Here is a 72,089-nt window from a genome sequence, read left to right as displayed (position 1 = left end):
TGTGAAGGTATTACAACTCTTAGGACCTAGTGTGAATTTAGAAGTTTAATTTTCAACCATCTTAAGCTAATTCCCTTATTTGTCAATGTTTATAATATTATGTCTTTTAAAAATGTTTGAAATTATAATAAATGGACCATCGCGTCGGCGTCATCATGACCAGATTTGTAATGAAACCAATGAAGATAACAATGGCCTTTCCTGTATCAAAGCTTTCAGATTATTTACAGAAACACCACAAACAATAATATAATGTGATATTCCGGCGTATAATAATCTCGAAGCCGATTCAAATTTTTGTTCATGTACATAATCAGATTTGTTCAATATGTATCCAAGAAAATCTACAACGAGAAAGAAAGATCCACGAATGAAACACCACTACATTGCACATATGCCACAACATGATATAAGAACAATAGTAATAAATTTAAAGATCCGCAAAATATTGTTTTTAATGGAACTTAATATTTTTGTATACATTATGTAACTTAAAATCCGTAATTTAGTTTTTTATAGTTACTTAATATAATTAATATAGTTTTTATTTTGCTAGTTTTCCCTTGTGAGGATTCATAGCAAATACCATTTAGTGACTCAGTACTATTGAATTATTCTGTACTCTTATGTCTTTATTAATTTCACAATCGTGTACTCATTATTCTGAAAGTACTGCTAGATACTATGTAAAACATACTATCTATCTCTTTGAAATAAATTCCCTTTTTAAAGTGTTTCCCGGTTATTATTATCATAGAGCATAAAAATCAAAATTTGGATGTAGGGTAATTAATAGTAGGAAAACGGACCGAGATTAAGTCTAGATTTGGATAATTCCGAAGTAACGATGGCACAATTAAATACTTCCAGCACCGTTGCTGAGAAAACAATACAATTTCAACGTAATGATCCTTTTTTCTCTACAGAAACTAAGCTATTGACGCCTAAAACCAAAAGGACTGTATCCAATGGTAAACCAGATTATTTTTCAAAACTGCTTATTTGAATTTTATTTTTGAAATTTATTTAAAAACGCAGTGTGGATCTGGTTATATGATTTTGAACAATGTGTTTAATTTATGGTCTACCACGTATGTTTTTATATGAGTTGTACGACATTTATTTAAAAATTTACAGTGTAAAATTAAGCAAGATAAACTTACTGAACTAGTCTATCATAGTATGATCTGGTCACAGTCTGAATTGAAAAATAACAAAGATATTATCCAGCTGTAGACGATCTGAATGTATAGTGTAACTCAAAACTGCCTAACATACTATTAAACTTTGGCATAAACGAACTGTGAAACATATTGGGAGATAATTTATTTTGTTCCATATACTTGAATTCTAAGACATAATTGAAAGGACTATATATTAATTTAGAAAATCCTCTGCATTAAAATTGTTTTTGAAGGTAGGAGTATGCTACACCACATGTCACGTAACATAGGTTTTGTACTTTTGTAAGCTCAATGTTTTACATACTACTGTATGTCAATTAGAGTGCTATTAAGAGCAATAAAGTGCAAGGTAAGTAATGTAATGCAGATATAAAGGACAAAGTAACAATCTAAATTGTATTACGAATGGCGCGTTTGAAAATTCTCGATTGAGGTATCGTACAAATCGTATGATACTTAAAATATATTTCACTTTAAACTTCGTAATATATTGCAACTTATTTGACATTTATAATTTTATTTGTTTGGTTAGAAACGTAATTGATTGTTATGGATATTTATAACTTATACAACTATTGCGAATGTCTTACTCACAAGGTATTATATACAGCCGTTAAACCTAATATCCAAACTATTTCTAAGGAAGTAAAGAAACACATACTGTTATACTCGTATAAATAGAAATGAAGATATCAAAAGTAAATGAAGCGGCACTCACTAGTTGTATTGCTGAAGGGTAATAAAAAGTGTCATTATTGGTTTAGTAATAAACCACTTTAAGTTTGATAATGGTATCTATAAATCTATTGCATCTACTGTTAAATATTTGATTACATTGTTAGGTATTGGTATAATATATTTTATTCATCTAGGTTTTGAAACAAGTATTCTATATTATTCAGTCCAGGTCAAGTCAATATATACACTAAGGAGCTGTATTAACTCAGTTTGTAACCTCACACACAGTGACAATCACACAGAGAATTGTACAGGATGTGATTAGAATTGTTTATCTTTGTTACTGTCAGTCAATCATAACTTACATATAATACTATAGCATTATTTTTTGTTTAACAGCGGTTTATTTATCTAAAGTTCAGTTAGGTGTAAGACTTAAATCCTTGAAAGTTCATAGTTAGATCATAATTTAGGAAGATAATATTATAAAAAATTCGTAAACAAAGTAAAATTCTGGGCGATTAATCTGATAAAAAGGAGGCCATTAAAATATGATACAAATACACTTGGACAGAACATCCTGATCGAGAAGTTCACATGTTTTAATAACATTAAGATAATCCTAAATAGTAGGTTTCCTCATATTTGTTACTGCTTCTGTGATGTGTCCTTCAAACGTCACTTCTGGTCCCGGTATTTTAATCCGTATTTTTTAGGTGACGATATGTTATATCTACTAATACATAATCATTTTTTGTATTTGTGCAGGCTTTGTGCAACGCAGAGTACGGCTTATATTTTTCTGCTAGTGATATTATTATTAATGTGGTTGACATGACGAATTAATTAAAGTTAATACATTTTTTCAAACTAAAAAGTATTGAAGCATTATTTTTGAATAAGTTCTGGTATTTTATTGACCATTAAATGAATTAGGAGTAACTAATAATAATACTACTATGCAATAAATTCATGCGGTATTAAAGAAGACTTTCTCTAGGATTAGCTAGACCACTACACTTTATAAAGCCCAGAATTTGTTGCAAAACAGTTCATTGAACTTTTGTCCATTAAAAGGCCAAGTGTTTTTGCAGTATTGTGTCACAAATATATTAGTCACAAATAGTCACCTTTACATTATTACAATAGGTACTGCCTGAGTAACAAATTATAAATTATTATAGAAAACATATACATAATTATAATTATTTTTTCCGTAACAGGCTTCTTTAAGGAGAGAACGATGTATATCCACTTAAGGACACGGACTACAAGTCACTAGCTTAATTTGTTCTCAGAATATCCTCCTGATTGATAGGCAAAGCTATATTCAGTTAAAATTACAGTTCAATATGAAATCATATTTATTTCAGTGTTCAAGTCCAGGAATCATTCGATCCAACCATACAACAAACTTAATTTTACTATATATAACATCTGACTCCTTTTGGAATATTTTCTTCTCTAATATTCTAAAATTAAACTTTGTGATTTATTCTCTATTTTTAACTGAGTACAATGCTTGATCATCTAACTACCTTATAAGTGACATTATTTTTTGATGAATAGGTACGTTTGTAATTAATTGCATTCAAAATATGAGAAAGGTTGTAGTTTCCACAGATGCTTAATACAGCCTCACTCAATTACACTAATCGACAAACGTTTCCATTTATAACGCTATTCCGTTGCAAAACTGTCATAGTTTTTTTATCGTCTCTGAAGAATGTGTCCAATAACATGTATAAAATTAACTGGATCTTGTCACTACAAATGTTTATAAAAAAAAAATGAAAGTATAATTTATTTGAAAATATTGTATAACCTCAATACCTATTAACACAACACGACACAACAATCAACTAAGAAAATTAAAACGGTGTGAGACCATATTTACATTTAAAAATAATACTCAAACACATAATCTCTAATACGTCAATTTGAATTAAGAATAACCTGCCGTTTGGTTTTTTTTTCATTTATTCGGCATTATCCTTTATCTTTTTCAAGTTGACATTTTTTCTTGGATTAACATTTAAAGCAAATTATTGTGAAAACAAAGAACAAATAATAGTAAGTAAATTAACCTAGAAAATATGCAGAGGAAGGTCTATTATATCGTAACGTAAACGATCGAAAAAACGTTAAAAAAAACAATCGTAAACGTTACATTTAAAAAACCATACGTCAGAAACAGAAATAAATTACGAATCTCAATCGGATAATATTATACAAACGGAAAATATGTAACGAAGGAATATATCTGATATGTATTAAAATGTAACTTTAATAACTTCTAATGACCAACTTTGGCAGGGATTGGGACTGCCTGTGCTTAAGGGGAGCGAGAAGGCAAAAAATGGAATTCTTTTTAGTTTTCTGTTTTTTTTTTCATTTTTTGTTACTGAGACTTGTACAGTTTCAGAAAATATAACACTTTTTGTTGCAAGATTATCCTAAGTACCCAAAAAAAATTATTTACGAAGTAACTACCGGCGCTTTTGGCATGAAATTTTACTCCACACTGTGAACAACTTTCATATAGTACAACCTGTGTTGTTACTGATGCAGTATTGATTGGTATTTTATTAATGGCCACAATTAAACAAATTTATAAGGATTTAGCAAACCCCGAACTTCTAAAAAAGTGCCTTCACCAAAAAACTCAAAATCCTAACGAAAGTTTTAATAACGTAGTGTGGAATAAAGTCCCCAAAAATGTGTTTGTGAGATTGAACACTTTGAAGTTAGGTGTGCTGGATGTGCTAAGTTTCAATGATGGATTTGCCAGTAAGTTGGATATCTACAATGAATTAGGCCTAACTTTGATAAAAACTCCGTGCTCGCGCTTCGTGGTTTTGATATTTTGCGACTCAAGAAAGCCGACAAAGCTGCACAACTAATGACCAAGGAAGCCAGAACAGCTAGAAAAAAGAGAAGACTGGTTCTAGAGGAGAATCAGGAGCATGCTGATAGCCCTGCCTATGGTGCTGGGATGTTCTAAGCTAGCTAAAGTAAGTACAGTACCTAGTTTTAAATATAACCGTCGTTTCCCGAAAACTGTGTTTTTTTAAACAAAGGTACATTTTTCTCAAAAACCAATGGAGGTATGGCAACCAATTTTTTTCCACTTATAAAACACCTAATTACCTAACCATGGAAGAAGAATATATAGTGTAGCACAACACGCTAGCTTAAAAAAAATATTTTTCTAAAAAAACTAGAAATTTTAAATAACTTTAAAAAAATCTAAATTATCCATTAATTTATTTTTAATTTTTACCATTATGCTTCTGTAGTTAGATAAATATCATAACAATACACACAAAATTGTAAGCCTATAGATTTAATGGTTCCTGAGTATTAAATTTAATTTAAAAGTGGACCTAAATTTGTGGAATTTAACATGGTCGGCATAGGGCCTTCCCGCTCCCCTTAAAACTGTTGCCGTGCATTTACCACTATTACTATAACCAACAGCAATGGCTACAGTGAAACTACTATGCGCACCCAGGTTAGAGCATTACATGGTACTAAGGCCAGTCCTTGGACAGATTGTAGCCCTTCCACCATGTAATACTCCCCTCCCTTATTAGATTGGTTAATTGACATATCTAGTTTAAGTCTCTTGTGCTGCAATCTACCGTAGAGAATATGCACTTACTCGAAAAGAGAATAATGCTCATTCATAAATTCGTACTAACACGTATTAAATATTACAGTAAAAAAACTTGGTAACGGCGACTAAGTATTTCAAAATATGTTTTTCAAAATTATTATTTAAATCAAAGTAAAATTAAACAGGAAAAGAATATTTTTATTTGACAACTAGGTTGATACAAAAAGTAAATTTATTGTATTCTCGGTTGATATTTAAATAATATAAATAAGTAGATTACGTCAATGTTTTTCGGTTTGATATCATTTTCCAACAACCCTATCGCCAGGATTTCAAGTGCACTATGTGCTAACTTGAGAGATGTAATAATATATGTGTAGATAACTTTGATTTAAAATTAGGATCTTGATAGGATAAGAATTCCACGTTCACCCAATATTAAACTTTAAGACTAAAATTCGAAAACAATAAAATGTTATGTTACATTTAAAAGAAGTACGCAGCCCCTATAATCCAAAACACGTTTACTTCGTAAGTCCAGTCACTGAGTTGATATTAAACCGGTAAAATGAGTTTGTACTCCATCTTTGCTCTCAGCTGTAAATGTGCATATAGACAGTGTGTCCACCAGGTACAGTCTTTCTGGAGGATGAGATATATCTTTAGTCGTCTCCGTATGTCACGTGAAGACGACTTTGATCAATCATTCTTTTATTTAACCCTTTTCTTTCTATTTTAAACTCCCCTTGCCTAACCACATTTAGTTTGGATTTAAGTACATAACATTTAAAGGTAAATTGGTTCAATTTGACATTTTCCACAAAAAAGCCGGTTAGGCTCCGTATTATTGGATGAATTACAATACATCCCGCATAATTTGTAGACCCGTTATATAACACACAGTTATGTAAAAGAAAATTACACTTCGTTACTATATAAAAATAACAGTAACTAAAACTACAATATTATTAGTCATTGTTATAATCCCATGTAAAATGGATAAATAGATGTTGGGTTCCTAAAATAATAATAATATTTCCTGTAAACAACAAGTTGTATTGTTTAAAACTCGGGCAGTAGAACAATTTTATGAAATATATCTTTTCATGCAATATTTTGAATTGTCTACATATATACCTACAATAAATACTTATTTGCATTTCTATATTTGCAACATCAAGTAATGGTGAGCATTAACGAATATTCTTGCATTGATTTTATAGGTAACTATGAAGACAAAGAGAAAATTGCAGAATAAATACATTGTAAATAAACTTAGTATATGACGTAATAAGTTACATAGTACCGTCGCTTTGGGCTCTATACATTGTGCATGCAACCTCTACAAGTCCTGGTTCGTGACACGTGGTGTGGCGTACAGCTACCTTCCTGTTTATATTACTCGATAAGTTTCTACATATTTTGCTGTTTGTTTAAACTGTAATAGTACTTTATATGTTTTATATATATCGACAGTTACAATACACAAAGTTCTAAAATATATGCTAACAAAGAAATGATGTGCATATTTCGTTATTATGCCAAATCAATAAGCCATGTATTTACACTATGAAATATCATGAAATACTAATATTCTCTTTTTGTGTTAATTTGTCACGTTCTCGCAGCGAGCTCAGGTAGTGCAGAGTAATTCAGTTTCCATAGATACAGTTTTTTAGGACACGTAACAGTTATTTATTTTAAACATGTGATTTTTGTGAACAAGAGATTCCAAACTATAATTTGTCATTATAGTTATAATAACTGTTTTAAATCACGAACCTGAAAGGCGCGTAGGCTCGTATAAATTACTAACTGAACAATATGAAATAAATATAGTGAAATCAAAAGAAAAATTTAAGTGATGCGAGAGAATTTTGATGATTTTCAACAACTGGACAACGACAGAAGATTGTGCAGATTATGGATTATGGAAGCTGACGAATACGAGACCAAATTTAGGTTTGTGAGTGTTTCTTCTGATAAAATAGTAATGAATGTTCAGCTAGAGGTATTGTACGTTCTGAACTTGTAAACAATACACGGAACTTCAAAAGTTTGAGATTTAACGGAATAATGGTTATCAATTTAGGTCCAATTTCGTAAAATGTATTAATGAATTAAGACATTTACAATGATGATTACCTTAAGTATCCACTCCAAGTGACAGATTGTAACACGAGAGCCAGGGAAGTTTTTGCTAGTATCCCATTTACAGGTAGCAACCATAAGGAGGCAAAAGGTAGCCTATACTGTGGATTCAGTCATAATACACTATTAGTTGAATACTACGTTATAGATTTGTTAACGTTTACTCTCACAATTAATTCAAAATAAAACAAGTTGTCTTTCAACCCTTTATGGCCAGTTTGACACTCAGGTGACACATTTATATAGTGTTTATCTATATTCTTCTATAATATTATTAATCAATGTCTATGTCGGAATTTTTTTACACAAACTATGTTTCTTTGGCTTTAATTCTGAACTATTTTGCAGACAGTACAACCTTTTGTTCCTGATTTAGTAAATCATAATAAACAAATGTGTAACGGGTAAATGTAAGGGTTAAACTAAAAATTTCTATTAGTGTTTGATATGTTACTTTGGTACACTATGATTAGTGACTTTAAAATACCCTGGTCTACATAATGAAGAAAATGTCAAAGAGAGGTTTTAAAAATTTTAATGACCAAACTTGGCAGGGATTGGGACTGCCTGTGCTTAAAACAGTTGACGTGCATACATCATTGTTACTAGAACCTACAGCAATGGCTGCAGTGAAACTGTTATGAGCACCCAGGTTAGAGCATTACATGGTACTAGGGCCAGCCCTTAGGCAGGTCGTCACCCTTCTACTATGTAATACTCCCCTCCCTTATTAGGTTGGTTATTTGAGATATTTAGGTTACGCTACGTGTGCTTCAATCTACCGGATACAATATGCGCTTCCTCGACAAGGGAATAATGTAGATTCGTAAATTGTCACTGACACGTATTGAACTGTACAGTATAATTACTTTATAACAGTGTTTAATGTTTTCAAATTATATAATTTTTAATTACTATTGAAGTCCGAGTAGATTTAAACAAGAAACGAGTATTTTTATGTGACAAACCGGTTGATATTAAACGAAATTTTATTCTATCCTCGGTTGCAATTTAAGTATTATAAATATAGAGCTTACTTCATATATTATTAAATCTTACTGAGAATTTCAAGTCCAATTCCACCCAATCTTTCAAGTGCACAATGTGCTGACTTGAGAGATGTATCAATAGATCCGTTTTATTACAGATAAGTTTAAATTAATATTAGGATCTGATGTAAAAGGAATTCCTCGTTACTAAATATAAAACGATAAGACCAGTGCTAAACATTTGACTAACCTTTTCATAAAGATTCAATTCATATCGGTTGAAAACGACTATATTTTGAAACCATTATGAATTTACTTTCCTTATGAACTTTATAACAATGGATTTAATAGATTTATTAAACTCATATAATCTTTCCTTTTATTAAATATTTTTAATAATACCCTACGTTAGTAATTTCCGTCATAGGTGTACGTATATATGAAATGTAGGTTACGTCACGTGCGCTGCAATCTTCCGCAGAAAATATGCACTACCTCAACAAGAGAATAATATAGATCCGTAAATTTCACTGAGACATGTTGAACTTTACAGTATAAATACTTGATAACGGCGACTAAGTGTTTCAGAATTTGTTTAAACATATTATTATTGAAGTGCTAGTAGAATTAAACAAGAAAGAATTATCTTATTTGAAAACTCGGTCGACATAAGAAGTAAATTTATTATATTCTTGGTTGTGATTTAAGTAATAGAAATAAAGAGGTTACGTCATATGTTTTTCGATTTTATATCATTTTCCACCACACCTATCGCCAGTCTTTCAAGTGCACTATGTGCTGACTTGAAAGATGTTTCAATACTATAAGTGTAGATAGGTTTTATTTAAAATTATTGATAGGATAAGAATTATACTTTCTTAATATATATATGAAACTTTAAGACCACTGCTAAACATTGTATTAACCTTTTAATAAAGATAAGGCTTACAACGGTTATCAAGAATAAATATTGAAACCATTATAAACTTAGTTTTAATCCATGCTTTCTTAACAATGGGATTCATAGATTTATTAACATCATGGAATGATTCATGGGCTTAAATATCCTAAATATATTAAATTGTCCTCCGATAGTTAGAAAAAAGTAACATCTATAAATAAAAAATTGATCTTATTAAATTCTTCTCAAACTTTTGAAACTCATTTGAATTATCAAAGATTATGTAGGATCTATTAAAGAATTGTGGCACTTATAATAAATAAATACAGTATTTGTATTAATACATTTGTAAACTCTCAATGTTTTTCTTTTCCTTTGTGTGTGTTTACGTTACTATACACACTTTGGTTAAGTAAAAAATGTCAAAGTTAATTAATTCTGAGAAAATACATATACCTTTTAAATTGTGAGCTATGTAAAAAAATCGCGTGTTTAACTTTATTGAAATGTGTTAGGAATGATTAGTTATGATTTTAATGAATAACAGTACTTAATCAACTGTATTACCTCATCGGTAGTTATAATAACAGTCAAGTATATGGAGTAGTCCCCGGAGTCCATACAGTAACTGCATTCAGCTAAATATTATACTGTAAAATAAGTAGGTAAGAGTACTTCTAAGACCCACAGGCAATAAGTCAAATTCATTAGTTGCTACAATCTAAACTGAAGGCTTAATATTTTAACATCAATACTCTGACATCTACAGCCATACATTGAAGACCAGGGATCAGTATTAGCGGCAAGTGATATCACACTAATGTAATTCCGCCGTTTCTTTATCACGGACAGATTGAAGCACAGCCTTTTCTTAGGGACACTGCAGCAAATGTTTATCCATATCAATTCTCTGTTATTGAGGAGAAGGTTGAGGAAAAGCTGTGAGCGCTTTGCAGTAAATAACACAAGCATTCCTCCTATGGCTTGGTGACATTGAATATATATTTCTGACTCAGACTACCTGTGGAGTTTGATGATAGCTGAAGTAGCCAAACCCCATTGCTGATTAGCAAACTTCTGTTCCACTATGATCTACTAGTGGATGACACTCTTTGGTTGACAAAACAACTACGCTTTTGTAAAGTTGTATGAGATATTGTTAACGCTTGTAACTTTTGTATATTTTGATTTAATCCAAATAAGAAAGGACTAAAAATAATGCTTTTGAACATCTGGTACAGCTATTACAACATTGTCTAGTTGAATGAGATAATATAGTTAGAACGCAGGGTGACCTACACGTGTTCATATAAAGCTTATAAATGACACAATCAATTTGAGTTTACTAGTTGACCTGGAAGATATCGATTTTGAACCACGCTACTTGTAGTGGAATCAAAACGACACAGCATCGAAAGGCATACAAAATATAAAACTGGAATATTTCCTTAAAAGTTTTCCGGGCTATTCATACTTAATACTGACGTTTAGGTAATATTGTAATTACTGTCAGGATATTAAAAGTTAGAGAAAATCTTTACATATAATTCAAAATATATTTACTTGTCTGGGGGTTATCTCAAGTGTGTAAAGCGTAATAAATCTAATTTCAGAAAAAAATAATGATTTAGTATTTTTAACCCTATTGATATTTTTCAATGTTGACCACCACTACAACCCCCTAAACTTATGATGTTTTCTAGGATAAACTTTACAAAAAATTCAAGAACCTTGTTTGAGTATTTGAGCAGTAAATATTAGGAATACTGAAAGTACACTACTTCAAACAAAAAAAAGCGAAGAAATACTTTTCAAAGTAAATAGCATAAGGGAGAAATTTTATAACATACTTTGGCAACAAGCAATGGTGGCGCCAATTTAACAGTTAAATACCTTTATTATTACATTTATAAACTCGCAACGTTTTTCCTTTCCTTTGTGTGTGTCTATGATACTGTAAACACTTTCGTTTAGTCTAAAAAGCCAAATTTAAGTACGTCTGAGGAAATAGACGTAAATGTTGATTTAAAAACTATGCAAATCACTCGCGTGTACAACTTCATTGTAGAGTGATAAGGTTTTTAATTTTTGCTAATTTTTAATCAACTGTACTGCCTCAGCGGTATTGATAATAATGAACATGTACGTGACGTATTGACTGGTGCCCATACAATACTTACATATTGCAAAATATACAGTAAAATAAGTAGGTTATAGTACTTCTGCGGTTCTACTGGTAAATAAGTCAGTCATGAGCTGCTACAATCTAAACTCAAGGATTAATTGTTTAACACCAATATTCAGACTACATGTACAGCCATACATGCAAGATAAAATCTATGTGAATTGTATTCAGTGAAAATTGTATTGTTTTGACTTATCCATTTGAAGAATATTCCAGTCCTAACGACAGAGGTTCAGCCGTGGTCGTAGACCGGAAGAAGACTGAATATGAACTCTGCTAACTTTGTCCACATCAACTTGAAGCAAAATTTCTTACGATGCCACTGTACTAAACAAATTTTCGAGGGTATAAAGTTTTAAAATTGTGTTTTCATGGTAACGAGAAATAATTATTGTTTGTTAAGAAATAGACCAATCTTAAGTTTTAACTTACCGTAATATAAATTCTCTGGAAGAGAACACATCTGGATCCGTACACTAAGATAATTATGAAAAGAATCAATATTTATTTCCTCATGGAAATAAAGATCACACAAATATACAAAAACAGGATATGATCTACATAAAGCCTAATTAAAAGCCTAATAAAAAATATAACTAGTGTAAAATCTTTGTACAAAAATTTAACGTATTGAGAACATGAAATTTACAATATAAGTATGTATTAATGTTACGTATATACACTCATAATATAACATAAAAAAAACTAATACATCATAGCTACAACAAATAAAGTGTTTGAGAATAAGATGACTATCAGATAACAACGAAAAAAATGATAATGTGATGATGAATGATTAATAAATAATAACAATTTGAACTTAATAAATGTAAAAAAGATTTGATCTAAAACAGTTTATTAGGAGGCTTGGAAACTCTCTCTCTCTCTCTCTCTCTCTCTCTCTCTCTCTCTCTCTCTCTCTCTCTCCTCTCTCTCTCTCTCTCTCTCTCTCTCTCTCTCTCTCTCTCTCTCTCTCTCTCTCTCTCTCTCTCCTCTCTCTCTCTCTCTCTCTCTCTCTCTCTCTCTCTCTCTCTCACTCTCTCTCTCTCTCTCCCCCTCTCTCTCTCTCTTTTTTTGTGTGTCTATAATCCTACACAGCAACAACATCATGACACTATCGTACGCCAACCCACTGTAAATACTCCTGATGAACATGACATCAATCACAGCTAGCATGTCTTATCATCCATCTCATGATCAAGTATCTGTCAACATTACATGACACAATTTTTGTTGCAGCACTTGCAAGTACAAGTAATTTACTATGTCAGTGAATGTGCATTGTTGTATTACATTTTTGTAGAGACAGACAAATTTTCTTTTCTATTTCTATTCTACCCCTCCTATTTTTTATGGTTACACTAGTCCAAACCCATAAAGTTGTTTGATCTTTACTAAACAGATCAAATAGAATGGTTTGTACTGGAAAAATAGAGAGTACTAAGAAAAGTGACAGACAGGAGCTGCACTATCCCTTAATAAGATACCCTTGTTGTCTTTCTAATAATAAAAATAAATTTGTAATATTCAATTTCTAAGACGTACAATTGTTTTATTTTGATGTAGTGTAACCAAAACTTTAATCAATTTTTCTTTTATTTAAAAAATGACGTTTCAATTTTGGTAATTATCCTTATAGAACATAAGGTAAATATTTTTATTGTGTATTAATCATCAAATGTTTATAATATAATATTATGTCACATTATATGTCATGAAGCCTCTCTAAATATATCATTTATAAGGGCCTTAGTTTTATCTAAATGTTTCCATAACATAAGTACCTTGTTTTATAATTTTAACATTTTGCTACATCAATTTTCTTCAGCACATAACTAAATGTATATTACGTTATTTATTGACTGCTTAGTTATTGCTCCGCATTTAAAAACCATTCTTTATTACAATCTCCCATACATTCGTAAGTGAAATTGTTATTAAATAGATTGGAATGACTGAGAGTATTGATTTTACGAAACAAATTTAAAGTAGTAAGAAAGTTGAGTACTATCATTTGAGAATATGTAGATTATTCACGCAGTAAAAAAATACTAGGATCGTAAAAATTAACAACGCATCATTTCAGCGCACCCTTGCGTTGTAGTACACTGCCTACCTCGCTATAAGTAATTATTAAAACACAGGTTTTTAACCTAACTCAAGAAACAAAAAAATGTGAATGCATCGTTTAGCATGATATCTCAATAAATATCACATTCAGCCTTTAAAATGTTTAGGATACTTCATTTCTACATAGACAACACCAAGTTCTATTATTCATGTTGAACTGTAGAATTTGGTTGAACGTCATTGAGGCACTTAGTGGGCAAAAAAATTCCGTTTATAACTACTGAGAGGATGTTAAGCTTTCTATTCTGTATGATTTATCTGTAACCCAGCATGACGATATTGAAATGAGCTATATGATTAAAATTTTGCATGTAACTTTATCGAAGCCTATTACACAACACGTGGTGCAGCGTACTCGTACCTTGCATACATAAACCAACAATAAAAGAAATGTATGTGGTCCAAGTAAAAACACAAAAGTGGAACATGTAACTGCGGAATTTTGGGAAAATTCACAAGCAACAATAAAGTGCTAATCACAAGTAACCGTAATTGTCTATATCGATTGTAAATCACTGATATAATATATAAAAATTAAGCGTACATTTTATTTCAATTAATATATGTACTAAATATCTAAGAATTTTAAATTAGAAAGGACAGGGCATATTTTTGAAATTTTGTAACAAAAGAAAGACAACTAATGCCAAGGTATTCTGAAAATGGTGAAGAAAAAAGTGAACTAATTTTACGCTAAAATGGATCGATATAATACCAGCAAGCCCTACCCTGATGAAACTGCAGAAGATTATAATTTTAAGAAAACAAGAAGCTAGCTTATCATATTATGTTATTGACATATCCTTTTGGATTATAATGTATTCAAGGAAATGTTTGTAAAATTACAAAGCGTTTCTGGATATAACAAGTTTCACCAACACGATTTACATATTTTGTCAACTGTGCCACTGAGATTTAATTGAAACACTTTACACCAGCTGGATTTATTAAACGTGATTTTTTATGTTTACATTTATTTTCATCCTAATTATAACGGGTTTCTAACGTATTAATGTATTATTTCCATTAAAACAAGTCACAGTGTATAAATAATTTGCAATAAACTATTTCGGAGACATAAATCGGTCTAATTGATCTAGGGTGAAACACTGTTTTATTGAACAAAGCATACTTCGTCGTACAGTCGTCGTCAAGAAATCCAATTTTTTTTATGTTTTGGCCTGTGGTCTTAGTGGCTTGATATAATGTGGACTTATGTGTGCATTGCTCTCTCCCGGTGAGATGTTACAAATGTTAGTGTCTACTCGTCAACAGAAATCTGGAATTCTCACTAAAGCTTAAAATCTGAGTCTCCGAAGAAAGAACCTAAAGGCCCAGCATGGCACCACTCCGAATGGTAAATCAAAATATATTATTTTCTTCCTCGATCATAGTCCTTGTTACTGTATTTAATTTTGTTTAATGCAATTATACTATGAGTTGACAAACAACAAAACAAATAATCCTTAATTTCTTTTTTATTTTTAAAAATCCTATATTACAAGTTTTGACATTTACCTACATTAGCAAACTCATAACAGGCGTTCATAAATTGTGAGTATTTGGTAATTCATTTATATTGATAACCTTTTGTGTATAATAGACGGTATTTATTTACCTATTAAGAGAGGACGTTGCAAGGTTTTAGGTTAGAATTGGGCAAAACATTTATTATTTTGGAACTTTTTAGATAAATTTTGCATGTAGTTCTGCTAAATACTGACTGTGCCACGCCCCTACTTAAACGTGGGTTAATTAATTACATTCTCATTGAAATGCATATTTCAACTGCTACCAAATCGTGTTGTCACTTAACTATTACTACATATCAGTCACATTGACTTTTGTTTCTTCTAATGGTAAACCCGTGATTATGATTTATATATTACACGTAATAGCTGTATTACATTTGCAGTACAATAGCTTATATGATCAAACCTCATTTTATTAGTTTATGATTATTTAGTGATAATAAACTATTAAATTATGACATAATTACTATTTCTTTCTAATAATTGTTTCTAAAATTTCTTTTAGGCATCTCTAAATATCAATTAAAACCCATGTTTCATTTTAGAAAATTATTTTATCGGTTACTACGATTCAGGACAATAGGTAACGCAGCGTTTGTAGCCGTTTAAATTGGGTGGCCAAACTACGGAATGTTTATTTACAAAGATTTATTCTTCAATTTCACGTTGCCATTTGGGTAACTTAAGTTTCGATAACGCTCGTCAAAATTCTACTGGTTGATATGCACCTCAATTCGAAATGCATCAATTTGATATATATATCACGAGAAAGATTCCTCAGTACAATGGACAGTGCTTAAAAGAATGCAATTTTAAGAAATAATTGTGAAAATATACTTACTCAAACTAGATATTTGATCAGAGCTTTAGTAAGTTAGTATCTCAGAATAATTTGTATTTTTAGGTACAAAATATATTTTGTCAGACCTTAAGTAGGTATCTCCGTAAGTAATACTGACCTTGATAGAATATTTGACGGTGTTGATCAAGAGCAACAAGAAAGCGTCAAAATTATAAAAGATGTATTCTTTCACGCAGTTATGAGATTTATCCACCCTTTATAATAATTAGATATGACGATGATCCAAACAAAGTTATGGATTAAATGCGTGTTTTAGAGATCTACACCTCTTAGTATATTTCATAACAATTCTTTGCAACTGGGAAGACTGTAATTTTACTATTATTTTTCATGTCGTCATAATATATTGTGGGAGTCACCACATTTTTTTAAAGAAGTACAAATACTAAACGTCTTAGCTATCTAAGGAAATGAACTATTAAGATGAAAAGATACTATTAATACAACTCATGAACTAATAATTGCCATGATTAATTGTAATTACATTAAGATTATAAGCTATTCTCATATAAACATATAGTTAACCAAATAATACTAGCGTGCTATTCTGAAATAGCTATTGTAGCCAAATTGACTTCCACATTGCAGTGCGTTACTTACAGTAGTGTATGTGTTGTGTGTGTGTATTAATGTGAGTGGGGCGACCTGCAATTGAATCACCCTGTAACAATTTAGGAAAAACAACATAAAAATTTAAAATTTCTTATGATGTAAATTATAAGATTTGCAAAACCATTATATTTATAGAAATATTTTAATAAAATACAGATTTACAATTAGTGTAAACTTTTCTAGCTCATCGGACATCTCCTCATTCTACGATTTAGTGTATATTTATCCTTAATTAAACTCCAGTAAATCTCATATGCGTACTTTTAGTACATTTCGTATTTCAGTTAATACCATTCGTAAATCTTCGTGAAAGTTTTATGGATTATGTATTACTTTAGGAGTATTACCGCTATAAGTTGCTAATCATGGGGGAGGGGTGAGTTGAAGTGAGAACACGTTCAGATCCTCCCACAGCTGGATAAGAACCTCGTTCTCGTTTAATCCAGAATGAGATGTATCACTGAAAATTTTTGATAATTCTTCATTGTTATTTACAGTTTTCTGATAAAAATATACCTGGACTAAATCAAAATTTCATTTGCAATTTTCATTAATCACATAATAGTCGTATTCAGCAATTTATTGTGTTAACACTTTTAGAGTTCCGTACTGTATAATATTATAATATACACCGAGTTTTACTGTTTCAAAAACTGATAATCGTATCTCGCTATGCTTTTAACCCACTGCAGAAAGATAAAAATTTATATATTAATCATAATATTTTTTTTTTTATTTGAAAGTCATTATTTTAAATAAGTAAGAAGTAATGCTAAGATGATCATAGCATAATTCACCTGTTAGCAGTTAATATTTGTAGTTTCTTGTGGACTATCCACAGTACTTGTTTACGTGGATTGATAAAGTAATTTGCAATACACAGAACAATACGCTCCCTACTTTGCAGCCCTCTGGTATACAGTATTTCTACCATACATAACTATAGCTAAGACTGAGGCAATAAGTATATGAATTTGATTTACTAGTTTAAATTTTTTAGCTTGAACCTGAAGTACTTTTGTTCAGAGTACCAGGTTTAAAGAAGCGTCGAGAAATCTCTATTGTAGTTAAAGACTGATTAAATTGCACTAGCTGTATCCTCTCTTTGATAGAATTCCAATTAAAAATTTACGTTACAATAAGCTACTCCAACTAAATGTTAAAATCTTGTTTGGTTTTCATGGAGAGGATGATAATATTATTGTTAGGTAGTATACGGTTTAACCCTATATAATTCGTACTGATAATTGTATCTTTGAGTCTTGCTATTTGGTTCGATTGGCTGTTCACATCGATTTATTATTTCAATGGAGTAAATAGCTAGAAATTGATAATAATACCTCTTGGTAAGGATTTCAAAAACTATGAAAAAAAACCTAATGATAGGATACATAATATCGAACATAATCTTACTAAATGGAAACATACAAAAGTACATCCCGTAATAACAGGAAACTTTTTAGAAGTAATTAAAAATGTAACTGGTCACACGTTGGAAAGCATTTTCTGGCACCAAACAACACTGGCTTTAACTTAATTTGCCGCATTAGTTCTTAACAAAGTGTTTAATTAAATTTGAACGCTTACAACATTTTGCTTTTCCCAAAGTATTTCAGCGCCCTATAGCACAAATTGGAAGCCTCCAATAATAATTTTTATTTTAAAGGCATCACGAGAATATATTATTTGTTGTTTCAATATTGTATTCTTGATTGTAATTGCAGGAGTTTGTAATCAAGGAGTAGATATCCTCCAAAAATATAAACATTATTAAGAACCCAACAAAGTCTTATTGAAATTGTGTTTTTTTACGTCTGTCAGTACGTCAATCCATCCGTCTGTCCGTCTGTACGGTAACACTTTATAGGAAGATTTGATTCACGTGTGATCTTCGTCAAAGGAAGAAGATTTGCACCCCTTCCTAAGCGACGTGCACATCTCATCTATACATACGTGTAAAAAATTGCAAAATTGCACAGTCCATCTAAATGTTATCAGTTATCAGTATCATATTTTATATACAATTTAAAATATGAAACTTGTAGTCGCTGATATAACTTCTGATCAGAACAAGATCATTGGTCCCTCAGCAACGGCCTCAAGTTGAAAATCAGCAAGTGTTCAGTTTTACATATAGCTCCACAACAAGAGATACAGTCTCTCGGCCACGTTAGGTGATGGTGATGCTTGATGCCCAGACTCTGGTGATTCAGCGATCTCTTTTTCCAGTCATTTTTCAGTATTTAATTACTGTTATCCAACATATGGGATAACATATGCCTCTCAAGGGAGGACACGGTAAAGATCCTAAAGTTACAAAACACTTCAGCAAGGTTCATTTACTCCTCTCACGTTTTGACCAAGCGTCCATTTATCGTGAGGCTGCCCACCTTATTCCTATATAAGACTTCTTCAGTATGCTGACGTGCTGTATGTCCACAAAGTCTTGTCCCTAAAGAAGCCGCAGTACCTTAGTGAGAGGCTTCCCGGGAAGAGGTTGCTGAACGATGCGTCCGTCGGCGTGCAAGGGTTTTGCTAGAGTTATACTAGAGGCTGGCCGGAAAAGTAGTCCTAACTTTTGGCCTACACTATCAATGATCTTTTCGAATACATTAAACGTTTTAAAGTATGGAACGCCTTTTATGCCAGGTTTAACACACTTTTATACTCTTGTAGTAATTATCAATTTTCACCTTTATAAATAGTTTACTAATTTTAATTTGTTTATCATTTTAAACTAAGTTAGTTTTAATGTCACTTGTAAAAAGGTAATATAATGAAGACATATTCCAATCCATCCGGTTAGCTTTCAAAACCTAATGAACTAATGCGAATGCCAATCGTTCAAAGTACACTTGTGGAAACTAGCGACTCAGGCCCTGTGAACACGATCGACTAGTGGTCTATCGAAGGTAGATTCGTCCTGTAGCGTTTTAGGCGACATTGGTTTTAAATGCTATTATAGTTATATTTGGAGACTCTAAGGCACTCAAAGATACTAAAACAAGCGGTGTGTTGAGTGTTTTCGTAAATATAGTTATACATGTTTCGTTTAGGATGGTAGCGATGAATGAATAATGACATATAAGCATTTTTAGTCTTAAAAGTATTTTTCTTTTCAATACTATAATAAAAATGTTATTGATACTTAGTAAATGTGTATTAGTTTAAAAGTAATTAGAAAGAAACCGACCTAAACCAAATAACAGAGTGTTCAGAACTAACACTCGAGCGTGCGCACTGCCCTTTCCCTTTTGATTCCTTTACGAAAAATGGAACCTGTGTCGTTATTTTAAAGTCTCTACGAAATTTCTGTGTTTTTATGTAGACGGGTAAACGGGCAGACAAACGGCTACACGGACTATTTGATATTTTGACCTAAATTTCAATAACCAGTAAGGTCCTTCCTTGGATAATGAATAATCTACGTGCAAGGAATCTACAAACACCTACAAGTAATAACAGGCGGGCATACAGACAAATAGACGGACGTATGACCTATTACCGTGTGATCTCAAAATCAATAGAGTTCTTAAATATATAACAAAAAATGCCTTTATATAAGAGCTCTTGTCGTTTAAAAATGTTTTTCTTAATAACTTTGTGGTTATAAATTAATGGTTATTTAAGGATTTAATTATAATTCACTCAATTTAGATATTATAATTTGATTTTCATTTTTAGTTTTTTAAAATTGGTTTCATAGTAAGAGTGATCCCCCATTGAAAACTCACCTCAACCAAACTGTATGAAATATATGGATAAAAACAAATTTGAAAAGTAAATATGTATAATTCAGTTTAGCCTTATATAAAATAAAAAGAAGGTTTATCACATAATAACCGATTGTAGCATTAAATTGTTTTTCAGGAATTATTCCATTGGACTTTAATTTTTTTTTTATTTTGTTAAAATATATGAGAATCAACTGAATAATTAAATACTCGTATTTTAATGATTTAATGTAATACTTTGAGCAAAATAAAATACTTAAAACAAACCTTGTAGGAATATAAAACTGGAAAATCTTCAAGAAAGAGGTAACAAAAGTTTCAAAATATGCTATGGAATATATTATAGACACGCAGCTACGAGATCAGCCCCGACGAGGTTTTTCTAAACGAGCGTGTTGTTGACATCTTACAATTCTGGCCGAACTACATATTTTATTGTCACTTTTATATTATTATTTATCCTAACTATCTACTGTTAAGGGGTCAGATTTAAAGAATTTACCTACCATATATTATGTATTTTGTCTTTTTCAACATATTGTAAAAGTACATGATTTCAATTTTTATACAATGTTCAAAGAATTGATCAAAAAAACTTGTAACAGGATTATTCTTGCTATTAAATAGTATTATATTTAAACAATGATATAGAAATAAAAAAAGTTAAAGATTACTATAATTTAACACAATTTTATTACTTATAATTCATGTAATTTGAATTATAAATATTTTTAAATTTTACCACTTATTATATTTACTATAACACTTCTGTAGCTTGTTAAACAGCGTTGACAGATACAATTATCAGTTTCTGAAGAAATATAAAATAGTCATTTTATTAAAGATTTTAATAAATAAAAAATTACATTATTCGATTAAAGAAAAATACTAATAGAAATAGACAAAGCTACATTCTTGTACACAAAACAATAAGAAAAAAATATGATCATAAAATAACAAAAATAACCCGAGATATCCATATCACTCACAGTGTTTATTTAAGAAGGTATTTTTACAGTCTGTGCCATTGATATGAAATCAGGGATTTTACTGGAAAAACCGAGGCTCTTATCCAGCTGTGGGTGGATCGGAACATGTTCTGTCTTCCACCTAAACAGCCGCCCCTACAGACCAGCAATATAATGATACTCCTACACTTTAGCATACGTAAGCTCTCTTTAAAAAAAAGTAATTTAAGTGTTACAATCGGCAACTGTTTTTTATTATTTAAAAAGTATACAAAATAACACTGAACAACATATCATTCATACTAATAGCTGGAATTATTAATAAAATATTTAAACCGATGAGCCTGCTCATCAATCAACAAAGGGATACAAATATATACTTATTACACTTTACTTATATACTTTTATTATTATTATGTCTAGTTAAAAAAGAGTGATTCAATTTTAAAACCTATTTGATCGGACTTTTAAAGTAGTTTAGTGATTCATGTAGATAATCTATGGAGTAGAATTATAATAATTACATGTACTTGCAGGAGTTAAAATCGATAATTAAGTAATGCAATATTGAGTTATAAAAATGTACTTCAGTATAACTTATACTTAACCGTTTCTCATGTCACTTCATTGAAGTCTTTCAAAGTTCTCATCAAATGCGACGAAGAATGTCAAGTGGCCAGCAATCAAGAGCTCACAAGAAGCAGATAGACTCAAGGCTAGACCATATTATATGCCTACTCGTCGTATTACATGAGTCGAAACACCAGTTTACTCCAAAGAACTGTTCAGTAGCTAGTTGTTTAGTCGTAACTTTGGAAATCGCACTTTTCTCTCGTTTATAATTCCCAAAATATTCTTTACATTAATGAATAATTGTGTACTTGGTCTAGGTAAATGTCACTTTTTGTTTATTAAAATGTATGTAGTTTAGTTGAATTTGTATTTCGTTAGTAACTGTGATTGAATTAATGCACAGCAAACTTATGAATCACAATCAGAATGTTTCAGTTTAAATAGCTATGTGGAAGTACGGACTATGGATTGTACTAAGTATTTTATACTTAATTTGAGGATTTTGGAGTCGAAATAGTTATTTATTAAAATAGTTTAAACTTAAAAATGTTGAAGGCGTCTAGAAAATAAGTTACGTAGAACTGAAACTATTATAGGAACGTTGAATTTGAACTGAACAATTAAGAGTTTGTCTAGGGCCAGGGAGACTCTCTGCTTAAGAGTGTGGATACTCGCAAGCAAAGATAACATATTTCCTCATTTTAGTCATTGCAAGCTTCACGGTATAGTAAATACCTCTGTTTTACCGACAACTATATCTCTATGTTATATACGATAGAACAAGACTGTAAGATGACGGATTCACAGTATTATATAAGGCAATTTGCATAAGTGTTTAATATTAGTTCTTTTTTATTTTATTCTGAAACATATTTACTACTTTAGTTTTAAAAAGTTAATTATTTAATTTGTGTTGTCACAACCAGTAGCTAGTGAATTTATACAAACATTGTGATATTATTATTAAACGGTGTTATTTACAAAGTTTTAGTGTTGTATATTTTGTACAAATAAGTTTATTGATTAGTAAAATTTAAGCTTTTGAGATACCTATATGATAGTTTAAGTTTTATAAAGGGTATTTCAGACCACCCGTGTATAATCTTTAGCGCCAAAAAAACTACGCTGGAAAGTTCGTTTCAACAGATAACCGCATTTTTGACTAGAATTTAGTACAAAATGTATCAACCCAGAAAATACTGCCCAAAACGACTCACTTTGGGGGGTGGTCAGCTATTTTGTACAAAAGTTTCAAATGGGAAAGTATGTTACGTGATTTTCCATGTTAAAGGTATATGTAGCCAGAGAATTGTGAGGCCAAAACTCAATATTATGGTTACTCGTATGCACTAGGTATGTATTAGGTACACCAATTAGTTTGTGTAAGATGTTTGTTACAAAGCTCTTCAGGAAATATGAAGTTGCCTACATGTTTTCTTTCTTTTTTAAGATAAAATAATCATGAAACCTCTAGTACATAAAACTATGCAAAAATTCATACGTTTTAAATATAAACCTATCAAAAGTAAACAAATTTTTGATTTCTATTAAAGGTAATTATTATAATATTTTATTTTATATTATATTTTAATTTATATTTTATTTATTTTTTTAATTACACTAAAAAGCCTGATTTCATTATGTTGTGTAATAACTACAAATACACAACACGTATAAACAGCGCCATTGCCCTTAACCACCTAGCACCTAGACCTAGCAAGCTAATATGTACGAATTTTGCTTTTCCGAGTACTTTTATGTACCCTGAGAGTTTCATATCCATTTAATGTATTTGGTGTAGCGTAAGAGAGAATGCCATATCCACATCCTAAACTTTTACAGTTAACTTGAGACCCTAAATCCTCTGTCGCGTATACGTAAGGAAGACGATATTGTGACCAAGAAATATTGATTTATCTTTCCTCTCATATGTTGTTAAGAATTACACAACGGTAAGTTCGGTATTCAGGACGTACTGTTATAAACGGGAAACTATTTATAAATCTTAAATATTATTTTATAATTGTGTAACCAGTTAGGTAGATTTCATAGAAACATATCTAAAAAACGCGTTAACTTGATAAAATATAAATGGCAATATGCAGTATAACGTGAGCTAATAACTAGTGCATTTGTAATTAGATCCAGATTGAAGTTGGCGCAAAGACTGTACACATAGCTTGGGTGAGTTTTAAACAACATTTAACTAAAATTTTTTAAATGGCGGAAACTATCATTTACGAAAGCATTTTAATTACAATATTTTCCAATATACACACCTTTATGTTTTGCGATCCCTTTGGATTTAGAGAATGAGACCGTAAAAATTTTGAAAAAAGTAATTAAATATTTGTACTAAATGTTTAGATTGCTGGTGACTTTGTGTGAGTATACAAGTTTAGATATTTATTGCAGGAATGAAATTTGGTTAAAAATTCCGATGCAGGAAATAATTAATTACTACATAATTAATTTAAGTCAGTGGCTATCTAATGTTTTAATTTAAACAGGCAATACTATCAAATAAAATTATCCTATAATTTTATATTTATTTCTTCCAGCTTTGAATTTTTCAAACTCTTGAATATTTATTCTATACACCTATGATAAGGTATAACATTTTGTGATATCGAAGTGCTGCACACGTTAAAAATTCGGACAGCAACGTAATTTGGGAATTGTGTAGAAATGCTGAATTCCCTTAAAAGACAATTTTTATTATATGAAGTTAAAACATTGTTTCATAATATTAAAATAGTTGATAGTTTGACGTAACATAAAATACATTATTATAATAGAATATTATCTTAATTAGAAACAAAGTGTCAGCTTTACTGTGATATATTGTGTGCTATCTAGATTGTTCCTAGAACACGATAAATCTAATAGTGTGCACGGAAATATATATATATATATATATATATATATATATATATATATATATATATATATATATATATATATATATATAGCATACTTTCTATTGTGAACTATAATAACTATAATTTCTAGTTACAAGTTTGCAAACGCGCACACACATACACTACTATTGTAAGACAGAAACTAACACACTCGTTTCGAGCCCTAATTTGAAACTGAAGAGAATCCCAAAATAGGAATTAGAAAAAAACCTGCAAATTGAATCACTGCGATTTTACAATACTTTCATCTGTAATAAGTTAATAGGGAATTACATAAACCAAACAGGTGATTTGTTTACAAGTAAAGTATGGAAGACTATGCGATTCATTTATGGTAGTGATTCACATTTATATTACAATCTAATTTATTAAATTATTACTACTGTCATGAGTAATTTTAATTATATTAAGATTATAAAATATTATCATGTAAACATATACTAAACCAATTAATATAAGTATGCCATTCTGAAACAACAATTTTAACCTAATTGATTTAAATATTTTAAGTAGAACATTACATTACCTTGTGTGTGTGTCGTGTGTGTATTAGTGTGAGTGGTGCGACTTCCTGCCGCATTGGCCGCATCACCCTGTAACAATCAGAAAAGACAGCATGTAATAGTGTATTATAATAAACTATAGAGTTCCCAATATAACCAATATAATTAGAAATATATCTTAATTAAATAAATGTTTTTAATATTATGTATAGGCATGTAATAAATATATAAACTTAAGTCTAATATTAGCAGATAAATGTAGTTACCATAATATGTTGTGTAGTGAATAGTTATTGTTGTAGTTAAATGAAGTTCTACACGCTCGCAAACTTTCACACTTCCATTCAATCATCATTCATACTTTGTGTGTTTTGCAACACACGTGGAGAGTGTTACGTGATAATGTCAAAGAGGGGACGACAAGCCGACGCAGGACCGAAGCCACCTGAAAACAATCAGAACAAAACACTCGAATCACAAATATGACATCAATTAGTAGGCTGGTTTATTTATAATACCTTATAAAAGAGTGTAATAACAGTCTTGAGATTTGACTAAAACTGTAGTTTCAGAATGGCATTAAATTTACACCTAAATTGTCCCAAATACTTACGGTACTGTGTCATCTCGCATTGATGATAATGAATATAGCAGGCTGAAACATGATTTCATATTAATAATCAAAACATAATGAGTAAAATATTAAACTATACTTAACATAGATAATATTGTAGTGGTGTAAACTGAATATATATAGGTTCCGGTAGCCAAGTTGTCTAAAACTTTGAACTTTGGATCTTAGCTAGAGAGAGCACAGCTTAAAGTTTTTTTTTTGCACTGAAAAATTAAAAGTAATATGTATGATATATTTTAAACTAAGTGGTATTAAGGTTTCTTCAAATTTCTGATGGAAACAATCTATTATAGTTTGATAAAACGTGGTTAGTATGACATTTTTACGCAATTAATATTTGTCATTGTAGATTGCATTGATGGAGAAAATAAAAACTATGATGTCGACATAGATAAGTGAGGTTACTAAGACACTAAGTCAAGAAGTGACTGACGTCAACGCAGACCGACATGAGTACCTTAATAGCCAGTCAGACTCGTGGTCCTCATCTTGTCTCGAGTTCCAGCAGCTGAAATTGAAATAGCGTGTGCTGGTGTCACTGGAGATTCGGAGACAAAGACAGAAAATGCACTATTCCCTGTCAGAACGCTGCCAGACCTCGGTAAACGAGCCGGGAATGACTAGTAATTCCACACTAATGTCAATCCACCGTCTCTTTATCACGGACAGTTATTTCTTGTATACATTGGAATAGTGATGTTTGTCCATCCAAAATTCTGCTTTAGTGGGGAAAGGTAAAATCTGAAAGATTTTGCAGGGAAAATTTCCACCATCATCAAAGAGTCTCATGAACAAAAGGTGAAAATACTCAGATGCTATTGTGGATATGTGACGTACAAAAAAAGGAGAAAAATTGTGTACTATTGTAATATCGACTCGCAATTTGTAATATGACATGTCGTAATGTAGAGTGAAGCATTGTAAACTGCTTATAAATAAGATAATTTTTATAAAAGATTTTTGGCTAGTATAGAAAGTTTCTGTAGTGAATGCAATTACTAATTGTTTTTCACATGAAAATTTAAACAAAAAATGTCAAAGTGGTTGTAAATATGAAAGAATATTTCTCTTGTATTAAATAATGAAAGCTTCGTTATACGGTATACTCTAATAACTAATCATGGAGCAATAGTAGGCCTGCTACTGTGGGGAGTAAACAATGTAACGCTTAGCTCAAAATTACAATGTAACTTAGAAATTATTAAATTACTTTCTTTGAGAAACGCGCTGAATCGCAACTCCTAATATGAACCTAAATTCAAGGCAAATAAAGTGCTTTATTCGTTTTTGTTTAGTTATATTTGTTCAAATTCTGCTCAAAGTTTTATGTATACGACAGCAAAGTTCTATAAAGCATATATTTGTACTTTCACTTTAGTACAATTTTTAGAAACTCTACATACGTTTACGTAATATGATGTACTCATACAACGTTCACTGTATGCTCCGCATCAAACACTGTTGGAAGTTTGACAATAGGCAAGGCTTGTGACGTAATGTTAATTGCGTGCTATACTATGTCTGCCATTGTTTTTTTGTTTAAAACACTCTGGAGAAAGTCTGCGTGATGAAATACTGGTTGAGTGCAATATTTTTTAAATTTTTTGTAACTCACTAAGCGATATTAGAACGCTAATTAATATTTGAGCACTTGGGGTTTCTTCTATAACAAAATTTAGAAGTATGGAATAAACGACTAAGTAAAACATTTCCTAAAATTTAACGCAAACGTCTTCTCTAAGGATAGAACGAGTTATATCCAATCAAGGACAAGTACTTCAGGTCAGTAGGTTAATTTGTTATCGATATATCTCCCTGATTGATAGGCAAAGCTATTATTCAGTTAATTAAAATTCCAGTTCATGTTTAATTCAGTGTTAGTGTTCAAGTCCAGAAACCATTCGATCCAACCAGTTAACTTTAATATACCACAGATAAAGAGAGACTTACTTTAGAATACTTCCTTCTTTAAGTTTGTAGAAAAATTACTTTTTTAATTGTTGTATATTTTTAACTGAGTAAAATGCTTCATTATCAAATGGCTTAATAAACGAGATTATGTTTTAACTAGTCGGCACTTTTGTAATAAAATACATTACAAATGTGTGAAAAGTCCTTATTACCACCGATTTATTAATACAGCCTCATTTTAATTCCTCTATTCAATAAACGTTTCTATTTCTAATATTATTCCGGTGCAAAAGTTTCATACTTTTGTACCGTCTCTTAAGTAATACGTTCAATAACGTGCAAAAAATCAACTAAATCTTGTCACTAGAAGTACATATAAAAGTACAAAGCATATAATTTACGTGAAAACTATTTCATAATCTCAAAATACATTAATCCATCACAACCGAACAATCATTTGGGAAAACTTCAAAACATTGAAGTCATCTGGTACATTTAAAAGAAATACTAAAACACATAATCCCTAATACGTTTATTTTATTTAAGTCCAGTCACTTAGGTAGTTTTTTCAGAACATTTAGCTTTTACTTATAGTAGTTAAAACTATTTTGTAAAACAACTGCTGTCTAGTATAAATACGCAAGACTGAAAGATACGCAGAATAAAGTCTACAAACATCATAAAACACGTTACAGCAACCAACTAAGACATAAATGTCACTGTGATGTAATAATATGCACACGGAAAATGTCTTTTAAAGTTACACAGGTTTACAAGAAAGATGCAATGTAGGTCCTGTTTTAAATGGCTTAATAATCATATCTTATCTCGATTTCAGGAATTAAAATCTTGTAAATGAATATTAGAGCTAAGAAATATTTTTTATTGCAGTTAGAGACTCTCTCCATGTGTAATAGATGATGATCCGCAAGATTAAGATTCTCTTGTGCCACATAATATTTTATAAGCCCTTTTCAAAAACCTCATATATTAATTGATTTTGACCCTTTTCTCAAAACTTCATTCCAGTCCTTTGTATATTTATACCTTGATTCGTGGCAACATTACGAAATATTAAAATAACTTTTGTGCGTATTAACTGTGTTGGTATTGAAATACAATTCTAGTATATAATAATTTAAAAAAGTACTACTTATATCATTTTAAGATCCGGGTTTAAATGTTGTTAAATCGTTCCTAGTAAGATATTTTTACTCTGAAAATTAATAAAATAAAGTTAATGTTTATTTTCTGGTAATTGACTATGTAATATTATTTGTATTATTGTTACTAGTTTTCTTTCTTGCTTGACAAAAACATTTGAACAGCAAAATTATTCCTAAATTCAATGCTGTACATAAGTGTATCTAGTATTAACTGAACCTTAAATTAAACCGAAGGAGATCAACGTCAGTAGAGGCAGGATAGCCAACTTGTCAGAACATGTTAGAGTGACCATGATGAACGAGACTAACGAGCCGCGCCGACAGTTAAACCTGGATTAATTATTTTCTTTCGTATTTTTTTCCAATAACCTATATTTTTACTAATACTAAATAATATTCCCATTTATTGCACTAATTCTTAACAGTAAATTTGTCCCATATCTCTTATAGTGAACCCGGGATAGTGAATTACATAATAGACGTATATTAAAATTTATGTTTAAAAAGACTATTTTAATGAATTTCAATTTAGGAATTTATAATTTAGTTACAATAACCGTTAAAATGATTAAATAGTGAAAATGTTTCTAATACTTCTTCTCAAAACACAAGCATCTACAACACATCTAAAAAACCCAATGAGGAAACAACAATGATAAAATATACAACATTTTCAGCTTAGATTAATCACTTCATTTCCATGATAAGGCATGCCGCGGCTTTTATGGCCATTTCAATATATTGGATAAAGTAAGTTATATATTTTTATTTATTTATTCGTCGTTTTATCTTTGCTATTGGGATACGTTTTAATTTACCTATAAGAAAACATAAAGTTTCGATAACTATCAAATAATTCCCACTATTCGATCTATGTCACGAAACAGATTGCATCATTATCATATAAAATGCTTTAAGCACTGTACATTTAAGATCTAATAATAAAACGATATATGCCTACTAAGTCAAACTTCATATTTGGCCAGATCATCAGTAAACATAGCCATATAGTTAGTATCTGCAGCTAAACATATGGTAAGACCTTTAGTAGAGATCTACGGAAAAATTACTAACCTTGATAACAAATTATAAACGAGGCTATAAAAAACACACTTGTTATATTTGCAGCATAACATTTCTTTGCCACTGGGAACACTGAAATTTTGATTAAAACTTTACGTGTCATCACAGTCATATTCCACTCGGGAGAAAGCCTCCTGCTTATTTTTAAAGAACTGCAATATTAAGTATTATACAGGTCCATAAAAATCACTATTATGATATTAAGACAAAATTAATTTAACTCATCAACTAACAATTGCCGTGAGTAATTGAAATTATATTAAGATTAAAAACTATTCTCTACAAACATATTATAATCAGCTATATAATCAACATTATTGTGCCATTATGAAACAACTATTGTAGTCAAACTTATAATAAACTTTATAAGTAGAACAATACTTTACCTAGTGTATGTGTAGTGTGTGTATTAATGTCAGTGGGGCGGCCTCCTGCCGCATTGACGACATCACCCTGTAACAATTAGTAAAAACAGCTTATAATAATGTATCATTTTAAGCCAAACAGTTCTAAAAATCAATATAATTATAGTAATATACTTTAATTAAATAAATATTAATAATATTAAGTATATTCATGAGACAAATATTTAAACTTAAGTCTAATATAAGCAGAAAAATTTAGTTACCTTAATATGTTGTGTAGTGGAGAATTGTTGTTCTAGTTAAATGTAGTTCTACACGCACGCACACGTTCACACTTTTCCATTCAACCAACTTTCATACTTTGTGTGTTTTGCAACACACGTGGAGAAGTGTTATATGAGAAGTGTCACAGAGAGGACGTCGGATCAACGCAGGACCGAGGCCACCTGAAAATAATTAGAACAAAACTCTCGAATCATAAATATGAAACAAATCCTTTGGCTGTCTATTTACTAATAATTTTAAAGGAAATATTGTAAAACATATAAAGTTTGACTACAAAATCAGTTTCAGAATGGCATTAAACACTTGTTATGTCCCAAATACTTACGGTACTGGTTCTTTTCATGTTTAGGATGAGTAGCATTGTAGCCTGAAACATAATTCAAATTTAATAGTCAGAACATAATAAGTATTTGTTAATAAAATATCACGGTACAAGAAAGAGAAATTTAAATTTGTCATAATTAAAAAAGTCAGTTAGGATCATGTTTTCTTGAAAAGAGCCCGATGAATATAAAATTTATTGACAAAATTAACTTATATAGTTTGGCCATTGCTTTATTTCGCATGAGATTCTGTTATCGCTTGTAATCTTCTGTAAATGTAGATTTAATCCAGATATGAACGCCCTATCATTATTGCTTGTAAACAGACACACCAAGTACAGCACTTCTGACACTGTATATTTGCATGAAATAGTACAGTTACAATGCAAGTTGAGCTTTCCCTGTTCATATAAAACTTATCAATAACACATAACCAATATGAGTTTCCTATTTGGCCTGGAAGAATCGATCTTTGACGATCCACGCTACTTTTGGTGGAAGCTAAAATGGGACAGGTTCGGAAGAGTTAAAAATATCAAACAATAATCTTTCCTTAGTTTTTTTCCTTGTAATTAAGTATTTAACACCGGCTTTTAAATAATTAAATTATAGTCATGATACTGTCATATAAACAAATAATTGAAAAAGCCATAACTTTAAAGGTCTATATATGATTAAAACATATTTATTCGTCTGCGTTTTAAGTTTAATGCTAAAGAAATATGATTTGAGAAAACAGTGTTATTTCAAATTTTAACACTTTTTATACCCTTGCCTTTTGACCTCCTCCACAACTCGCAAAACTGACGAATAATTCCTTTCCTAATATAAACTTCCCTATCAATTCTAATAACTAGGTTGTGTACTTAAACATTAAAAATGAGCCCTGGGCTCCTGGACGTATACGACTTAAAACAATATACAAGTGATGAAATATTTTTCAAAGTAATTATAATACAGATAAACAGGTTCAGGTAGTAACGAGTTCAAATACTTGTAAATGCTGAATTATGATGAATTTTACAAATGCGTTTATAATTATATTTAAAGCAGCCAATAGTAAAGACAAATATTTTAATATTTCAAATTATTTAATCAATTTTACTGCACCAACGTTAGACAAGAACGGGTAAGCATGTGGCGTAGTGGCTGGAGTCCATACAGTAATTACATACAGTTAAATATACAGTTAAATAAGCAACTTATAATAGTTCTCTTGTCCTACATGTAAAAAGACAAAGTTGCGACATTAAAAACTGCAGGATTAATTGAGTAACAACAATAATCGGACAACATACACAGACATATACATGCAAGACAACATCTACGTGAGTTATATTCAATGGAAATCGTGATATTTTGACTTATCCTTTTGAAGAATATTGCAGCAGAGAGGATACAGGCTCAGGCGTGATGTCAAGGTCACAGTTCCGTAGAAGAGCGAACGTGGACACTGATAACTTACTCCGTATTAACTAAAAGCCCAATGAATCAGCAAGCTGCTGCGTTGAGATCTTATTGAAAATATTTAAATTTTAAAATGATGTTTACATGGTAACGAAATATACATTACTGTCTGTTGAGAAATAGGGTATTTATTATTCTATCTATGTAATAATTGTTAATAACAACCATGTGCGACTCAGATTTGTTTATTGTGAGTTATAAGAAAGGATTATGGAATAAGAGATGTTTGTGAATTATTGTTTTTAGAGTATTATTTTACTGAATTTTACTTTGTATTAAATTTAAATTAAAAGCAAATAAGATAGCATAAGACAAACTATTATTAGTCTATAAATAACAAAACAACTTAACTTTTTGTATATTTATATTAGTATAATTATTTAGTATATTTTAAAATTTTACAATTCCGAAATAAAACGTTTTTAATTCTCCGAATTTAAAATGAGAATTCTCACTAAATCTTCAGATCTGAGTCACCGAAAAAGAACCTAAAGTTCTAGCCAGGTACCTCTCCGAATGGTACAAAAACTATCATTAGTCTATAAAATAATAAAACGGCTTAACTATTGGTTTATATAAAAATTAAAATAAAATTACAATCCGATAAAAATTAGATCGGCAGTAATAATAATTAGAAATTCACAATTCCCAACGTGGATTCATTGTCAAACTGATTGTACTTTTTGATTATAAATTTTTTTTTGTTTAATCAATAGTGAAATCACGTTATCATTAGGGTATTCAATTACCTATTAAGTCAGGACAAGACTAGGACTCAAGTTATAAATCGGCACAGCTTGTATTATTTTAGATCCTTTTAGATTGACTAGCATATAGTTGTGTTAAAAATGAAGTGGCGCTTTGTTGCGTGAGCATGATCTGTGTAATTAATTTTAATAAGAGAAAGGTCCCACCATCAAAACCTAAAGACTGACTCATAAACTTCATTCGCAGTAAGTTATAAACTCCATGCACGGTTAATATAAGTAATGAATAAAACGTGTTTCATTCTGAGCAAAATTAAACAAAAATGTATGTCAGAATCAATCCTTCTCACCATAGATACACAATTTTATATCATTTAGCTGCTTCTACACATACTTTAAAACGATGTGTTAACACTTAAACTTTAGTATTGCCTGTCTTTTAAGATATAACTTTTGAAATAAAAATACTATTTTTAAATTTTTTTAAAGCAATCTTGGTAGGGATTGGGACTGTCTGTGCTTAAATCAGTTGCCTTGCATTCAACACTATTACTAAAACTAACAGCAATGTATGCAATAAAACTGTTATACGCACCCAGGTTAGAGCATTCAACGGTACTAGGGCCAGTCCTTGGGCAGGTCGTCACCCTTCTATCATGTAATACTCCCTTCCCTTATTAGGTTGGAGAATTAGGATATCTCGGTGTACGTTACGTGTGCTGCTATCTACCTCAGACAGTATGCATTGACACAACAAGAGAATATTTAGTGTCGTTAATACTAATTGTGACATTGATCTTTATTATTGTATAAATAGTTTATAACAGCGTTTTTGATCTATAGATTATAAATTTTTAAATTATTGATTAGGCGGAGAAGATATAAGCAAGAAAATATTATTTTTGTAATTTCTAACACTTTGAGATAGAAAGAAAACTTATTTTATTCTCGGTTGACAATGATATAATATAAAAAAGGCGCTACATCACATGCTTTTAAATGTGTACATGATAACACATACAAGTTGTAATAAAATCTTTCAAGTACAGAATGTGCTGTCTTGAGAGATATATCGATATTATTACAGGTAATTTTGATGTTGGGGGCTTATTAAAATCTAGATATGTTAAGAATTCAACGTTCGCCGGATGTAAAATATTAAGACCACAGTTAAAAATTGGTCTGGCTTACTTAAAATAATAAATGTCACAAAGGGTGAAGTCGAATAAATACTGAAATAATTATACTTATTTTTTAATTAGTAACCAATATAACAAAACAATTTGTAGAATCTTAATATTATTTCCATTATAAATAAGATTGACTAGAATTTAAATTGATTAAGTTGTGCTCTTATCAACGTTAATGTATTTTTATTTTAAGTTTAATTTTAGTTAAATATAATGAGCGACTTTCAATATACCGCAGTGATCTGCACATCAAGTCCTTTTCAGACAAAACTGGACTGATATCAGACCTTTCCTTGTCTATTGTTTAGTTTGATCTAACCACGCAATATGTTAATGCGGTTAGATTATATTCCTTAATAATCTTGTTTGTAGAGTCTATATTTTTTCGGAATAAATGTCATTATCTCACTTTTATTTTCTATAGAAACCTTCGAAAAATGAAATTTATAGAGAGATTAACGCGATGAAATCTTTCTTTATCAAATATTTACGAAGTTATGACGTCTTAAAGTTGAAGAGTGTAGTGAAACAGCTTTTATGTTTTAGATTATTTCACCTAATATAAAATTGTTTGTGAACGCTAAATATTGTTACTAGGAGCCATCTAATATAACAATGTTTTTCTTAACAACCCAATTTATGGATTGATTACGTCACGTAATTTAATTTTTTTAGATAAATCATCTAATACATTTATTTTGAAAGTTTTTAACGATTGAAGGATTGTGTAGGAATGAAGGAAACAGGATTTTTTCCGGAAATTTTCCATTGTTCAGTGATACAAAAATTAAGTAACACTATGTTTCTAGACCTGAAATCTGGTCTCTTCTTCAGGTAACTAACCTAATACATAACTACAAATAGGTTAAAATAAATAAATCATACTAGAGCGTTGTAACACGTGGAAGTGAGCAATCACAACCATCAACGTTGTGTGTGTAAAATTCACCAACTCTAAAATATGCACTGAATAAAACTAAACACAACACTAGTTATAATAACTGGACTATATAGTACAGATCACAATAAGTCTGCATTCGCCAACCAACCACCTACGACTCAGTCTCCATAGCGATGCATGGAAACCGTTGTTCTTCTCTATGAGGTTTAGTCGTATGAGGTTCAACACAAGTAAAGTGCCTATGATCAGGGTTGGCTGCTATTTACCTAGTTGTCAAACACTTTACACCCTAAATTGTTTATTTTATTATCGACAATCCTAACAAATTTAACCCTCTTCTTGATAATTTTACATCGAAAAATGGAAGGTAAGGGACATCAACTTCTAAATAAAAAAAGCTCAAAAACTATTTTTAAGGACCTTATATTTCATACATTTTATAAATTGCACTAAACACATTTGTTGTCTTATATCTCGTTTTCTGCTAAATGTATATGGAATTGATCGGTTGGAACTTAGGCGGAAAGTGTAGCTCGTCCGTCATTCTTGAGAAGTGTGATGATCGGGTCCATCGGTGATGCGGAGACACTGGCCCTGATGCCACATGGCATGTGCCGACGCGTGGTGGTAGAGTTGGTAGAGTTTGCAGGTCGTTGTTTCTGAGTTGTGTTAGAACGATGTCACACGCCTTCGGATGGCATGGCGCTGTTTTGGTTCAGGAGACAATGTGTCCTCTTATGTATCCGAATGAGTTTGTATTTATTCTTGAGGTTAAGACAATAGTCTAGAGCTGCGCCCGGCGCATTTGGAAAAGCCCCAGTGACAGGAAGGCAAGCCCACCGGATGCTAGCTAGGTCAGTCTCCGCCATCTTGGCCTCCGTTTTTGGCCACTGTTTGTCTATCATTACTAAGATCATCATCAAAGTAACAACACATGATGCAACACTTTTTTTCAATGTTTGCCTATATGCATAGTAGTGTTGAGCTATTTATTTACGTACTGCGGAGGATAACACTTCCTTTTAATGGAAAAAATGTCAGCTTCAATGCCCGAAAACATAATAATCAAAATAATTGTTTGTATAGTTGATAGATGATCTGCTAATCTGCAAGTGACTACGTTTATTTTGATATTTACTGAATATTAAGAAGTTTAAATCAATTTATGTATTATTTCATTCAATGCTATTTTATAAATATGTAAATTTTCATAAATAATTAGGTTTTTGCCTCATTTCAAATAAAAATTGATTTACCTAGCATGGATAGCTATGTTGTTTCTAACAATAAATGTATCCTCTAAATACTTGATATAACTTGAAAAATAATATTTTATGTAGGTTAACATGTACCATTCCACTCAAATTTACAGATTTACTGTAATTAACTAATACTTCTGACATTTCATTCGGATTATTCCTAAATAAATTATCGGACATGACTGTTTTGTGGTAGATCTTAGAAACAGATTACTCGCTGAAAGCTAAAAAATTGATATGTGTTATTGATTTTACTAAAATGCAATTGAAATACGTTACACATTTATGTGCATACGTCCTATAAGTATTCAAAGTAGACTCTGACTAAGAGTGTGGTGGCTCGCAAGTAAATATACACATTTATCTTTTTAGTAATTGCTAGGAAATAACTTGGCTTTACTGACAACTATCTCTGCAGACTAATCTTGCTATATTTGATAGAATAAGATCGTAAATTGACAGACTTGTAAGTTTTAAATATTTGGTCTATATCATCTTAGACTGAAACATGTGTATTAGTTTTGGTATAATGGTTTTGTATTCATGTTGTTCACAACCAGTAGGCGAGTGAATTTATAGAAAAATAATCTAATGTTGTTGATTATTAAAATGTAAGTTTTCAAGGTATATGATGTTCATATACAACACATACAAGATTTATAAATTTAACTCCATAACTTGCTTTTTAATATACAGGATGTGTCAGACCACCCATGTATTATGTGTAGTATTGAAGCAAACCAAGCTGCATTGTACGTTTCAATATACCCTGATATTTGTCCCCAAATAAATTGATAAACATATTTTTAAGCAGGAAAAATTGCTCAAGATGGCACTTTTTAGCTGATGGTGGTCATTTTTGAGATACATTCAAATGGGAAAATAAGTCATATAATACCTCATTTTAATATTATATGTATCCTGATCATTTTGATGTCAAAAACTCAATATTATGTGTGTTCCTATGAACAGGGTGTGACAAAATGTTTTAATTTAATTAACATTAAGTTCTGGTCAGCTTCCCTTAAGACATAGGCGTACCAATTATTTTTACGGTTTTTATACCATACCCTTTGAAGAAATATGGACGAATATTCCTATTCTAATTTTTAAAAATTTAAAAAAATTAGTTAATTAAAAAACGTGAAAATTCGGTACCTTTTTAATAGCAACCTGTGCTGCAAAGTAAATAAATATTAATTCTATTACAGAAAATTATTTTTATATTTGCAGTATTATTATATCTTGCAATAATGATGCTGAAAAACTAATTTATTATGTTATTAATGACAAATTCCCACAGTATATTCAAAACAGCGCCTTTGTCCTTAACCACTTCTCCAGCCCTCAAGTTAATATGTACCAAGTTTGGTTAATATGTACCAAGTTTGGTATTCGAGTACTCTGATGTAGCCTGAGAGAGAATTTCATATCCACATACTAAACAGAGAGATGCCTTGAGACCCTAGATCCTTTGTCAAGGATACGTAAAAAAGATAATCTTGAGACTATGCATTATTGATTTAGGTACTGTTATAAACAAAGGAAACTCTATTTATTAATTCTAACATAATTCCTTTTTAATAGAATTACCAGTTATATAGATTAAATAGACACGTATTTATTTAAATCGACACCTTGATGTATATAAATGGCCATGCTATATAACATGAGCTAAAAACTACCGTATTTGTTATCAGGTGCAGATTGAACTAGGTGCAGACAGTAACACATAGCTTGGATGAGTTTTTAAACAATTTTATTTAATATAACATTTTTAAACGGCAGAATATCTCATTTATGCAAACGTTTTATTGAATTAAAATATCTACTAAAATATACCCTTTTATGTTTTGCGATCACCTTAGGATTTCGAGATAGCGACCGTTCAAATTTTGGAAAAATAAATTACATATCTGGACTAAAGCCTATGATCGCGAGTGACATTGTGTGAGTTTAAACGTTTACTTCCATGACCTGTGGTTCAAAAATTCCAATGACGAGACATAATTGTTTATTACATAAATTTATTGAAGTCAATGGCTACTTAATGTTTTAATTAAAAATATGCAGTAATAACAAATAAAGCTATCAGGTAATTTCATATTTATAAATTTCAGCGTTGTTGACTATGCTAATATATTTTAAATCTATTGAATAATTACTATATATACCTATAGTAAGATAGAACATTTTGTACTATCAGACTCAAGTGCTGCACACGTTAAAAATGGAGACAGAAACGTAAGTTGGAAATTGTGCAAAACTTCCGAATTCTGTTCAAACAATTTTATTATATGAAATTAACTCTTCATTTCATAATAGTAGAATGATTGATAGTTTGATTTAATAAAAAATGCATTATTAGAATGGTATGCATTACACAGTATCTTAATTAGGAACAAAGTGTCAGCTTTGCTGTGGTATATTGTGTGTTATCTAGATTGTTCCTAGAATACGATTAATCTAATAGTGCGCATGGAAATATATATAGCATACTTTCTATTGGGATTTAACTTTCCGGATCCCTATGGTTTCTAGTAATAAGTTTGCAAACGCGCGCACACACACACACACACTACTATTGTAAGACAGAAACTAACACACTTGTTTCGAGCCCTAATTTGAAATTGAAGATTATCCCAAAATAGGTATTATATAAAAACCTGCAAACTTAATTACTGCGATTTTGCAATACTTTCATGTATACTAATTTAAAAGGGAATAAGATAAACAAAACGGGTCGTTTGCTCCTAAGTGAAATATGGAAGACTGTGTGATTAATTTATGGTAGTGACTCACATTTATATTAAAATCTAATTTACCAGATTATTACTACTGTCATGAGTAATTTTAATTATATTAAAATTATTAACTATTATCATGTAAACATATACTAAACCAATTAATATAAGTATGCCATTCTGAAACAACAGTTTTAACCAAATTGATTTAAATATTTTAAATACAACAATACATTACCTAGTGTACATGTCGTGTGTGTATTAGTGTGAATGGGGCGACCTCCTGCCGCATTGGCCGCATCACCCTGGAACAATCAGAAAATACAGCGTGTAGTACTGTATCATGATAAACTGCAGAGTTCCCAAAACCAATATAATTACAAAAATATACCTTCCTTACATAAATAGGTTTAATACTAAGTATATTCATGGAACCAATATGTAAACTTAAGTCTAATATTACCAGATAAATTTAGTTACCTTAATATGTTGTGTAGTGGAGAATTATTGTTGTAATTAAATGTAGTTCTACACGCACGCATACTTTCACACTTTTCCATTCAATCATCATTCATACTTTGTGAATTTTGCAACACACGTGGAGTAGTGTTACGTGATAATGTCAAAGAGGGGACATCAAGCCAACGCAGGACCGAAGCCACCTGAAAATAATCAGAACAAAGCCCTGGAATCACAAAAATGACACTAATCAGTATCCTGCTTTATTTATAATACCTGATAAAATAGTGTTACAAGTCTTAAGCTTTGACTAAAACTGTAGTTTCAGAATGGCTTTAAATTTACACCTGAAAGGATCCAAATACTTACAGTACTGTGTCATCTCGCATTGAGGATAAGAAATATAGCACGCTAAAACATGATTTCACAATTATTAATAATCAAAATTTAATGAGTAAATTATTAAAATAATACTTAGCATAGATAATATTGTAGTGGTGTAAATACAGACAGAAAATATGTAATGAAGAAAATGTTTATGAGATCCATTAAAATGTAACTTTAAAAAGATCTATTAACCAACCTTGGCAGGGATTGGGACTGCCTGTGCTTAAAACAGTTGCCGTGGCTCCACCGCTGTTACCAGAACCAACAGCAATGGCTGCAGTGAAACTGTTATACTCACCCAGGTTAGAGCATTACATGGTACTAGGGCCAGTCCTTGGGCAGGTCGTCGCCCTTCTACCATGTAATCCTCCCCTCCCTTATTATCGTGGTTAATAGAGGTTTTAGGTTACGCCACGTGTGCTCCCATCTACCGCATACAATATGCACTTCCTCCACAACAGAATAATATAGATCCATAAATTCTCAATAAACGTACTGATCTTTACAGTATAAATATTTGATAAAAGCGTTAGATGTTTTCAGACTGCATAATTTTTAATTATTATTGAAGTCCTAATAGATTAGGACAAAAAAGAAATATTTTATTTGATACACCGGTTGATATTAAAAGGAAATATATTCTATTCTCGGTTGCAATTTAAGTAGTATAAATATAGAGGTTACTCCTTATTTAGTTCAATTTGATCTTGAAGTACATTCCTAATTGCACCCAATCCTTCAAGTGCACAATGTGCTGATTTGAAAGATGTGTCAATATTATTAAAGATAAGTTTGATTTAATATTATTAGGATCTGATAGGATAAGACTTCTACGTTTACCACATATAAAACTTTAAGACCAATGCTTAACATTGGATTTACCTTTTCATAAAGATTAAGTTCACAACGGATAAAAGCAATAAATATTCATACCGGTATAATTTAGTTTCTATAGAAAGTTTCTAACAATTGAGTTCATAGATTTATTAATTTCATGGAATCTTTCTTTTATTTTTATTATTTTTAATAATATCCACCGTTAATAATTTCCGTCCTGTTCTTACAGATACTGTGTTAACCCACGACCACAGGTAGCAAATACACAGGTACTACCTATACCAACACCCTGGAGGTCTTTATGAAGAAACAAACTGAGGTAATACATTGATGACGTCAATGAAGACATAACGAGAAACGACTTGCGGTCGAATATATATTTAAGTTACAGCAGTGGAAAACGAAATTGTGTGTGCTGATATCACTTGAAAATTTAACCAGTAAATGCACCTAACCCTGTGAGTACGCCATCAGTCGTTGATCACTATTACCGGCTAGTTTTCTCGTACTAATGTAATACCTTAATTATGTTTTGTATTTTTAGATTTAATCCAGATAGGAAAAACTAAGATTAATGTGCTTAAATATAAACATCTAGTACAGATCTTACAACATTGTCTAGTTGAATCAGATAGTACAGTTCCAACGTAGGGTAACCTACGCATGTTCATATGAAGCTTATATAATTAACAAAATCAATCTGAGTTTATTAGTTGACCTGGAAGAAATCAATTGTCAACCACGCTACTTTTGGAAGAGTCAAAACGACACAGCATCAAAAGGGATACAAAATATAAAACTGGAATCTTTCCTTAAACATTTTCCGGGCTCTTTGTACTTAATACTGACATCAGTTTTAGGACGTAAAAGATAAGAATCATAATTTTAGAAAAACATGAATTATTCACACCTTTGATACTTTTCTATGTTGACCACCACCACAACTAACTCCCAAAAATTATGATTTTTTTTCTAGGATGCACCTTGACGAAAATTTCAAGAACCAGGTTGATTACTTAAACTATAACAAATGGGAATAAAACGTACACCACTTAAAAAAATAAACAAATGAAAAAAATACTTTTCAAATTAAATATCATAAGACATTTTAGAAAATATTCTGGCAACGCTTATGGTGGCACCAATGTAACAGTTAAATACGTTTATTATTACATTAAATTTGTAAACTCGCAACGTTTTACTTTTCCTTTGTGTGTGTATACGATACTATACACACTTTCGTTCAGTGTAAAAAATCAAAATAAAGTACGTCTGAAAACATACACTTAAATGTGATTGTCGACAATGCAAAACAATCGCGAGTATAACTTCGTTGTAGAGTGATAATTTGTGTTTATAATTTATGCAAATATTTAATGAACTGTACTCATCAGTAATGATAATAATGGACATGCATGTGGCGTAGTGGCCAGAGTCTATACATTAATTACATGCACATAAAAATACAATAAGTAAGTGAGTTATAGTAGACTACTTCTGCTGCTCTACAGGTAAATAAGACAAAGCCATGAGTTGCTACAATCTAAAGACGTAATTGTTTAACACAAATATTTAGACAACATATACAGCCATACATACAAGAAAACATCTAGGTGAATTGTATTCAATGAAAATTGTGATATTTTGACTTATCCTTTTTAAGAATATCCCAGCCAAAATGACAGAGCTGACAGCTGTGGTGTTCAGGTCATAGGCCGGAATAAGACTGAATATGAACTCTGTCTGAATCAACTTGAAGGAAAATTACTCGCAGTGCCACTATACTAAAACATTTTTCAAGGTTTATAGATTGGTTTTAAATTGGTTTAAATTGTGTTTTCATGGTAACGAGGAATAAAATTATTGTTTGTTAAGAAATATGCTATACGTATGGCGTAATTTGTTTATAGAAATTATCAGGAAGAACATTCTAAAATCTTTCACCAGAAAAACTTATTTCTCTAATTCTTTATCGATTTTTACAGCAGAATAAGTTTATAAACCCATTACAGAAAGTTGTACTAAAGAAATAGGTATTGCCAGTCGTATGCTGGAGTATCATGAAATAAATAGTTTCATTAATTAGAACATGTTTGTTTTAGTTTGTGCAGAAGAACTATATTGACCCAGCCCAGAAAATAGTTATTTGCAAAATGGTAGTGTGGCCAAGCTAAGCTATATACCAACCTGTCCAAGCTGGGATTATTGACAAAATTCATCCTCTTTGGCTCTAATTTCTAAGATAATTTGTATATAGTAAAATAGTATGTTCCTAACACAACACAACTAACAAATGTGTAATCGTTAAGCTAAGCAACATGCTTTCTCGAAAAGATTTATTTTGTTATAAATAACTTTCTTTTTACTGGATGCATGTAACTCTAGTTTGTTGTTGGTTATTCAAACAATCTCCCGGAAAATATGTCTTGAAGTAAATTTCCATTGGATCTATTATTATGTTACATATTAAATAACCAATTTAAACAGGAATTGGGATTGCCTGTGGTTAAAATAGTTGCCGTGCATCACCACTGTTACTATAACAAACAGCAATGGCTGCAGTGACACTATTATACACACCCAGGTTAGAGCATTACATGGTGCTCTGGCCAGTATTTTCAGGTCGTCTGGACCTTATTAGGTTGGAGGATAGGGATATCTCGATGTACGTTACATGTACTGCAATCTATCGCAGACAATATCTACACAAGAGAATAACGTAGAGCCGTGAATTCTCACTGAGACGTGTTGAACTTGGAAATATAAATACTGCAATTTTGAATTTCAGATTGGATTTTTATTAATTATCATTATCACACATAATCTTTAAAATTTGCATGACAATTAGTTTCTACATAAACAACATTGTTACATGATTGTGCATATTCAAACATGGAATTTAGATGAGCGCCATTGAAGCACTTAGTAGCCTGAAGTATTTCGTTAATGTCTACTGAGAGGAATTTTTTTTTCTGCATGATCTGTCTATATGACCGCATGACGATAATGAAATGAGCTATATGCTTAATATTTAGCATGCAGCCTTGACACGTATTGTAGCGTACTCGCACCTTTTATACATAAACAAACAATATAATATATGAATGTGGCCCATTTAAAAACATGATAGTGGAACATGTAAAGTTAGGAATATTTAGGAGAATTCACAATCAACCATCCCCAACTAACTTATCCTGCAGTTGCCTAAATAGATTCTAATACTAATGATGTAATATGTACAAATTGAGTTATGTTTCAAATAATGTATGAACTAAACGTTTAATCATTATATAATTAAAAGGAGGGTATATTTGTGTAATTTTCTGCCAAGATAAATACACACCATCGGCAAGGTATTCTGAAAATCATGAAAAAATTGAACTGAGTTTAAGAAAACATAGAGCAAGCTCATTATGTAAAGGCCAATATCCCTTCAGATTTTAGAGCCTTTAATAAAAATTTTTAAATTTTGTTAATATCCAAGCGTTGCTGGATATAAAATTGTTCGTCAATACTATGTCCTTATTTTATGTCAGCTGTGCCACAGAGATTTAATTGAAACATTTTAGCTGGCTTTATTAAATGTTATGTGTTATGTTTACATTCAGTTTTCTTATTAATAACGTGTTTCTAACATATTAATTTGTCGTTTCTAGCAAATCAAGAAACATTTTATTAACATTTTGCAGTAATCTATTTCGGAGACATGGAAATCATTCAGATTGCTCTAGGGTTAAACATTTTTTTTATTTAAAAAAGCATACAGGTGTCTTCCGTATGAAAACCACTTTTAAATTTTCGACATGTTGTCGGAGTGGTTTGATATAACATGGACTTATATGTGCATTGCTGTCTCCCAGTGAGAGGTTACAACAACTAGTGAAGATAACTCATCGTCAACTAAAGTCTGGAATTCTCACTAAATCTTTAAATCCGAGTGTCCGCAAGAAGAACCTGAAGGTCCGCTTGGTACCTCTCCAAATGGTAAACCAAAATATTTTATTAGCTTCCTTAATTTTAGCCCTTGTTGTGTATGTATAATTTTATGTTTATTATAATTAAATTATCACGAGTTACAGAAAGTATCATTAGTCTACAAAATAAAAAAAGCCTAACTGTTGGTTTTTATAAAATATTCATAATTTCGATATTGTTATCGGATACAAATTACAATTACACTTATAACATTTAGAATTTCACAAGTTCCCAAAGTGGTTTCATTATCAAACTAATAACATGCGATCATAAAATTTGAAATCTTTTGTGTTTCATCTAGAGTGATAAACATGTATGTAGACTTGTTATAAGGGTATTAATTTACCTTTTAAGTTAGGGCGAGGTAAGGTTTCACGTTAGAAGCGGAACTGCTTTTATCATTTTAGATTCTTTTAGAATAATTTGCTTCTAGTTTTAATAAAATTAAATCTTTTATGAGTAAGATTAGGGTATATATGTAAATTAATTTAACTTTAATCTAATAAAATATTACCCTAAACTCTATAATCACAGTTTACTGATGTATTGTTAACTCTTGCATCGATAGTAATATCATTAGGAATTTATAATTAATTGAGAAGTGACAGAGAATCAGTTGATTTCTCACTCCAAACTAACTGTAGGTGGCATTTTAGCTAGGCTTAATATATCATATTTCTCTACATCGGTCACAGCATCCAGAGATTATCAGTTACAAGTTATAAATATTGTTTATATAGTGTTCACGTTCAAATACAGACACTATTCGATCCAACCACCTAAGATCTTCTTTAAGATTACAAAACAAATTTGTGATTTTTCTCTAATTTTAACTGAGTAAAAGTGCCTGATTACCAAACGAATTAATAAGTGACATTATGTTTAGATGATCCCGTACGTCTGGAATAAATTAAATTCAAAATGTGAAATAATTTATAAATACCAGTGATTTTAATACAGCCTCACAAAAGTTCCTCCAATCAACAAACGTTTCCTGTTAAAATGTTGTTCCATTTCAAAAGTTACAATGCTTTTCATCACCTCTGAAGTAATGCGTCTAATGAGTTGTGTGTAGAATCAACAGGATCTTCTCACTAAAAATATTTATTAAAAAAACTCAAAATGTAATTTATGTGAGAGCTATTTCATTACCTCAAAACATATTAACTAAATTAAAATAAAACAATCAATTGGGCAAGTTAAAAAAACAGTTAAATCCTCTCTTATATTTAAAATAAATACTCAAACACATAATCCCTAATACGTTAATTTTATTTAAAGTCCGGTCACTTAAGGAAACATTATTCGCTTACAATATTTAGTTGTTACTTTGGTAGGTAAATAACTAATTTGTGCAACATATGCTGTTTGGTTTCGATTTTGCTTTGGTTGGTAGCATCCTTTTTAGTAAGTTGACATTCTTTCTGCACATCACTTCAAAAGAAAACTACTGTGTAAAAAAGAACAAGTAAGAATAATAAGTAGACCAAAGATATGCAGACAAAAGTCTTCAACATAAAACATGCAAATCAACCAACCACCAGACACAGAAACTAATTGTCAAATCACCATATATTACCTATTTACCATATATGTCAGATAATAATTACAGAAAAATATCGGAATCACGAAGGTAATGTATATGAGATCCATTAAAGTGTAACTTATTAAACTTTTAATAACCAACCTTGGCAGGGACTGCCTGCGCTTAACACAGTTGCCGTGCCTCCACCACTGTTACCAGAACCAACAGCAATGGCTGCAGTGAAACTGTTATGCGCACCCAGGTTAGAGCATTACATGGTACTAGGGCCAGTCCTTGGACAGTTCGTAGCCCTTCTACCATGTAATACTCCCCTCCCTTATTAGGTTAGTTAATTGAGATATGTGGGTTAAATCACGAGTGCCGTTATCTACCGCAGACAATAAGCATGTACGGTACAAGAAATAATGTACATTCATAAATTCTCACTTAGATGTTTTGAATTTTAAAGTTTAAGTACTTGGTAACGGCGACGAAGTGTGTCAGAATATAAATATTTTTTAAGATTATTAATGAAGTCTTAGTAGATTTAAACAAGAAAAGGATATTTATATTTGACAACTGGGTTGATATAAAAAGTAAATGTATTCTATTCTCGGTTGTGATATATGTAAGTTTCTCGTAAAACTTATCATTAGACAACGACTCCAATTTAGTTATTTATTTAAAAGGTTTTCTTACAAGCCTTATATTAACTTTGGTGTATCGTATATCGATTTTCTTTTTTCATTTTTAAATAATGTCGTCTTTTTCATCATAAAATCGAGTTCAAAATGTATAAAAAATGTTTAATCGCATCATATAAATTAAGTACTAAATCATGTTAATTGACAAAATGGTCATGAATTGTTAAACTTTTCGTCTAATTTGAAATAAAAATTAATTTATCTAACAAGGATAGCCATGTTTTATTTTATATTTTTGTGATTATTCTATACCAATAATAACTGGTAAGATGATTGAAGGATAACGTATTGTTCAGTGAGATAACATTCAGAGGTAGTTAGTTTGTAACTTTTATAAATCTATAAAGTGTTAAAGCAATAATTTAACTGTTCTAATAAAGTAAAAACCCTTAAATATTTTGAGATTCCCTATCCGTTTCTATATTGTGATTATTATTAGTTTACGAAACGAAAAAACATTTAACGAAATTTTTAATTTTCAACTAAAAAGAATAAATGCCAAAGAATTTCTCACGTAAATAGTGTTGATGGGTAATGTTTAATCATGACATGTAGTGAAAGTATAGGTGAGAGATTGAGATCTGCCAAGTGACAAATAAGTTAAGTCTAACTTTGCGATTTCTTTCACCTTTTCTCAAACTAACGTTCAGTTCATCACAAACCGAGTAACTTATTCTTAAGTGGTAAGTATACTGAGCCACTGCTACTGTATTAAAAGCGAAGTTACTATTGGAGAGCAAGCCAAATATACATTACTGGGGACCAATCCAATCGCAAATAAGTAACCCTATGCGGACAGTGCCGTTCATTATTGTCTCTCTGACAGTTTCTGACAAGCTGGTGTACTACTACAAGTCTGACATTGATGACTTTCGTTATTATTAAACGTTCAGTTTATCTTAGATAATTTCCATAGATTCTCTTAGATACTTGAATCTACAAGAACTTGATACGATATATTGATAAACTATGTTTAAGTAATTTAATTAGAATATTTTTATTCCAAATATTATTTATTAATTGGTCTACCTCTAATTATATCAAAGCGTATTTTAATTTTGCAAATAGAATATCAAAGTCTGTCTATCTATCTTTTCCTCAAATGAATCTTAATTTGAATGAATTAGTCTAAAATGGTGAAATTTGGCAAGATTATATCTCTTACTTTTCTTATTTTGAGGGTTAAGAATTCCCTCAATTCGCTATGTGTTTATGAGCGTTTAAAAATACATAACACATTTAAAATATGAAATTTATATTGTCCTCTCATATCTAGTCACTTTGTTTGTAACTTAGATTGGTACGAATATGCCTAACTCAATATACTGACAATGTATTAAAGAAATGTAAACCGTACATTTGAAATAATGAAATTTATTATTTACAATGAGCACAAGACCTCTGGGCTAACATTAAGTAGTATTGAATACAAATTTTAACTATCCACTATCTTAAAAGTGAATTATTATGAAAACACAAGATTCTTAAATTTATAATTAAATCAATTCTTTTAAAAACAAATCCTTAGTATAGTTAATATTTTTTCTGCAAATAATTCAGAAAGTAAATCAATCTAATTTTAACCTTGTCTGTATAAATATTCATTTATATTTGAGACCAAAATAATTCAAACCTATACTCATATATGCTCCAATTTAAAACTGTTTGGATTATAATGTCCTAAAAATTTACGGATTATAATTTAAAAACATTTAGAGATATCAGTTTAGAGTTTTAAGGTACCTACTCAATGTTTAGAAACACCTTGTGTATTTAAAAGTACGTAAATATCACAATTACTGAAGGTTTGTTTCGATTTCGATCGTAATTTGTTAATATACTTTTCTAAGTATTTATAAGAATAATGAAATATTTTCAAATATAATTCCATGAAATATACATGAAACAGAATTTCCAATGTAAGTTTTAAGTTTAATGTAAGAAGTCCAATGTGTTTTCACTGACTTTTTTTAATTAGCAAATTATGTCATAAATTTATAACACAATAAATACCGATGTTTTTTAGTTTTATTTATTGTGTTATAAATTTATGACATAATTGGCTAATTAAAAAAAGTCAGTGAAAACACATTGGTTAGTAGAGTGAAACGCCGCCAACCGCATAAGAATACGACGATCCAGTCAGAAATGGCAGGGCATAATGTACTTCACAATGTGTACCTAAAACAACCCGCCATTTCTGATTGGATAAACCTTTTGATATGCGGTTTGCGGCATTCAACTCTACTAAGTGAGCTCTTTGAAATGAGGTATCACTCGACCCATGCTTCAATTTAAGATTTCCATGTTTTCCTCTGTGGGCCGTCCCTCCATGGTTTGCATGTCATGGTAATAGTGTGGAAAAATATTTTACATAGCCATATGACACTGTGCAAAGTTTATAGATGTTATCTGCTATGGTTTTTAAAATATTAAGCCGTACCCATACTTTTCGAACGCCTTGTATAATATATATATATATATATATATATATATATATATATATATATATATATAAAGATTCTTAACACCTACCTCTCTCCTCTTATTCAAGTCATTATTCAGTTAATTAATTAAATGTGCCATCCTCTGAAGTTGATTTAGCCAGCTTTCAATAGACCAAACAAATTGAGAGTAACAATTATGTGATATCGTCTGCGTCAGAACTAGACATGATAGATATCATTCCCTACGGTAAAAATTTTTGGGATTAGGAAGTAGTACAAATTTATGATTCAACTTTTTCCTGTTTTGTACGGAACATTGCATTCCCCCCGCCGTCCTTTGTATAGCAGAGTGAGTTTTGTCATTCGTTTCCTATGGTTATAATTTGTTAGGATATAAAGTGTAATTTTTATAAAAAAACATGTCATTTTGTAAACAAGTTTCGTGTAAAAAAATGTTCAAATTATTAATTTATAGTAAATGCAATTCAAATAACGGGACATCCTGCATTTGAATAATTTTCTTAACCAACCTGAAATGCAGGTAGATTAGCGTTTATATTTTGAAACGAATTTATCTCTTAAGTGATCAAAGAAAATGTAATTAACAGTACATTTTCCTAAATATTAAATGGCGTGAAAAAATAATTGACTGAATAATATCAATTAAAGGTAGTGAAATCTATAACTGAATTGGAAGTGTGGCAAGAGAAAATTGATGAGCAACTGGACAATGACATATTTAATTCTGTACTAGAATCTAATAGTACATAAGACATTTAATAGAAGGAATCTATAAATTCCTTCATAAAGTCGATGAGTCCAAGACTACATGTCAGATTGTAAGTATTTCTACTGATAGTTAAGTAAAGAAAAATAATGCGGAATGTTCAGCTAGAGGACATCATCGTACTGATATTGCAACTAATAAATGATAATTCAAATTAAAAATGCAATAACGCTTTAAGTTTAGAGATAAAACATAATACTGGATATCATTGTGTGTAAAATGTCGTAAAATCTTTGAATATAGAGGCGTTGACAATGATAATAAATTTCAGTACCCATTCCAAGTTAGAGACCCAAACATGAGAGCTAGGGAATGTTTTTTTAGTTTTCCATCAACAGAAAAATATATGTTATATGTATATGATATTTTACGTCATATATTTTACTAACCCATTTATTACATATATTGTTAGGATCTGAAAAGGAGTATAAAATATCCACCTCTTAAATGTACACCATAATGGATTTAGTAACGGTTGATACATGAACCGGACTATATATGTATTACTTTGATGGATATGAATGTAAGTGAACAGCGTGTAAAATTTAATGTGCACCTTGGAAAAGTACATACACATATTCATAATGATCGGTTACATTGTTTACGATTCTATTAAGGACATACAGACAAACATTCATTTATTTATATAAAAAATATGTGATTTAAATATTTGTCATAATGAAATTCAATTAAAAAAAACACGTCGTTATTGTTTTTGTTGTTTAAAAAAATCTGGGACTTGTTTTATCACGATGTTCTGCATAATTGATATTACACACCTTACAGAAAAGAATAAGAGGATTTCGGACATTTGTCATCGTTATATGTAACAGAAGGTTTAACACAACGTTTCGAGGATTGAAATCTATCCTCCTCGTCAGGAGGGGGGAAGGACGGGGAATATCCCACTTTCGCCTGTGCTGGTATGACCTGTGATTGTACACTTGTATTCTCGTACTCGGGACTTGTATCCTGTGCAGTGACAACGCTCGGACTAGACTCCAAGCAGCTTTTGAGTATGTTTGAACCCTTCGCATTCCCCCCTTTTCTTCTTTCTGTTCTTTTTTTTGTATGTGTTAATACCCCCCACCTGACAAAGAGGATAGATTCCAGTCATCGAAACGTTGTGTTACACCTTTTGTAACATACAGCAATGGTAAATGCTCGAAATCCTGTTATCATTTCAGACTTTCTGTCTTCAATAACAAACTTCAAACAAACTTATTACAACGTGATTTGTTACTTCTATTAAATACTTTTCAATCTTTTTAACTGTCTTTTGTAATCACCATAACTGGTGATTACTCATCCTTCAATTACTAGGCTAATACAGGTATACATAATTGTTGCATCCCGGAACGTTCATTTTGTAATTTCACACATTTTTCATATATGTTAAAATGTATTATTGCAAACATTTTTTTTTAGAATCTGAATCGGATTATGAATCTGTATAATGCAAGAGAAATTTATTTTACTTACATTCGCCCGTTTTAAAAACGTGCTTAAAACTGTTTTAACTCAATTTTGTTTTAATAGACCAAAAACTTTGTTAACTTCATGTATTTGGAACTTTTATTGTCTCACCTTGTCAGTCACTTTCTTGTTTGTAAAAAGCACTAATCCCACATTCAATTCTCACGAGTAACCCGATATTCTCACACTACGCGCGGTTCCCACTAAATGCCCTGTGTAGTATTAGTGCATTACTCTCGCGACCGAGCAAGCGTACACAAGTACGACAATTTATGTACAGGCGGGGAATACATTTGCCGCAAGTGCCGCCTCTGTAGGCCGATCAGACACCGAGGCTGGGCGGGTGCCAAGGCAGACGTGTCCCGCTCTGCCTTTTGATGTCTTTGCTTCTCGGTCGGGACGGAGACGCCTGTCTGAAATATCATCATCGGTTATGCAAAGTCAATAAAAAGTTATTTTGTCGGGAATGTCAAAGCCGGTATCATTTCACGCGCGAGGGACGCATTAGCCTGCCGCATTGGCTGCCTCCCGCACTCTGCCGAAAGCTAAAATAACCGGAAATTTTCAAGTAGTTCCCCGAAACGCGTTGTGATGTTCTCGGTGCAGCGCCGCACCAAATGAGCCGTCGCTAGCGTTTTATCTCTTTCGCGATCAGTCGAGTGCACCGCGCGGAGGTAACTCGTGAAAAGTTTTCATTACCAGAATATTTCCTTTCAGGGCACGTAGTTTATTGTGAGTGCGGCAATAGAAATTCGACGGTACGGAATTTAATATAATTTTATTTTCATCATCGTTCGTTTGAAAATTTCTAAGGAATTTTACATCGAATTTGCATTTAAGGCATGTAAATCCGTCTGATTTGGACAGATAGCGAACGTTTATATTATTTAACGTTCAATTGAAATTGATGTAAATTTTTTTTTAAATAGACTGAGTTAAACGACAAACGTTTGCTTTGAAGAACTTTGCTGTCCTCGTTATGCCCAGGTTGTGTTAGAGAGGGCTTCTTAGCCCTAACTTCGCCTGGTAAAATAAGACATTCTTTACTTTTTTTATATAAGCTAGGGGAAAAATTATAAAATTACAACTAAACAAAATATAAAAAATGTATTTTTTCACAATTTGACGTTCATATTGAGATTGCTTGTATTCTGTTAAATCTCTACAGTGATCGGTCTATTTTTGCTTTTCTACAGGGTGTCCCGTAACTCCCTGTACAAAGGTAAACCACGTTATTGCTCAGGTCAAGACAAACGTAGTTCACCATATGAACACGTGTCTCCAATGCTTAGTTTCCCATCTGTCTGTCTGTATGTGTTTTTAGAAAAAAATAATATTTAAACTTAAAAGTTTAATTATACAAAATTGGGCTGAAGTGTTTATGATAACAAGGCCAATTACCGAAAAACTCATCATGAAATGTTTCTTTTAAGAGTTAAAACCCATTTATACTACAACAACACCCAAATTGCAATATGCAAGTCCGTTCTTACGAAGCACCTTTGCGTTTAAAACAATTTTGGGAAGAATCTAAAAAAATAAAAGATATTTCACTACATTTTTTCAACTGTTGGAGGAAATTACTTCAGGATATTTAAAACAACGAAGGATTCAATTGCATTAATCAATCTATGAACTGCATTGTTCAAGTGTTTCTATAGAAACAACATTTAAAATTATTTCAGTATTTAGTCGTCTTCCACCGTTATAAACTGTATTGATTTTCTTAAAGGTCGGTATCCTAATATAATATTAATAATATTAATATTAATATAATAATATTAAACTTATCTACAATAATATTAATATATCTCTCAAGTCAGCACATTGTGCACTTGAAAGACTCGGTACAATTAATTCCAAAATTCACACTAAAACCTAAAAGTCATACGGCGTAGCGTCTTTATTTATATTATTTAAATTGTAACCGAGAATCAAATCAGTTTTCGTGTAATCTCAACCGGATTTTTTTATATAAAACCTATTTTCTTGCGTACATCTGCGCGGACTACTCAATAATTAAAAAAATCTATAATCTGAAAATAAAAAACGCTGTTATAAATTATTTATGCCATAAAGTTCCATAATTCACAATGAATATTTACGGTTCTTTTCGTGTAGATGTATTTAGTCTGCGGTAGATAGCAGCACACGTGACGTAAACCGGGATCTCAATTCTCCAACCTAATAAGGGAGGGGGGTATTACATGGTAGAAGGGTGACGACCTGCCCAAGGACTGGCCCTAGTACCATGTAATGCCCTAACCTGGGTGCGCATAACAGTGTCACTGCAGTCATTGCTGTTGGTTCTAGTAACAGTGGTGGATGCACGGCAACTGTTTTAAGCACAGGCAGTCCCAATCCCTGCCAAGGTTGGTCATTTCAAGTTTTTAAAATAATATTTTAATAACCATTTCATTTGTGATATATTTTTAGGGGGCCTTCTTAATATTCTCACCAATCATAAAACAATCTGAAAAAAGGATAAAGTGTTTTTATACAAGTCCAACATGGCCAAGCAAGCATGTTGCTTTCCTTAACCATCATACATATGTTAATTACTTTTTACTGTGCTATGAGAAAATCTTTATACTATATGCAAATTAGTTCAGAATTTGTAAATTTGTGAAGAAATTCCTACATGGACAGACATACCGCTTAGCTTGGCAAAAAAATATAATTTTGCTGTAAAAATGAAAACAAATTCAAATTCGTGGTGTAATTTCTTTTATGGAATTCCTGCATGACGACCTGGCCTGTCATTGATCCGGCAACATGTATTTCTGAAGTACAATTTTTGTATTAAATGTATATTCTCATAATGCTGTAAAAATTTGCACAAAATTCGTACAAAAAGTTACATACCTATATGTATATTTAAATAAAAAATAAAATTCCCATACGCCCGAGCCAGAGACTTGAAAATCCCGTCATTACTTGGGCGCCGAAAAAGAGATTGGAAACTCAATTTTATTGACAGGTCCGATCACAATCTGAATGCTTAAATCATTAAAATCTATAAATAATCGGTATCAATGAGCGTTACTTACTAGGTGCTACTCTGCGGTACTGTCCTTCCTCTAGATGTAATTCAATTTTTAATTTACCAACTTAAAAAACTATCTTGAGGAATACTTACTAAATTTAAGTACACCATAGTGATTGGTGTCTGATGAAAGTCTAACATGGGGTAAAACCATTTGTAATAATTGTAAATGTGACCGGCGTATGACCCTGTTCCCATCGTAAAAAAAGAAACCTTACGGTTTTTATACTTGATGAAGAGGATAGAATTCAATCCTCGAAACGTTGGTTTCTATTTTTGTAACGTTATCTTTGGCGAATCCCTATGGTTATAGCAATGTATGAAAATATTTTTTAAAAGCACTACTATGTATCTACGTGAGCACGTTCTTGTTGACTATCTAAACTTGTGTAAATCCCACATTCAGAATATACCAACCCTCCATATTATAACTTGTATGGAATGAGTAGGTATGTATTGCTCTTCCCCATCTTAGCTCTTCTTCCCCTTTCCCCTAATCTATGATAAATGACCTAGACGTACTAGTGGCCACTTTTTTCATTCCATGAAAACTATGCTGAATTTCAACCATAGCAATCCTTTGCCGTAGGTTATAGTGTTTTCCAAAATAATAAATTTTAAAGTAAAAACAACTTTGTTTAACGTTTTTCTGTTGTAGATGGATGACTTAAAAGGATAACAGGATATTGGGATATTGTACATTTGCCATCATTATATGTTACACAAAGTATAACACTTCGTTTGAGGATTTAAATCTACCCTCTTCTTCAGCTGTACAATCATTAATAAATTAAAGAAACCCTAATCAATATCATTCCACTGCCGGAATTAAGAGTTTATAAACATGTAGAATATTTGAATTTGTGTACTAAATAAAAGGTTGAATTAAGTTTGTTATTTAGAATATGTTTAAAGTAAAGTAACTAAGTTGTGAAATCAAAGCAGGGGGGATATCTGTACCGTTAGTTAGTTCCATTTTATATAATGCAACATTTCACAACCTAGTTAGCCAGTACAACTTAATATTATTTTTTATCCAATGTTCCTGAACTAAATTATCGGCAGACTAACTACCTAATTGGCATGCGTATGAATATTTTATTGTAACCCTTAGTAGCAGCCCAACTACGGGACCGATTTCACCTCGCGCGCTATGTCCGTAAGTAAAATTTATATTTTCGTACTATTAAATTAGCCCTTTGATGCCAAACATATAAAAATGAATGTAACGTAAACTAAAGTTGTAAATATTAAAGTAACTTACCCTTGAAGATCTTTTATTTGCTTGATTGAAATGGATACAAGTTGTGACGTCGTCCTTCTGACGAGCACGTTGTGATAAGTTTTTTGTCTCATTAAATGGCTAATACCGTCGCGAATTTGTTTTAGGCGAGCTCACGTATTATTTGAGTAGATGGCTACCAGTTTCATAACTTCTACTCCTCTTCTAGTAATTACCGACTAGAAATAACCCTTCTTAGACTACAGCTTCAATGTCTCGTGCCAAGACGCCGACGCCCGGGTTGTGATTCTACATATTGCGAAGGGAAGTAAAATCTTAAAGTTTTATAAAGTAAAATATCGTAGGCATAATTCCATAGAACATTGGATATTTTAGGCCCACCTATCAGATATACATTTTTAGTTCTTGTATTCTAAATGGCAGCAACGTGGCATTACATACATTTATTTACCAACTAAAAGTGGTGCTTGTAAGTTTCATTAATTAAATTGAACTTTTAAGCAAACTTTGCAATTCGAGTATTTATTACTACGACCTCAGAAGTCACCATGTGTTATCCTCATTCGGTACACATAATTTATTGCGCCACTCTGCTATTGATGTGCCTACTCTGCCATCAACTGGGTGAAACTGAGTGAAAACGCCACAATGCCTGCCATTAAAATAGATTATTTGTCTAAAGATGAGTTAGTATTTGAACTGATATCTAGAGTTGTTAAATTAAATAGTGACAGTACAGTAAATGAACTTAGAAAGTCCTTAAGACAGTGTTTGAGAAACAATATTTTACCTACTGCAAGTAGCCTATTAAAAATAGATCACAATCAGGAAGTACAACTTCTCAGTGGAAAAGTGATTTTATTAGAACACGGGTGCAGTGAATTGAACAGTGATAGTTCACCTTTAGAAATCACCAAATTTCAAGAAAAACGTAAACATTTAATAAATTGTTTATTTTTAGATACCGGTAACCTGCTATAACTAACTACTGTACATAGTGAAACTTTATCAGCTTTAAAGTGTAGGCTATTAAATGTTGAACAACAGTTAGCTAAGAACTTGCTACCTAAAGTGAACCTAGAACAGCTTAAAGTGTTAGAAGCCAATTTAAATGAATCATTAGAACAAGATGAGGCTATGGAACAGGCAGTGAAAGAACAAATAGGCCCTATTTCTGTACAACCACCAACAATATCACAGCCTACTGCCAGTACCCCCACTTTGCCTATAATGCCTATTTATAATGCAAACAATGATTGTATTAGTCCACCTATGTCTAGTTTAAATATGTTTAATAAGTTAAACAACCCTGTAGAACATTATTTACAAAATTTTACAGTAACAAATGGTTTAGTAATACCTGAGCTAATAAACTTTTTGAAAACTTTGTTAAAACTAAAATGTGAAACTAGCCTATCAGAAAATGAAATTTTAGCATTGTTACCATGTTATGCAAAAGGTCCACTTTTAGCCAAAATAATACAGTGTAAGTCTGTCATGCCAAATGTCAACTATCTACACAGGGAATTAATTAGTGCTTTTATCCCTGTAGGCCTAATTGAAAGACTGAGACTAGATTTAGTTTATAGGCCACAAAGGTTTGATGAGCCACTGTATGAATATATCTATGACATCAAAGAGCTCAGTCAAGTTTTATTGTGTAACATAAGTGAACAGGACTTGGTAACTTGTATAAAAAGAGGTATTAAGCCTACAGATAGAAATAAGTTAATTTTTGAAAACAATCCCATTTGTTTTACAGATTTGGAAAATGTGTGTATAGCTAGTAACAATAATAACCTTTAATGATAACTTAAGGGACAATTTAAGTAAGACATATGTTAACAACATGTATCCACCACATGTTGAACTTAGAAAAAGTAGGCCTACTGTCAAAAACCCAAAGTTATGTTTCAATTGTAATAGGCCTGGTCACTTAGCAAAAAATTGTTTTAGGAATCCAAAAAACTAGTCGATAGGGGAGTGGTATTACACACAACACCTAAAAATATCCCTCCCCGGTTTCATAAGTTTAAGAATAATAATTTTATAAATAGTAATACAGTAAGAAAAGAAAAACACTATTTTATGAGAGTCTATGGTAAGGTAATTAAAAATTGGAGTAAATTAAACTATAGAAAACCTAATTTAAGACTAAATGTTAGACAGTGTAACAATATGCCTTTAATTGAAGCTATAGTGGGTAAAAATGTAAAAACAAACTGCTTATTAGATACTGGTGCTACAAGAGATATAATTAGTAAAGAATTTTATGATAGCCTATTGTTGAATAAAAATGTTTCTAAATTAATGAAGTCAGATGATAGAATGTTTGCTGCAAATAACACTGAAATAAAATGTTTTGGTTACTGTTATGCTAAGATAAAAATTTCAAAATTTTGTTGGAAAGTAAAGTTTATTGTATTGGATAATTTAAAATGGGACATTATATTGGGAAACCCATTTATATCTAATAGCAAATTAATTTTAGATCTTGATGGAGATTCATGTTATTTTAAATTCAATTGTAATGAGAAAATAACTATTGTCAGACAACAGCCTTTTGAACATAAGGTAAACAGCATTGATGTAAAAATAGGGTGCACTAGAGCTGAGGCTGAGATACAAAACCTTATAGGGGATTTTCCAAATGTTTTTAATCCAAAATTAGGAGAGGCTCTAGATTTGGAAGTGAGATTAGTTCTAAATGACCCCACACCTGTAAATATTAGGCCTTATTTTATGAGCCCTCTTACTGTAAATAAGATGAAAACAATAATACAGGATTGGTTTTACCAAGAAATAATTGAACCCAGTACTTCAGCCTACTCCAGTCCAGCCTTTTTAACCAAAAAGGACAGACTTGTAGTCAATTACACAGAATTAAATAAAAAGTTACAGAAAACTGATTTTCCCATTGGTGATTTAAATAACTATTATCAACATCTTAGTGGAGCTAAATATTTTTCAGTAATAGATTTAAGAAAACATTTTTTACAATATCCATTATCACCTGATAGTCAAGATCTTACCTCATTTAGTACTATATTTGGTAGGCCTAAATATAAATTTAAACGAGTCCCCTTTGGTTTACATGTTGGTAGTGCTGTATTGTCCGCCTATGTGGACAAAGTTCTAGACAATATAAAATTTAAATATGTGATCAATTTTTGTGATGATATCTTAGTGTACAGTAAAGACCTTAATTCGCATTTAGTACATGTCAGAGAGATTGTAAATAGACTAAGCAAACATGGCTTAACTACAAACCTAGAGAAAGCAAAGTTTTGTTTTGAGGAAGTCTCCTTTTTGGGGAATTTAATAAAAAATAATACAGTTACTATAGATCCCGAGCGAACAAGGAGTATAAGAGAATGTATGCCACCTAAGAACGCCAAACAAGTTTCACAGTTTTTAGGTATGACCATTTTTTTTCTAAATTTATTAAAAATTATGCCGAATCATGTAATTCTTTAAATCGTTTATGAAGGATAAACGCTAAATTTATTTGGACAAGTGAATGTCAAGATTCATTTTTAAAGTTAAAAGAAGCTATAATGAATCCTCCTGTACTCCAGTTAGCCGATTTTTCAAAACAATTTGTAGTAATGACAGATGCTAGTGGAATAGCCGCAGGTGGTTGTTTATTACAGGAAAACGACCAAAATGAATTAATGCCGATAGACTATTACTCCAGGAAGTTTACTGATGCCAAATTAAAATATACTATTTACGAAAAAGAAGCTTTGAGTGCACTAATTTGCATAGAAAAATGGCATGAGTTTTTATAAGTTAAAACCTTTAAATTAATTACACATAACCAAGCTTTATCCTATGTCCTCAATCACAAAAGAAAGGTAGGAAGACTTGCCCGGTGGATCGAGAGGATTTTGAATTTACCATTTGAAGTGGAATTTAAAAAAGTTCTACCGATAATGCGCTAGCAGACGCCCTGTCGCGTATGTTTGAAAGCGAGTCGACGGGAACAGCTGATCCAAGCCTCGGTGACCACCTGAACGTTCCAGACCGGACGGAGTAAAAATAGCTTATCGATTTCCTTCTGCCATTTAGACTCCTCCCGAAGGCAAAAATGTAAACAAACATCCAACGTAAAGCCTAAAATACAGATTAATAATAAGTGTAATAACAAGGATAATTTGTGGTTGTTAATAAATGATTTGCCATTATCATTTAAGGACTTAGAAAAATATCAACGTCAAGATAAAGAAACTCAGCACATCGTTTAATCTGTAAAAAGTAATAGTAATAATTTATGTTATTTTATAAAAAACAATTTACTTATGTACAAAAGGAATGTAAAAAGTAATAGTAAGATATTTTTGCCTGTACAGTTAATTGACTTAGTATATGAATTCTTTCATAGTTCTTTAATAGAAGGTCATTTAGGCATTGCTAGAACGCAAAGAAAAATTAACCAGTATTTTTATAGACCTGATTTAAACGAAATTATAAAGGAAAAAGTAAAAGAATGTAATGTTTGTAAAATGAGCAAAGTGTGCCAAAGAAAATTTGAAGGCGAATTAGTGTCAGTACCATTTAAGAACAATATGGATTGTTTATTCATAGATCTTTTGGGTCCCTTAGCTAGAACTAGAAACAGTAATGTATATTTACTTGTAGTTGTAGATGCCGCTAGTAAATTTCTATGGCTCATCCCTTTGAGGGAATGTAAGAGTGCTGAAATATATAATAAAATAGACCGCATTATTTTTAACAACTTTTCTGCACCTAAAATAATAGTGTCAGACAATGCCGCATATTTTACATCACTGAATTTTAAGAAGTTCTTATTTAAGAATTTTATTTAACACCGTAGACTAGCGCCTTACAGGGCAAATGGAAATCAATCAGAAAGGCATATTAGAAATATATCAACATTATTACGTAGTTTCTATCACAACTGTCATAATAATCGGGATAATGACCTAGGCTATATACAATTAAGTTTAAACACCGCCCACAATGAAAGCACAGGTTTTGCTGCCTTTGATTTAATGTTTACTCATTCTTGTAATAATGCTTTATCTAATTTATGGAAGCTAAATGATCTAATTGGTGAAAATTTGTCCAAGGAAACTATTGTAAACAATTTAAAGAGAGCTGTTGTGAATGTAAAAAGAAGCATAGCACATAATAGTAATAGACAAAAATACTCCGAGGAAAATGTAAAACATCCCTTTAAGTTGCATTCCTTAGTATGGATAAGAACCCACTATCTAAGCAATAAAGTAGAAAAGTTTTGTGCAAACTTAGCACCAAAATATGTAGGAATTTATAGAATTTTATATTTTTTAAACCCCGTAACTTGTATTGTACAACATACTGAAAATGTTTTGAATGTAAAAAAGGTTCATATTGTGGACTTAAAGTTAAATAATTAAGACACGTTCTGTATGGAAAAACGTTGTAGCATCCCTGGCTTAATAAACCACTTGCTGCCAAATTTAAAAGATTAAATAAAATCCAGGAAGTTAATTGTTTGGTGAATTCTAAACGAATGTTTGAAATGAAATAAAATAAAGAAAACGAATTTGTAAATAGACTTTGTATAAAGAAATGAGACAGAGTTAATCCTGCCTATTTGTAATAAAGGAAACAAACATGAAAAATTTTGTCTGTCTTTTGTATGTATGTTGAAATACAGAAGTTTTGAATTTTGTATATATTTGAAGTGTTACAATTCATGTAGATGTAAGATGTATATGATATCGTATGTAAATATATTAAGAGTAATGTAATATTAATAAGAAATGTGAGACTTAGCTTCTCGTGAGGGGACGTTTCATTCCATCCGTATTCGATCAATATTGGTAACTTGTTTGAAGTCTCAGGGTATTTAACGAAAAAACACTATACACAAAACACTAGTATGAATGCAAAAAAAAGAATGAAAGCGGCACCAATCTAACAAAACACTAAACTACACTTATTCACTATTTAATCGCCTTAAATGCTCTTATTCTCGCAACGACCCGCAAATTCTAAAACGTTGCAACGTGCACGCCAAGGAAATAGTTTGCCTTAAGCAACTATCTATTTTTGGTCCCCAAGCGATCAGATAAAGAAATCAGATGCCGGTAGAACTGCATTGGTATGCGATCTAGCGGATTTCATAGAAAACTCTTGAAACACCGTGCTATCGAATTTTTATTGCAGAATATTTGAATTTGTGTTCTAAATAAAAGGTTGAATTAAGTTTGTTATTTAGAATATGTTTAAAGTAAAGTAACTAGGTTGTAAAATCAAAGCAGGGGGGATATCTGTACCGTTAGTTAGTTCCATTTTATATAATGCAACATTTCACAACCTAGTTAGCCAGTACAACTTAATATTATTTTTTATTCAAAGTTCCTGAACTAAATTATCGGCAGACTAACTACCTAATTGGCATGCGTATGAATATTTTATTGTAACCCTTAGTAGCAGCCCAACTACGGGACCGATTTCACCTCGCGCGCTATGTCCGTAAGTAAAATTTATATTTTCGTACTATTAAATTAGCCCTTTGATGCCAAACATATAAAAATGAATGTAACGTAAACTAAAGTTGTAAATAGTAAAGTAACTTACCCTTGAAGATCTTTTATTTGCTTGATTGAACTGGATACAAGTTGTGACGTCGTCCTTCTGACGAGCACGTTGTGATAAGTTTTTTGTCTCATTAAATGGCTAATACCGTCGCGAATTTGTTTTAGGCGAGCTCACGTATTATTTGAGTAGATGGCTACCAGTTTCGTAACGTCTACTCCTCTTCTAGTAATTACCGACTAGAAATAACCCTTCTTAGACTACAGCTTCAATGTCTCGTGCCAAGACGCCGACACCCGGGTTGTGAGTCTACATATTGCGAAGGGAAGTAAAATCTTAAAGTTTTATAAAGTAAAATATCGTAGGCATAATTCCATAGAACATTGGATATTTTAGGCCCACCTATCAGATATACATTTTAGTTCTTGTACTCTAATTGGCAGCAAAGTGGCATTACATACATTTAATTTACCAACTATAAGTGGTGCTTATAAGTTTCATTAATTAAATTGAACTTATAAGTAAACTTTGCAATACGAGTATTTATTACTACGACCTCGGAAGTCACCACCCCCGTCATTCCCCCATGTTATCGTCATTCGGTACACTGTGTCAGAGGTAAATAGGGCATTTAAAGTTTACGGACACAACCAAAAATATTTGGTCATGAATCCTTATGAAGACGATCCAAAATGTCCCAGGTTTTATAAACTTACATTTACTATTACATTCAGAGCGTTATACACATGGAAACCAAGGTTTATTACGATTTGGAAAATATGGCGTATTAGTAATGAAAATGTTTTATTCCGTAGAATCCATAAACCGAAGGCAATGACATATATACACTTTATTTCATAAAATAAACTTACAAAAATAATGTTCTATGCTTGGTCCTGAATCGAAAGCCCTCTCACATTTATTTATCAATCTGTACAGTTATTTAGTATTTTATATAATACATATTTTCGCAACCCTGTTACTCGTTACTGGTTAATATAAGTTACATCCGATGTTCTTGGAACTGAATTCTTAGTGGATTAATAACCGAATTGGCACGCGTATTAATTTTATGTCTCGTGAACTTTGTAGCTGCCGTTACTGCTGCCGAGTAACATCTCACGCACCTTGTCCGTAAGTAAAATTTATATTTTCGTATTATAAATTAGCCCCTTCATGCGAGACACCTAATTTTGAATGTAATATAAAGTAAATTTGTAAATAGTAAAGTAACTTACCTTGGTTTATGTTTTATTTGGAAGATTAATATTCATAATGGTGTGGTGATATCCTTCTGACGAGACCACGTTGTCGTGAATCTGAAGTTGTCTCGATAAATGGCAAATACAGTCGTGATTTTGTATTAGGCGAGTTCAACCGAGTCTCTTATTTTTACTTCGAATTTCTGAGTTGATTTTAATTATGAGTACAACTTCTAGTCTACTAATCTTCACTTTTTCCGACTACAGCTGCAATGTAGAGCCAAGATGCTGACGCCCGCACTTGTGAGACATCAACGTGAAGGGAAGTCGATTTTAAAGTTTTAAATAATTATTAAGTTCGTATGCAAAATCCCCATAGAACATTGGAACCATTAGACCCACATCCATTAAACTATTTCGTTCATTATCACTTTATTTAGCAGCAACGTGGCAATATATTATTTTATTTTTACATATCGAAGTGGTGTGTTTATGTCTATTTGCCACAATTAAATATATAAAATAGGAAAATCAAGTATTCACGAACCTCATGTGTTTTGTCCATTCGGTACAAATCTATAAACTGCATTGTTCGAAAGTGTTTCTATAGAAACAGCATTTATAATTATTTCAGTATTTAGTCGCCTTCCACCGTTGTGAACTGTATTAATTTTCTTAAAGGTCGGTATCCTAATATAACATTAAACTTATCTACAATAATATTAATATATCCCTCAAGTCAGCACATTGTGCACTTGAAAGACTCGGTACAATTAATTCCACTACACTAACGCTAAAACCTAAAGATCATACGGCGTAGCGTCTTTATTTATATTATTTAAATTGTAACACGAGAATCAAACCAGTTTTCGTGTAATCTCAACCGGATTTTTTTATATAAAACCCATTTTCTAGCGTAAATCTGCGCGGACTAAAAAATTTAAAAAATCTATAATCTGAAAATAAAAAACTCTTGTTATAAATTATTTGTGCCATAAAGTTCCATAATTCACATTGAGAATTTACGGATCTTTTCGTGTAGATGTATATAGTCTGAGGTAGATAGCAGCACACGTGACGTAAACCGGGATCTCAATTCTCCAACCTAATAAGGGAGGGGGGTATTACATGGTAGTAGGGTGACGACCTGCCCAAGGACTGGCCCTAGTACCATGTAATGCCCTAACCTGGGTGCGCATAACAGTGTCACTGCAGCCATTGCTGTTTGTTCTAGTAACAGTGGTGAATGCACGGCTACTGTTTTAAGCACAGGCAGTCCCAATCCCTGCCAAGGTTGGACATTTTAGGTTTTTAAAGTATTAGTTTAATAGACATTTCGTTTGTGGCATATTTTCGCGGGACCTTTTTTAAATTCTCACCAATCATAAAACAATCGGTAAAAGGATAAAGTGTTTTTTATAAAAGTCCATCATGACCGAACAAGCATGTTGTTAATTACTTTTTACTGTGCTATGAGTAAATGTTTATACTATATGCAAATTAGTTCAGAATTTTGTCCCGACATGGACAGACTGGCATGTCGCTTAGTTTTGAAAAAAATAGTATTTTCACTATAAAAATTAAAAAATCCTAATTCGTGATGCGATTTCTTTCATCAAATTCCTGCATGACGAGGTGGTCTGTCACTGGTGCGGCAACATATACTTCTTTAACACAAATTTTTATTAAGTTTATATTCTAAACCTGCTGTTAACATCTTTACAAAGTGAGTTCACAAAGTTTCCACCTATATGCTTATTTTAATAAAATTCCCACACGCCCGAGCCAGACACATGGAAATCATTATACATTAAAGCTCGTTCTTCTTTTCGCACTGGAAAGGATATTTTAATTTGAAACTGTTGTCAGGATCGATTACAATCTAAATGCTTAAATAATTAAAATCTATAAATCGTCCCCAATGAGCGTTACTCTGCGTTACTGTTCTTCCTCCAGATGTATTTCAATTCCAATTTGCTCAACTTGAAAAAACTGTAACCTAAAGAATACTTACTAACGGTAACTAAACGGTTAAGTAAAAGATGGTGATTCGTGTCTGGTCAATGTCCAAAATGGGGTGAAACCAAATGTGACCGGCAAGATGTACTGTAGAATCCTGTTCCTATTGTCAAAAAAGAATACCTTAGGGCTTCTTATACCTGAAGAAGAGGATAGAATCCCATCCTCGAAACGTTGGGTTCTATTTTTGTAACGTTATCTATGCCGAATCCCTATTGATACAGAATTTCAAATTCTTTTAACAAGCTCTAGTGATGTGAGATCGTTATTGTTGACTTCCACAAATCCCAAATTCCCTACAACATTGGTGCCATTCTACCTGAAGTTGCGATAACGTCTAATATTTTATATTATATTTCTTATTTTATAGCTTTGCAAAAGTTATGAGTAGCCCTTTTTAGACATTCAGAATGTACCAACCTTCCATATTATATTGTATGAAATGAGTAGATACCATAATCAAGATTGTGTAAGGCAAGCGCTTTAAGACAATCTACATCACCTGGAACAAATTTCTTGTAACGAATAAACTAGAAAGGTTACAAGGAAATACGTAGAACATAAAGTTAAACAATAACAAAACAACCAAATTCTGCAAGGACACCCAGGAACTATTTCATATCAAACTCAAAGAGGCGTCTGTCTCTGTAAAAAAACAACTGTTGGTGTGAAGCTTGCCATTATCTTACTGTAAAATACTATATCTAGGTTGGAATGTTGACGCAAAGTTAGAAAATTCTAAAAGAAAATGAAACTTGTGTGTTAATCCGAAACTACACTGTCACTGGTGAGCACGTGAGTTGATTTTAGACTGTTGAGAGACATTTGCACTGAGTAATGTTCTTCCCCATCTTAGCTCTTCCTCCCCATTCCCCTCTACCTTATCTATGACAAAGAGTTTTAAAGCAAATATTTATGTTTTTGTTCTGAGTTTAATTTTAAGAAAGCTTCTTCGATGAACCGCTGGGCTGTCATTTGCTTTTATAAAGAAATATAATTCAAGGACTCCCAAATTCCAGTGCTTGGTAACAAGAATATAAACAAAAACTAAATGTGTATGTGACAGGTTATTTAACCATATTTGTCTTTTAAAGTTACTTGTATTCTTTTATGATATTTGTCTTTGTGAAATGTACAGTGAATTTTAAATTCGGGTCCTTAATACACACAGATATCGTTTACCAACACAGATGTCATAATATAACTAACCTAGACAAAGTTGTTTTCTATTTCTTGAGGCCTTCAATCAACCATGAATTCCCTATTAACTTGTGCGCGCTGCATGATTGTTGTGTCCGAAAGCGATAAAAGCATAAAGTGCTATGATTGCGACAGATGGTTCCATTCTGAATGCGTTAAATTGAGTTCGTCTAACTACAGGCGCTACTCTAATTATACGTCATTGAAATGGCATTGCAACAGAGTTGACTGTATCAATGTGGGAAGAGCTCCCACGTCCTCTACAGGCATTTTAGAAGATATTCTGAAGAAAATGGACTGTCTAGCAACCAAAGCCGACATCGAGCCGATTTCAAACGACATTGCTTCCCTGAAAAATGACCTCGAAAAACTCTCGAAGGTCATGTCGGATTTCGAGTCACGTCTGGGTAAGGTAGAAGTCGATGTCAAACATCTACTTGAAGATGCCCAAACAAGGAAACATACCCCCACGGTGTCTGTTGATGAAGTGTTCTCCGAGATGGTCGATCGCACAGCTAGATAATCCAACATTATTATTTTCAATGCTTCTGAAAGCCAAAGCCTTCAGGTGTCTGTCAAGAAGGCTTACGATTTGGAATTAATTAAAAATATTCTGACGGCTGCTAACGTCTCTATAGACAAATTTACTTTCTATTGGATTGGGAAATCCTCATCTAAGCATCCTCGTCCCATCGAACTCATCTGGAATACGCCAGCCGAAGTAAGAGATTTCTTCAAAAATTTTCAACTGACGGATTTCAAGAATCTGATCTTTGCTTAGCAGAGGTCTCTATTTCCTACGATAGGACACCCAAAGAACGGAAGTATCTCGATGGGCTCCGTCAACCCCTGAAATCCCGAACTGAAAACGGTGAAAATGACCTCACCATCAAGTACATAAATGGTACGCCACACATTGTTAAAAAGTCAAAAAAACTACCTTCTAACGGATCAACTTACCTAGACATCTACTATCAAAACGTCAATGGACTGAGGTCAAAACTTACTGAACTCGTCAATCGGTAGCTTCTTGCATGCACGATATTTTGGTACTCACTGAAACTAACCTTACACCCAACATATGCACAAGTGAGCTTGGCTTTCTTAACCACCAGGTGTTCAGGAAAGATAGAAGTCCGAAAACCAGTGAAAAGGCTAGTGGAGGTGGGGTTGTGGTTGCTATATCACAAAACATAAAGTGCTCAGAGGTTCCCACTGATACTCCTTTGGAAGCTGTCTTTGTTTCCATCCATGTGTGCCCTGGTGTGAAAATGCTTCTAGGTGGCATATATATTCCACCCAACAAATCCGCTGCTACTTACATTAGCTTTCTGGTGCACTTGAAGAGATTATTAACTCCAATGGTTTCTACAACATTATTTTGATGGGTGGTTTTAACCCACCGAACATGGACTGGACCTCCTCAAATGTGAATGGCATTGGACCGTCACAACACTTGCGAAATATGGCGACCATGCTTGACCTTAAGCAAATAAACTGTGTTCCTAATCGCAGAGGTGTAATACTTGACCTTGTGTTCTCCTCTTATCAAGATATTGCGACCTGTCGTGATCCTGATCCAGTACTTCCTGAGAACGACCATCATCCTTCACTGTCTTTAAAAACGTCACTGCCAACGTCGTCTCGTCCAAATGTCACTTACCACACTAATGTGAGACGCTGTGACAATGTGAAGGTCCTGCAAGAGCTACAGGACTTGGACTGGGAAATCGTCACCTGCCATGAAGACATAAATGTAGCTTTCAAGGCGTTTGTTGACACCATATCAGAGAGTGTATTGAGAAACTCCTATCACAATGTCCGGTGGATCAGTCTTTCCAGCATGGTTCTCCAAGAAGCTCATTCATCTTACCATTCAAAAGAAAGTCCTACATAAACGGTATACAACTTCTTTATCTCAGTCTAGTTATACTCGGTTCGCCATAGTTAGAGCACAATGCAAGACCCTATCAGGAACCTGTTTTGACCAATACATCAACAAGGTGCAGAGCTCAACCAATGAAAACCCAAAGGCTTTCTGGAGTTATCTGAAGAAAGTAAATACCACCTGCACTGCGACTACCATGCACCTTGATGGCAACTCGTCTCAATCCAATAACGTCATAGCAAATATGCTGACTTTTTGCGTCAGTGTATTCTCTTGATGATAACACATCACAAATGGAATGCTCAAATTCACTTTCCCAAGACATGATATCCTCCTGCCACTTTAATACCGAGGATGTATTGAAGATGCTCAACAGTCTCGACGTCACCAAGGGCCCAGGTTCAGACTCAATTCCTCCATCCGTAATTAAACACTGCGCAAAACTGCTTGTTCAACCTCTCACCAATTTATACAATAAATCTCTATCCGGCGGAGTTTTCCCTGAGATCTTCAAAATAGGTCATATAGTGCCCATTCACAAAAACGGCTCTTCCAGTGACATAAGAAATTATAGACCCATAACAATATTACCAATCTTGGCAAAGGTATTTGAGAGACTTGTCCTGAATAAGATTATTTTCCAAGTCAGAAATATGCTACATCCAAGTCAGCATGGGTTCCTGTCTAACAAATCAACAACCACTAACCTCGTACAGTTTCAAACCTACATCATAGAGGCTTTTGCACAAAGACAGCAGGTGGACTCAATAAAGCTGGACTTCTCAAAGGCTTTCGACATGGTATGCCACTCCATCTTTATCCGCAAACTTGAGGCTTATGGCTTCACAGGACATCTTCTCAACTGGTTTGACAGTTACTGCGTGGGCGCATGCTTCAGGTTAGATACAAAAATACCTTGTCCCGCAGCTTTCCAGCTTCATCTGGCGTCCCACAGGGTTCTCACCTAGGCACCATCATGTTCAACCTATACATTAATGATGTCGTTAATGCCCTCAAATGCAACCACCTGCTCTTTGCCGACGATATAAAATTATTCATGAAGATTTCTACCGACCATGATGCGGCTCTGCTGCAGAAGGACATCAACTTGGTTGTCCGTTGGTGTAGTACGAACAAAATGTCTTTCAATATCAGCAAATGCACCTCTATTACTTTTCATCGCACCATGAACCCTTGAATATTGTTGCGTCCCCTCACCAGTTGTACTTGAGGGATAGCATTGAGAGGGTGCAGAGGAGGTTCCTGAGAATTGCGGGAGTGCGCCTTGGATTTAGGTATCTGGATGTCCCAGTACAAGAGATTTCGTCTTATCTTAACTTACCTTCACTTGAAACAAGACGCTTCATCCATGACGTTCTCTTGTACAAGCTGGTTAACGGAATCATCGATTGCCCAGACCTGCTACAGAAAATAAATTTACAAATTCCCACTGGCACAAGATCTAGAGTCCTTTTTGCAAGAACTTCGGTGACAACTTCCTATGCAGCCAACAGTCCTGTGATTAGGATGCAGAGACTTGGATGCTTGCTACCAGAACACATGGACTTTTTCTGCGCTTCCTTGGCTTCCTTCAAGAGAGCTCTATGTGATTCTCAGTGCTTGAACTTTTAACTATGAATTTCAAAACACACACGCGCACAAACGCGGACGCGCACGCACACCTGTGCTCGTGTTTGGTTTTTGATGGTGCCTTTAGGGGACCATTCCATAAGTGCCTTATTGCCTGGAGGTCTAAAAAACTATTGTTTTTTAGTTTTGTGTTAGTCATTGTTGCTTATTACTATAATTATAAATTATTATGCTCGCTTTTGTAATGGTTGATCCGTTGGAAATAAAATAAAATTAAAATAAGATAAGGGAGCCATATGTACTAGGTAGCCACTTTTTTCATTCCACGAAAACTATGCTGAATATTAACCATTGCACACCCTTGCCGTAGGTCATAGTATTTTCAAAAATGTCTCATGTTAAAGTAAAGAAAGACTTTGTTTAAAGTTTTGTATTGTCGATGGATGATTTAAAAGGATAACAGGATATTGGACATTTGCCATCATTATATGTTACACAAAGTATAACACTTCGTTTCGAGGATTGAAATCTACACTCTTCTTCATGGGTATAAATTCCTGATCATTAATAACAGAACAATTCGGTTGTGAACCCTTGTGAAGGAGATCCAATCTGTCGCAGATTTTATAACATACTATTAGTATTTCATTCATAGCTTTGAACAAATGTAAACCAAATTTTAATATAATTTGGAAAATATGACGTATTAAGGTGTGAAAGTTTTTTATTCAGTAGAATTTATAAACTTAAGGCAGTTCCATGAATATACTTTATTTCATAAGATCAACTTACAAAAATAATTCCCTACGGTCTAACGCTAACATTAATATAATTTGACTTTCGCAATTACATTCATAATTATACAGAATCGCTGTATGGAATCATCGATTACGCCGTATAAATCGTCTACGTTAGAAAAAAGCGGAAAAAAGCGGCTGCAAGTTCTAAAAGACATTAGAGAATCTGAATTTTACGCTTCATTGCCTTAAAGGTAGTAGCGTAGCAAGAATCTTCAAGGATACGTTTACCGCTTTTTTTTGTTACGCACTGTGTGGTTGAAAAGTCCCGCAATGAAACACCCATCACGTTAGTCAATCAATGAACTGCATTGTTCAAAAGTGTTTCTATAGAAACAAAATTTAGAATTATTTCAGTATTTCGTCGCCTTCAACCGTTGT

At 31.9% G+C, this 72,089-nt stretch overlaps 1 long non-coding RNA gene across 1 annotated transcript; it reads left to right on the top strand.

The window, feature by feature from the left end:
• The first annotated feature begins 14,815 nt into the window (after positions 1–14,815).
• LOC124370302 lies at positions 14,816–41,730 on the top strand. The gene is made up of 2 exons (XR_006923176.1): positions 14,816–15,194; positions 41,490–41,730. It is a non-coding gene; the product is annotated as an uncharacterized LOC124370302 (long non-coding RNA).
• Positions 41,731–72,089: the final 30,359 nt, after the last annotated feature.

The sequence above is a fragment of the Homalodisca vitripennis genome, unplaced genomic scaffold (genome assembly GCF_021130785.1).
Source record: "Homalodisca vitripennis isolate AUS2020 unplaced genomic scaffold, UT_GWSS_2.1 ScUCBcl_46;HRSCAF=776, whole genome shotgun sequence".
Classification (NCBI taxonomy): Eukaryota; Metazoa; Arthropoda; class Insecta; order Hemiptera; family Cicadellidae; genus Homalodisca; species Homalodisca vitripennis.
The sequence above is the reverse complement of the archived record's forward strand: the minus strand, read 5'-3'. Positions and strand labels throughout refer to the sequence as shown.